Raw genomic sequence first — 72,089 nt, 5'->3', positions numbered from 1 at the left:
CTATCATTTCTATCATATAACCATACGTAACCATCGACACGCAATAATACCAAGCACGAAAAACAGCTGTGGGACAATGACCTGCATCAACCCCCTGCGAACGCTCCGACGCATGCCCTTGCATAGTACAAGAAAAGTCCACCCATAGCCGTAGGACGTATTAGGCCCCACTCTAAGACGAGGCCCCTGACCGCCCGGAGCTTGGCTGAACAGCTAGCACTGAGCGGCCCTCGGTAGTGCGCAGCCTCGAATTCTGCAGCATTAAATCATTCTACATGCTATCATACCTTCATTCTATCATTCTATCATTCTATTTCTAATCATGTTAATCATACCAATCATCTATATTCTAATCATCTATCATACATCATACCATCATTCATATCAGTCGATCATAAACCATCAATCTATCATTCTACAATTCTATCATAAACCATCTTCTACATCTTCATTTAATCATACCATCATTCTATCATTTCTACTCGTTCTACTTCTTTCTATCATTCGTATCATTTTCTAATCATTCCCGTCATTTCCATCATTCTATCATACAATCCTACCAGCATACCAACAGTCTATCATTGCTATCATTCTATCAGCCTTCAGTCGATACATTTTATCATACCATCATTCTATCATCTATCATCTATCATACCATCATTCTATCATACCATCATTTAATCATAACACATCTATCAATCTATCATTACATTCGAATCATTCGAATCATACCATCATTCTAATACAATCTATCATTTTAGCATTCGATCATTCTAGCATACTCTAAGATCATAACAATCGCTTCTACATTATTTGCCTAATCATTCCTAATCTTCTATCATCTATCATACAATCATTCTAATCATATCTATCATTCTAACCTCATTCTATTATTCTATCAGTTAACGGTAGCCCTATCATTCTAGCATTCTATCATTGATCTTTTCTATCAATCTATCATTCTAGCGAGCACAAGCGAAGAAGACTCCCCTTCTATCTGAGCCTCATAAGGAGTGCAGCCGAGGCCCCGTTCAGTAATACCCTCGTTATAGCATAACGCAATCGTTCTATCTTGCTAGCATGCAGAAAGTATACGTAGCTTGTCTACATACAGAGATCATTCTATCGAACCATCATTCCTATCATCCTCGTTCTATCAGTCGACGGCAGAGACGACCCAGCCGCCCGCATGCTGTCGGGCCGGCTACAGCCGGATTGCAGGGCCGTCCGGACTCACATCGCGGTCTTAATACGGGGACGAAAGGTGGCAGAGCCACGGACCAGGTCCACAGGGGCACCAGCAATGCCTCCTGCCATCGCATACCGCGGAACATATCGCTTGACGTGCCCCAAAACAAAACGATCGCGAAAACGAACTGAGGCCAATACACTCGCTATCTTTCACTCCTCCACCATTAGAGGCCGAGCACGAGGTACTAAGACGGGACGTGGCAAGTACCGCTTTAGGCGATATCGAAACCCTGAGACACCAGCACATACACGCTAGAGCAGAATCGAAGGGCCAAATCTCACCAAAGAGCAAAAAAACCGCGACTAGACTCGCTCTCACTTGACTTCCGCCACCCACACAACCCCAACTTCACCTGCCGAAGCACAACAATATATCATATCGGCGCGACCTGCAACCCTGCACGCACCTACGTGATAACGTAATACAGACCCCGGCAGAGACACTTGACGCTACCATCACCGCGAATTACCAACTGGAAGCTGACCAAGAAAGCGGTCAGCATCTGAGACGCTACAACCTCTCCAATCGCGGTCTCCGTTAAGAGAAGTTAGTACTCCAACGTATGACAAATCCAATTATCCTCTATCATACCATCTTCTATCATACCATCAGGCTATCATTCTACGAAAACGAGCCTCTGCGATACGCGTGATCATTCTAAGAATTGTCTGCACGAGTCTACACTCAGATTCCTATATTCTATCATACCTCATTCTAATTAACACCGAAGATTTATCGTAACAATGCAGATAGTCGCTCGACCGGAACCCGACCACCACGAATGAAAACCGCTAAACACAAAGCAGCACGGCACTTTCCGATACTCCGCCCGTGCACTTCTATCACACTCCTCCCGCATCAATACGGTCCCAATGCCAATACCATCTATTATACACGAGAGAGCTGAGCCCGAGGGCGCTCAGAACTAAACAATACAAGCCCCTCCGGCCACTCCGCGAGCCAACCGAAGCAGCTAACCATCATCTCTAATTCCCCTAACTTACATCTTCCTGAGCGTCATATCCGATATCTAACCCATCTCGCATTTATCGCATGCGCATACCATCACTTCCTAGTCACTTCTAATACCGATTTACGGCTACTCAGATGTCCGGCATGCATCTCCAAGATTGCTTCACGTTCTATCATTCTATCATTCTTACCTCATACCCATCATTCATATCATACCATCATTTCGATCATTCTATCCTCATTTTCTTCATAACCATCAATTCTATCATTCATCATTCTATGTTTCTATCATTTAATCATTCTATCATTTTCTATCGATGACTATCGATGAGTCAGAGCATTCTTAATCAATGAAATAATGATATAGATGATAGAAGGAGAAGAGTGAGAAGCAGTAGAGCATAAACATCATTACGAGCATTCGATAATTAGATCAGGAGATCATTAGAGCATGCGATCATCGAGCTAGAGAAGGTGAACCGGGAACAGACGAGACTCACAGAGGAGAGCTAAGCTAAGCAAACGGAATTCTATATTCGATCATCCTTCAGTCTATCGTCTACTATCATTCTATCATTCTAGCATACCATCAGAGCGATCAGTCTATCTCCATCCATTCTTAAGCGATCAGTCTATCAGGCTATCATTCTATCAGTATATCGACCATATGCTATCATGCTATCATTCCTAGCATAACCATCAGTCTAATCATACGAACATTCATCATGTATCAGGCTAGCATTCTATCATTCTATCATACCACATTTCTATCATTCTATCAGATCATCAGGCTACATACTATCATTCTATCATTCTAGCATTCTATCATCAATCATATACCATAAGTCTACATTATAATCGATTCATCCATTCTATCATACTATCAGTCTATCATTCTGATCATCTTCATAACCAGCATATAAACCATTTCTAGCATTCTAGCATTCCTTCAATCTGTCATTCTATCATTCTAATCATATATCATTCTATCATACCATCATACCAGTCATCAACAGTCTAATCTTCTAAATCATGCTAGCATCCTTCATTATATCATTTTTCATACCATCATTCTAATCATTCAGAGCCATTCTATCATACCATCATTCTATCATACATCATTCTATCATCCTCACTCTACAAATACTAGACCTAAAAAAATCATTTTATCATTCTATCATTCTATCTAACTATCATTCTATCTCCATCATACCAACATTCTAAATCATTCTACTCATTCGAAAAAAAAAACCAATCAATACACATTCTATTTTCTATCATTCTATCTTCTATCATTCGTAAGCTACCACAAGATCGATCATACATCATTCTAGCATTCTAATCCTTCGAATCATACCATCATTCGAGTTCTTGATCAGTCTACTACTCAGCTCCTAAACCCCCTGTACCAATACACAATGAATACTAGCAAACTCCCTTAAGTACGGCTACATCATTTACCGTACACCAAATAGTAACGGAACCCCCCACTCGAGTTTCTAACCTTCTAATTCTCCACCATCGAGAGCGGACTGTGCCGCCAGACGAACATCAAGACGGGAAAGGCCGTCACAGAGGTTGCACACAGCCGAGAGCTCTCAGCACGGGGCTCACGACGGTAGCCCCCCCTCGGCCGCCGCTCCGGAGTAGGCCAGAATCAGGCATGACGTGCCCGGAAAATAGCCACTACACACCCCCGCACCGCAGACAGAATATACTACCAGGCCACACAAGAGACGGGGCGGGACCTGCCCGAGGGCTGCGCGCTCCGAGAGCCATAGTCGCACGAAGCCAGAGCGCAGACTACAGGCGGCACAACACCAAAACCCTAGGGGAAGGGAGGGCACAAGAACAGCGCGCAGGGGCCGATCACGCTTGCAGCTCAAAACGCGCAGGCCTGCCCCCCGCGGGCCGCTAGACTCTGCAAGTTACGATATACCCTCTACGCAGGTAACAATAGGGCAACAACGAAACAATAAGTAGGGAGGTCACCACTGCCGACAAAGATGGGAGCCCCATGTAACCTTACCGACGTCAGACCCTCGTCGAGCCCTGCCGCACAATTGGCCTAAAACCACTAAGAAGAGATGTGCTTAGTCAACATGCGCCCATAGGTAGATCCTTCCACCCCGCCTTGTTCCCCAACACCTTTCATCCTAACACTTACCCTCCGCTCTCTTGGTCTTATCGAGGATCCGAGCCGCGCGCTTCTCCATATTGACAACTTCCTGCGCCTAGAGGAACTGCCATGTGCGCTCATCCAGCCACTGATTCCGATCTCCTGAATACGTAGTGCACTCATGTTCTCCTCCCCCCTTTTGTCCGCAGCAATCCCTACAAGTGAGTATGCTTCGACTCCCTCTGTTCTCTACGTCGCCTACTCTCCTCTGCTCCATAATCTTGCCCAGCGGTGCCACGCGCGGCTCTCGGTGACGCTCCCCCAACGCGCCTGATCACCCAACGGCGAAGACCCAGATGTCATTATCTTGCTTCTTTTACTTCGTTCCTCACTGGGTGGAGCCCCACTCTACGTAATCACCCTCGTCCAGTGGCGATAAGCAGCTATCCCCATACATAGTGGCCGCGCGTTCTACTAGAACGACATTTTATCTGTCCTCCTCGCATCTAGCGATATTCGCTTGTACGCTGCGCTTGTATGCAAACCACAATATCATAAGCTTTAACATTCTTGTTGATCTCCTCCTTTCGTGCCGGTAGTTGCCGCTTCCTGACGCGAACATGCTATCGGTTCATCAACTCCTATCCGCAACCACGTAGCTCTTAACCGATCGCTTGTCGGTATAGCCTATCGCGGCAAAATTACTTTCCATCATACCTCAGTACATCCAGTTCTATCATTCTATCATTTACACATAGACGAGCTCTCATTCCCTTCGGACCTATCATTCTATAATACCATCACTTCTACCTATCAGTCATTTTATCGCCGTAGCGAATCTACATTTCTACCATGTTCCTCCGCTAATGTGCGCGTCGAGATAGCTACTATCCTCGCGCACGGCTCTAGGTTCGCTCGCGACCCTACGATCCGACCCGGCGCTTACCACTAATTGCCCACTCCCTACTGTTCTACCTTGACAACTATCGCAGCATCCTATCTCTCAGCGTATTCATTCTCATCTTAGCCATACCATACATATCAGCCTATACCTGGCAAGATCTGACTACAGGGTCACCCATCTAGCATTCTAGAGATGAGTAAGTTAGCGACATTCCTCGCACCACCGAATCTATTTTATCACTTCTACTTCGTCTCTATCATTTCAATACTAGGCATTTTCCGCTATATCATACCATCATTCTATCATTTCGTAACTTCCGTACCGATTCTAAGTTCATATCATTACACGCCGTTTCTACAGGTCCATACATACTCGATTCTAGTAAGTCCCCCTCATTTCAGGACACCGTTCATTCTATTCTATTCTCTCATACCATCAGTAGACCCATCATATCTATCATTCTACCTATTCAGTTCTACATTCATCGTGCTGATCCCATATCTAATCATTCTACCTCATACCTAATCAAAATTCTTTTGCTCTAGTCACTCCCCACCCCGAACCATCTAACCCAAACTATCTATACATAGGCATGCTCGATTCCTATCCATTACACCGCATTAGACAGGCGAGGAACTCTCACGCTGCTCCTTCTCGTAATCCATCTAGCACTCAGTTCGCTGCCTCCGGCGCCGCCACGCAGCCGCGCGGCGGCCGGTCCGCCACACATCTGCGGCGGAAACCCCGTCTATCCCGCGACGGAGGCCGCGCTCGCCGCTGAAGGCACAGGGCCCCGCCGATGCGCGAACGAGGGCGTCCGGCCCTCAGCAGCCACCGCGCAGCCAGCGGCAGAGAGACACGTAGAAAGCGCGCCCACGAGACGGGCGCAATGCCGAGCCGCGTCCCAGCGGGGCGCGCTCGGGTCGTGCTCACCGCAAATCCGCCTCAGAATGGCACGGCAGCCGCTCGACGCGGAGACAACGTCCACTGGGCGCAGCGGGATAGAGCGATAGGGCCGCGTGGCGCCTGTGTCTACATAGCCGGGTGCCCAGGCCGGAGGGTGGCCCGAAGCGCAAGCAGACGCGTGGATCAGAAGACACGGAGCGACAAAAGAGGAGGCCGCAGCGGCAGGGGGCCCCGAAGACGCAGGAGAGACGCCGGCACGCGGACGGACGCGAGCACCGGAACGGACCGGAACGGACGCGCTCAAGCGGGGAACGCGCGCCGCCAGGGGCAGCGCCGACGCGCGGCAAGCAGTCGATCATACGCTCATTCGTATCAGACCATAATTCAGTCGATCTACAATAGGCGACAGCTAATCATTTTTCATGCTAAATCATTCAGCAGAATTCAGAACAGCATGCGAGCATTCTAACTATACCTCATGTCTATCAGTCTATCAGTTCGAATCTACCAGCATGCGAGCAGTATATCATGCGATATGCTATCATACGATCATCCATCATTCTAACTATCATTCTATCATTCTATCATTCTATCATTCTATCATACCATCATTCTATCATTCTATCATTCTATCGCTCTATCATTATATCATTCTATCATACCATCATTCTATCATTCTATCATTCTATCATTCTGTCATTCTATCATTATATCATTCTATTATTTTATCTTACTATCATTCTATCATTCTATCATTTAATCATACCAAAATTCTATCAATCTATCATTCTATCATTCTATCATTCTATCACTCTATCATACCATCATTCTGTCATTCCATCATTCTATCATTCTATCATTCTATCATACCATTATTCTATCATACCATCATACCATCATTCTATCACTCTATCATTCTATCATTCTATCATTTAATTAAACTATCATTCTTTCATACTATCATTCTATCATTTATCATATTACCATTCTATCCTACTATTATACCATCATTCTATCATACCATCATTCTATGATACCATAGTTCTATCATGCCATCATTCTATCATATTACCATTCTATCATACCATCATTCTTCTGGAATACCAACCTGTACTACGAAACGATTAATGTGAGGTACACTCTGATACAGAATAAATCAGTTTGGTCACCGAAGCTCAGGAAACAATTTTAACTATTGGAAGAAGTGCAGAGACGTGCAGCAAGGCTTGTCAAACTTTACAGAAATCTCTCTTATGTATGAGGGTAGACTACGAAGCTTGGAATTACCAACACTAGAGTTACGTAGAACATTTTGTGATATGGTGCAAGTCTATAAGCATATTATTCTATCGTGGTATTTTTTTCACAAGAAACTTATCGAGTCAACCAACTCAAAATCGGAGTTATTGAGCTAGCTCAAAAACTTTTTTTGCCAAAAAAATCCGAGTTAACTAACTCGAAAATTATTTTCATGGTTAACTTAACTGAACTGGAATATCTTTTTAAGAAAATAAAAAATCAAGTTAGAAACTGTAGAGATTTGAGTGACGTTCATAGATTGTACTTTCATGACGTCATAATTTAGATTGCTGACTCGAAAATTCCTAACTCGAACTTTTCTCGACAATTCCGAGCCTAAATCTCTACATATGATTCCAATTAAACGGAATATACATATGTAGCCAACGAGCCATTTACCCAAAATATCTGTTTCTCCTTTCCAGGAAGTGATCGTTTTTCTGTAAAGGACCATTCATTTCCTTATATATAACTATCTGTTCCCCCTTTCCAGCTGGCAACTTAGGCGGGGTGCGTGCAATAAATTATAATTTCCGGGGGGGGGGTGTCTACTTTGCGACAACAAAAATAAACGACAAATTTCAAAAAGAACGACAAATTACACCATCCACAATCCCGACCGAAAGTTACTATACCACCCTTTTCATTATTTTTATTATTTTGCAGTAACTACTAATAGTCTATAATAAAAATCTACGCATGCCTTTCGAATTAGTTTTGAAAATAAAACAATAGATGCGATACAGACACTTCCCCTCAGGGGGGGGGTTCGGTAGTAAAACCTCAGACATATATGAGTAGTTAAAGGATTTTTAAGGATTTTTGCTTTTGATTCTTGGAAAAGGTATTTTCTTACCCAGGTAGTAAAATATTTTGGAACATTTTGACATAGAGACCACCTATCTTTTGGTTGCTTTTCGGACCAATTTTACGAAAAAAAGCTAAATAATCATTACTTTTGTGACACATTTTTCACTTAAGCTGGGAGTAAACTGTCAAACATTGTTCTTCAAACATCGTGACGTTTCATGTTTGAAATCGATGTTGGACGGTTCACGGGGTCAAAATTCGTATCATTTCAACAAAAAAATTTCCAAAAATGTTTGAAACAATGAAACAATGTTTGAGCAAGTTCATAATTTCTTAGGCTACGTCATATCTTCCTCATTTCGAGCGTAAAGCTCCTACTCTGAGTAAGGCCTAAAAGCCTGGATCTGTCTATTGTGTAATTTCTTCAAAAAAATGAAGTCGTTCTATTGACGTTTTCCATTCTAAACCAAAACTGACGTTATAAGAGAAGACGTCACATTGTTAAAAAATGTTTGAAGAGTCTGCGCAAACTATCAAATATAAAAACCTCATTCTAAGTAAGAGCCATTAATGTTTTGCCCTTAGAATTAACGTCTTTTTTATATTGAAAAAACATTTGGAGAATTTTTTGTTTGCAGCAAACAACTTTCCGACAGAAATATTTTTTTTTTTCAAATTATAAAAATTTTCAGATTTTTTCAGAAAAATTTGTTCCAGGGAACAGATGAAATATCCAGGAAGGGCATAATTTATAAGAAGGTTTTGGTTGTTAGTGGGGAACAAGTCGTTTTTTTTTTCAAAAAGGAGAACTTTTCAACTTTTGGGGAAGAGGTCGAAATTCTCAGATCGATTGTGCCTTCGGCGTTCGAGAACAGATGTTTAAAAATAGTTCCTTGATGCTGGCTGCTTTCGAGTTATACAACCTTGATTCCAAAAGAAACAAGAAGTCTAACAGCGTTAAATTCCTACCGTGAAAAATCATACAGCTTGCAATCATGTAACGCTGGTGATGACAAATCGCGATTTTATTAATCGCGCATCAACGAAAACAATAAGTAACCATGACGACAATCCAAGATCTTGGATTAAAAGATTAAGTGCAAAGTTGACATTGTATATTCCCGTCGCTGCAAACATAAAAAAATACTGTAAATCTAAAATGCTTCCATAAAAGAGTCAGTGATAGAGAATCAAAACATGAAGGTTTTTCTATTATTTCGATTCCATTGACGTAACCCTCCATGACGTAACATTACTATAATTGACAGTTTATAATTGCCATTATACACTTAAGAATCATAAAGATTTCCTTTCAACGAAACTCATTTCAATAGACGATATCGGCTTTACCGAATTCTCCCCGAATGATTACCCATGATGCATTGTGCAAAAAAGATCACGGACGATATTAATGACGATACCAATGCATCATGGGTAATCATTCGGGGAGAATTCGGAAAGCCGATATCGTCTATTACACTTGGAGGTTTCTAGGGAATTCATCAATAGTAAACATGTATACTGATACTTACAGTCTACTAGACATTAATATGGTAAAATTTGCTCTTCATCTTTGATTCTTTCTACAGCTATTAGATTGACACATGTGTGATATAATTTCTACAGTTGGTCCTCAGAGGTTGATATTTTCTTTGTAAACTCGACCTCTGATTCTCAGGGTATTAATTCCCAGTTTGCGGGGCGACAAGATACGATACGACAAAGTGCATAAAATTTCATAATAACGTTTAATCACCTTTTTTATTACTTTAGAAGCTTAAATGAAAAGAACATGAAGTGCGCCGTCCAAAGAATGATGAGTGAGACAGTATGAGTGGAAAGTATGTATTCCAGCACACGAATCGTGTGCTAACCAATCAGCGAACCGGATTCAGGCTGTCTCGGCACATCAAAGGACGACTATGTTTCCTCTCCGATGGTTTATTTGCCCGGTTTTTTAGACTTTTAGCATGGGTGGTCGCCAATACGTAGACTATTAAATAGTCGACATTGCTAGCTGCTCACTTCGCGCGCATTACACTCACTATGTTCGCATATCCAAACAACTTCCGCGGCCTATCATATTATGGTTTCTTTCCTATCCGGCTTTTATCCCGGTTGTTACTGAATACGGTAAAACGACTGTCTTACAGTCTACCAATACGCCATCGGAATCTGATAATCTAGCTGGAACTTCGTTAAAATGACACCGCAATTTTAATTGTTCGAGACAACGCAGTTAAACAGTATGTGCTCTTTCTTTTGTCCATGTACATGTAGTTCATTAGGCAAAAAGTTTTTGTTGGATAATATTTTACGCTAGTAGTTGCGATCTTTTAGCTAGAGATAAAAAGACGTCAATAATATCAATAATTTTCGATCACATAACACTGTAACATCCAAAGGCATTCTATTCATGATATGCCTAAGCCTGAATACTTCATATTTTGTCTTCTATAACATTTATAATTTGACCTTATAAGGTGCGTAATCGTTGTTGTTATATACCGGGTGCGCCACAAAAAAGTTTCTCTCTTTGAAACTAATTTTCTCGAAATCTAAATATTTTAAAAGAACCATTCCTATTTCATTGGCAAGAAGAAAGATAGACTTAAATTTTGATGGGTCATTTATTAAATTCGATTCATTAGATCAAAAGTTATGTCCAATTGAATAAAAATGTTACTTTCAGAAAGTGCTCGAAAACGTTAAAAATCGACCTATCAAATTATTCAGAAGCATAATTACATGATGTATGAAGTATTTTTGTTTCAGTCATTAAAAATTATAAACAGCTGTCTAAATGACCTTTTGTTAGGCCTATCCCTCTCATTTATTTTTCACCGTGAGATTATTCCTTTCGACCACGGAAAATTCAAAAATTTAAGTACTTTATTCCACGGAACTTGAATAAGATAATTTTATTCAAGATCCTTCCTTATTCCTACTTCGGCTACTACAACATACTCTTTCTTAGTCTGAATCGCAGACCTCTACAAAACCCCAGGTAGTATAGTCTATAAGGAGCACGAATCCGTTAGTGGATGCCAGCAGTCTAACTCTTTCTTCGTTACATTCGTTCCCCACCGTATTTCCCCGGTTTATCCCCGATTTACCGATTAACCCGGGAATAAAAAGGGTTAAAATGGTAACCAAAGCTCCGACATAACGTGGACTGAAATTCTGGTTGGCCCCAAATTGAAATTAGCATCAAAAGATAGCAGATATGGGGATGTGTGCAGCCTACTTAAATTCCCAATCATTCAGCAAACTGGGCTGTTTTCACTCAAAGTAAAGCGTTTTCGGGTATGTTTATATACGAAATAGTTTTGGCTGAAATTTGAAGCTTTTAAAAAACAGTCAGGTCAGGGGTGTGTGGGTGTTTCCAGACGATCTCAAGCGAACGGAATCGACGTTCGAACCAGTCGAACCAAATCGAACGCAATCGACTGATTGAAATTCGATTGTCGAACGCAATCGAATCTCAATCGAATATTACCGCAATTTTCAGATTCAATTGATATTCGATTGCGTTCGATTGATGTTCGATTGCGTTCGATTGCGTTCGATCGTCGATTCATTGATCCCCGGATTGTTCATCGCATAATTTCTACGGGAAAATGGAAAGTAATTTCATTCGGCTTAGGATGTTTGAGAGCTTGGATGTTGGAAAGCTGCAAGAACAAAGCCAGACGATCTCAATCGAACGGAATCAACGATCGAACCAGTCGAACAACAATCGAACCAATCGAATATTACCCAGAATTTTGACGTTCGATTGTGATTCGATTGCGTTCGATTGTCGATTCCGTTCGATTGAGATCGTCTGGGTGTTTTCATGCCTAATTAGGAAAGTTTTTGTATTTTTTTGCGACCATTTCTAATTAAGAAAGAAAACTTTCCAAATTACCGTAGAGTCGTCTAATCTCGACATACGTCTTGCAATCTCGACACCGGATCTGTAAAATAATCAAAACAAACCTTGAATGAAATTCTTGGTATCATTCTTATGGAACAAGTTCATCCATCAAACTAGAAGTTCAGTAAACAGTGCAATCCTTTCAATTAAAAAACAGCCAAATTATAAGCAGTTTTACACAACAGACGAAACGCATGCAAATTCCTCGTAACTTTCTCGTGTCCATCATTAAAATTTTACAACTTTATTACGCTTCAAGTCACGTGATAAAAATAATTCGCGCGCTTAGTTGACCTGGTTTCCATTTCCTTTTTATTTATTGCAAGCACAAGCTCTAGGCGCCTAGAAGTTTAACGCAGCCTCCTAGCGCCGCACCTAGCACACCCGGTCCCTTTTCAAATTCATAAGGAAACCGGGTTATTTTAATTATTTTCGGTTCACGGTAAAAAGGTCTACTAAAAAATTCCTCGCGTACAAAATGTTGTTGTGATTTGGGCATCTTCGTTGAAAGCATGCTAATTAGTTTTTTAGTGATTACTACATCGTTAAAGTGTTCTTTTCAAATATAAGTAATAACAGTTCACATTTCTCATATTATATTAACAATCTGTGACGTGGATAGAGAGAGAGAACAATTTAGTGATTGATTGATAACTTTGTTATGTATTTGTTTATGTTTGATTTTTTATTTCGAAGACCAGCCTACAGCTATGTCAAGATTGCAAGACGTATGTCGATATTAAACGACTCTACGGTAAGAAAGAGTTAAAAAAACTCACTTTTTTCCCTTCACAACTTAAAAGAGTTGCAAGTTCTAACCATGGCATGACACCACATGGCTATCAGATTCAGTCAGTGTGGATGCCAATAAAAATCAAAGTTCTGAAAGTTGACTTTATCAGTCAAGGATTTATATTGCAAGTTAGGATACCTTGGCCATATATCCAAAATAAAATACACCACCAAAAAAAGTTTTTGTTCCTATTTTTAAAAACCCCAGATATAGCTAGCTACATCTCAGAACTTTTGCATTTTATGTAGGGTTTTTGTTTTTATCAGGACAGTGTTTAGTTTAGATGCGTCTGAATTGTGTTGTGTCTAAATTGCAGGAATGAGATGATGACATATCGTATATGACTTGCCATAGTATACTGGTATAGTCGACCTTGGCTTCTGTGCAGGCAGCTAGGGTTCGATTCCCACTTACGACAGTTCCCTTGGCAAGTGAACGTTCCTTTGCCCGGGTCAACCCATGTGAGGGGAATTGGGTAGTCAGTTCAAGGTGCTGACGGGACGCTCATTAGTAAGCGTCTATAGTTGCGAGAATAGGCCTCTAAAGCCTCCTGCAACTCAACTAAATAGAAAAGTGGTCCTAAATCCGACAGCCCTGCCTAATTCCGATCCCCCAAATAACTGTTATGAAAAAAATTCTATGTTTACAAACATTCTCTATCCAAGTTGAACGATAAACTATTGCAAGAGCTCTCAAAACAAAACATCTAACAGATGCCTATAATGTCAAGATGCCAATTAATGTATGCTGTTGTACATATTGCAATAAAAAAATATGTTTTGTATAAGAAGCAATTATTGTTATTTCTATTTGGTAGTCAATTGGTTCAATGTTTATCAAATCTCTCAGTTTAATTGACACTTTGGTATCTACATTGCGTCACAGCGAAAGGCTTGTTTTTATTTTAGTTTGTATCTTTAAAAGACTCCATCGGATTTAGACAGGGCTGTCGGATTTAGGACCACTCACGGTATCTCAGCTCTCAACTGGAATTCCAGCTTGAAACTCAGGATCAGCAGAGTAAGTACCGTGAGATCGGGTAACTTGCATCAGTGGAGGCTAACATGCATAGCCCTCAAATAAAAGACCTGGCTGGTCTGGCTGGCTGGTAACAATAATTGCTTCTTATACAGTGTCCAGGCCTTTAGTAACACAATATCCCTACTAAAAATGTTCTTTAATGTATGTAAGTTTTCTCAAAACATATTTTTTTAATTTTTTACAACATTAACGTTTGAAAAGAGCAATTTTATTTTTATTTTTTTTCCATCCTCCGGTCCAAAAGATCATCTCCAAATATCCGTAAACCAGAAAATAAAAAAGTAATTGCCTTATTTATCGAAATTAGTGCTTTAAACGTCAAATTAAAAGATCCATTTTCGAGCTAGTGAAGGAAACAATTTCTTTTGGACAGTTTAGTCAGGTGAAAGTGACAAATTTGAAAGTTTGGTCGGGGAAAGTGACAAATTTGAAATTTTGGTCGGGAGAAAGTGACGAAAATGTCTCTAGGTGACTAAATTTTCCCCAACAAAAAAAAAAACGAATAAATAAAACTCCAACATTTTTTTCCCAGATCAGGTAACTGACATTTTGTCTATTTTGAGATAATTACATACACTACTAGGTCAAAAAACATTGATTAGGCCCATGTTCAAAGTTTTATGGACTGTCAAATAAAAATTACTGACAAAAAATAATTAAAATTGACTGTCAATCAATTTTCTTGACAAATTAAAGAATATATTGACTGTCAAAATTTACAGTCAAGTTTTTGCATTGACTGTCCATTACTTATATTGACAGCTGGCAACAAAACAATTGACAAAGCATTGACGGTAAAAAAGAAAATATTGATGGTCAATAATTTGCAATTGACGGCCCAATGAAAACTGTTGAAAGTCAATAAAACTTGCTGACAGTCAATGAAAAACATTGAACATGAGCCTAATCAATGTTTTTTGACCTAGTAGTGATAAACGCGTTGACCTTATTTGTGATTATTGGTATTATCACAGGACCAAAACCTTTGTGGATTTCAACAGACTATACCTTAAAGTTCATTCGCTTTAAGTGTGCACTAATTTTTGTTTTACTTGCCATTTCTCAATCAATGCTTCAATCTTAATAAACTTGGTATCGTTGAAAAGATATCTCGGAGCACTATAATTTCTGAGAAAAAAAATCAAAAATTTTGAAAAATGAAAATGAACAATGAAGAAGAAAAAAATGAACTTTTTACCTTTTTATGCTATGAACTTCATTTTTAGTACAGAGGTACTTTGAACCTTGCTGATTCCAAGTATATAATTATTTTTACATATCTATATTGCGTCAAAATTTACATCCTTTTGAAGGTGATCAATTGAGGTGAAAAAATAGCCGCTCCACCAGCAGCAAAAATTTTAAAACAGTGAAGTGACCCCTCATTTGAAAGGTATTTTCATGTTGGTAGTGTATGGTCTTTAGATACGTTTGAATTGATGGTCTTAAGTTTTTGTGGAAAGATTTTACTTGTGTCTTGATCAAAAATAGATTTTTCTTACTTTCTTTATATAATAATGGGGTTTTCTTAAAATAAAAGGAATCTAAAACTATTTTAGAAAACAGATAAATGAAAATAAAATCTTGAACTTTATGATTATGAAAACAAAGCCATTTCCAAATGACACTTTTTAAACTTTGATCATCGATTCCCAATCGTCCAAGAAGTTCTATTGGAAATTTATTTTTTGGAGTTGCAAGGCATCTTGAATATCAAAACATTCCAATAATTTATCGTTTTAGACGGGGGAAATCTCGCCGGTTATCAAAACAAATGGGCATTTAGAATTTTTAAATGAACTTTTTTGTTCTAACACATGCAACTTTGCATTGATAAGTAAAATTAAAAAATTGCTCCTCATAAGACTTTCACTGATTGTGAATCATGATTTGAAGAGAAAACAAAAACCCCTGTTAAGCGCGTGGTAAATATCAGTGAATCAGATTTCTGCAATAGCCCGCGCATGATTATTTGTATAGAGACGCTAAAAGAAAGAGTAAAAAAATAGAGCTGTCATTATGGCCCCGGAACAATGCACAGTGTTTTCATGGGCTGAAATCTTAAAAAAGGAGGTGCGATGGAGAGTACATTTTTTACGGGAGAAGAAGAGCACTTTCATTTCTTAGCCAAGAAAGTTTTCTGTCGGTTTGTGATAATGGTTGTCTCTGGTTGTCTTGAGATTTCTTCTTGTAACATCTGTGGGAAAGAGCTCAACTGAGTTCACCTGAGCTCACCTGACTTAACCTTGCAAACTTAGGCTCTATTACTTAGCAACTGTATCCAGGAATTTTTACACTCAGCCTAGACTAGACGCTAAATCATAAAAAGTTTTTATATCATTAATTCCCAAAAGGGGAATTTTCAAACAGTTAGGTACAAATATCAAAATTCTAGGATTATGGAAATTGTCTTTCCACTTTCGATATGAGAAGATTCACTTTTGATTTCAAGCTAAAATCTTAACAACGTGGTGCTGGTGCATAGTAACAGGGCTCTGTGTAAAAATACAAACATAATTTTTTTAAACTTCCTTTTTTGGAAAGAAGAAGAAAAGTCAAAACTTTTCCATTTTATAGATTTTTGCGCAAGAACTTAAATCTTCCCTTTTTTAAAAGATTTTCTCACAGCTTTTTTATTACTGGTCTAAGTTCGCTTAAGATTACCACGCAACTATCAAGATTGAAATAAGGGTAAATGGAAAGATGACAGATAAAATATATCGCAGACTGGGGTGAATTGGATTCCCTGGGTGAATCGGATAGCTTTTTCAAGTGTCTCTCATTTTTCATTGAAGACCTCTTTTTTAGTTCTATTTTCAGATTCTATTGCAGAGTAATCTAAACTGTCAGAAGCTAATTAGAGAATAGAAAAAGGAGCCTTTAAGGAAGAAAAAACTATCTGATTCACCTCGCCAATCCGATTCACCCCAGTCTACGGTAAGCGCATTTTCAGTAGAGTTGGCAAAGAAAGGGTGGCGAGTACAATGGTGTAATGTAAAGTGGGCTTTAAGCCCCCAAGATTAAAAAGTATGGAAAGATAATAACTATTCGCAGGTGTATGCAAATCAAAACATTAAACAGAGAATGCAGAGAATGTTATTACATGAATCTGTACATAATTTTGCATCATTTCTCGGATTTAAATATGTTCATGAACACACAAACTGGCTTATTTTGTATGTTGTCAATCTTGTGTCAACTTTTATATCAGCATTTTATTGTTTTGAAAGGAAAGAGAATAGAAGTAAGTGTAGCCTATAGCTATAATCCTGATTTTAAACCATTTGTACGTAGCTGTCAAATCTATTTTTAAAAATATTTTGGACAATGATCTATCAACCAGGTAAAAATAATTTTCCCCAACCTAGGAATTAATAAGATAATTAACTTTTTATGATAGGGGTTCCTTAAGGCGTAGTGGTGTAGTGGTTATCGTGCTTGAGTAGTCTGTGCTTGACTTCTGTCCAGGAGGCTCGAGTTCGATACCCAGCGCGGCACTACGATTCACTTGGCAAGTGAATGCTCCTTCGCCCGGGTCAACCCATGCCATGTGAGGGGAATTGGGTACCATAACTCTGATACAAGAGTATGGGTAGATATTTCAGACATTTGGTGTGCCATGACACTCAGGAGATTCTACACCTGCGAGGACATCCGATCTCCCGTGTAGTTCGAGTGTCGTGGTATACACCATGGCTCGGCAGCTCGCATCTGCAGGGTTGCAATGTCTGCTTGCGCTGTGATTCCTACCCCACCGTGGGTAGGATCCATTCTGATGCATCGGAGGGCATATCTATCTTAACTTTTTATGATTTGGCCTCTGAGGTTGAGTGCAAAATCCTTGAACACAGTTGCTACAGTATAAATAGACCCTAAGTTTGCAAGGCTCAGTCAGGTGTGCTCAGTTGAGCTCTCTCCTCCATGCAGCAAGGATATGGCAAATAAAATTGAATGCTCATTTTTTGAGAAGTAGATCCAGCTGTCCCACTCTCCATGTTTTAAGCTTTTATTTTTTCTCTTTATCCGGGAACAGACAAACCATGGACCCCCAATATGGACCACCAACATGGACCCCAACATGGACCCCTTCAAAAATGGCGGGAAAAGCATTGTGGGTAATTACCCAACGTTACTGGGGTAGCTATTTGTGTTATTAGTTGTTCTATATAATATAAGCATATTGTAAGAGTTATATAATAATATAAACATATTATAAGAGTTATATAATAATATAAACATATTATAAGAGTTATATATTACACATAATGTTATTTAGGAAGTCACTTTGTTCCCAGCATTTTGTTCTTTTTGTTTAAATTTTGACACCATGTTGATATTTGAGATAAATATTGACCGAATCATAAAATATGATGTCTCAGGAGACAAAAACATAAAAAATATTCATTATACCGAAAGTGATGTGGATAGTGGGAATGGATATAAAAAGAAAACAATCAGAAGCTCATGATTCTCAGAGAGGGTTGTTTTAGAGGGATGAGCTTGACCAGATAATTGTTATTTTGTCATGAGTAAAGGTTTGTTTTCTTCAGAAAGAGTAATGTTGATTATAACTAATAAAAAGATATCCAATGCAATGACTTCTGTAAGTCAATTTCGTCACTTTTAGCAACTAGTTAAATAGTTTGAAAATAAAACTACAGTCTTAAACATAATCATTAAAGGTGAAGCTGAATAATAATTTTCCTTTCGAAGGTCTATCATTCAAATGTACAGATATGTAAACTTATTTCAGAAGTCAATTTTTGTCACTTGTAATTCTAAAGAAAGAAAAGTAACAATGATGTAAGTCAAAAAAAGTCTCCAAGAGTAAAAGTTTTTGGAAGCACAGTAATTTTTAATGTTTTGTTATAAATTTACATAATATACTTTAGCATGCCGCATTTGCCTCCCTCAGATAATTTAGTACACACATATATAGATCAGAATCAGCAAGTAAGTCAAAAAAGGTCCCCTGAAACATGAAAATACATACAGAAACAATGAAATTAACCTTGTATCAAATGTTAAAGAGTCTGCTAAATGACATGCCCTACGTGCCCTCATTTTTTTGACGTGTCTTACGTGCCTACGTGCTTGCGTGCCTTGACGTGCTTACGTGCCTACGTGCCCTCCAAAATTTGATGTGTCTATGTGCTTGCGTGCCCAAAGTTTTAACGGGCCCTCAAACTTCGATGTGCCCTCAAATTTTGACGTGCCCTCGTATTTTGACGTGCCCTCAAATTTTGACGTGTCCTCGAATTTTGACGTGTCCTCGAATTTCGACGTGTCTCGAATTTGACGTGCCCTAATATTTTTTTCTTGAACATATCTGGTATTTTTAAAATCAGGCTACCTTAGTAGCTTAGAGGAAGAATGAAATTAGATTATGACCCTTAGCGGGATTTCGAAGAAAAAGTATTCTTACAGATAAAAATATTTTTTTCCGTAAATCTATCAAAAAAGAAGAAAACGTAAAATATAAGAGAATATTCCCATCAATCTTTTCACAATTTTGCAAAAGTCGACAGAAAAACAAATGACTTTACTTATATTTGAATTAGGCGATAGTTTTTTACTTTATTTTTACGAATGGTATTATAGAAATGCACTTTGTACATTCTTTATCGAGAAAGTCTTTCCAATCGTAGTGTTTGGTATAATAGTCTAGAAAATATAAATTTGCCTTGGGTAAACCCAATCTCGTGATACAGTATTTGGGTATTTCAAGTCACCTAGAAAGTCGTATACCGATCTAGGGCGTACAAGATCTAAACAAGTTCTTACAAGAAACTTCAAATAAGAACTTAAGGAATCTTGTAAACTAATTTAAGATCTTAACAAGTTTTTGACCAGGGCTATACATTATAAAAACGTAGCAAGCGGATGTATGACAAAGTATTGACAGACTTTTTTGCGGTCGGTTCTTTTATAATAGACCTTTGTTCAAATAGACAGTAGTCTTTATAAAAAAGAAAAAGAAAAATTTCTTCAAGATACACAGTTGGTTGGAGCAAAATCAAAAAATATGATCTAGTGAAATTTTTTAGTACCATCTAGTTTGTCCCAATTTGACAAAGAAAACAAATTTTCTTTTTATTCTATGAAATTTTTGGGCCACATCAGAATTCCAGAACATGTCAAAAGTTGAGGGGGCGTCAATACTTGAAGAAAGGCACGTCAAAATTTGAGGACACATCAAAATTCGAGGACACGTCAAAATTCGAGGACACGTCAAAATTCGAGGACATGTCAAAATTCGAGGATACGTCAAAATTCAAGGACACGTCAAAATTAGAGGGCACGTGAAAATTTGAGGGCACGTCAAAACTTTGGGCACGTAAGCACGTGGGCACATCAAATTTCGGAGGGCACGTAAGCAAGTTAGCACGTTGGGCACGTAAAGCACGCGAGCACGAAGGCGCATAGGGCACAAAGGCACGCCAAAAAAATGTGGGCACGTAGGGCACATAATTTAGCAGACTCAATGTTGAAAGTTACAGACCTGTATAGGCAATCACTAAATAAACTATGTCTTGTTCAAGAAAGTAAGTCACATTTTGGCACCTTTTAAGTATAAAGTAAGTCAATTATTGTCACCCACAATCAAAAGTAATCCTTTTCTAAAAAGATGGCAGCTTTTGTTTTTACATAGCACCTCAAAAACTTTTTTTATGCCTCATCCAAAACATCTCGTATGGTAAGTCAAATGCTAAAGTAAGTCAAAAAAGGTCATTAACTTTAAAGTGAAATATAATAAGATAGGGGAAGTCAATTTTTTTGGTTTTTTCACAGTTATTTAGCTGATTAACATACGCTACCTTTAAGACGAGCCAAAGAGTTGTAAGTCAAAATCTGTCCCCTCCAGCAATACTTAACTGCAAAATTGAAAAATGTCACAAAACCCCACTTTATTTTTGGAAGTAATCTGGAAGCGGATATAAAGTGGCTACAATCAGAAGCTAATGAACTCTCTCAGATAGTGGTTTTAGAGCGATGGCACACAAGGTTCGAGTTACATTGGAGAGTTGGATTTCTGAGTTGTTGAGTTACTAATTTAACATCCTCTAGAAAATGAATGTATGATTATGGTAGGGACTTTTTATGTAGGGATTTACTCCACTTAGTTTAAACGCATTCCACAGAATAATTTCCTATCAAGTGAAATTCAAGGTTTTCCGCAGTAATATTTCTTGTTCACTAGATGGTCTTCTTCAAACGAAACAAAAAATTTTCGATTTTAATGATTTTTTTATTGCCGATGACCATTTTTTAAGCTATTTTCCTTTATAGCTTCTCAAATATTGATTTTAAGATTTGTTGTGATATTTTTTGGAATCCTTGGATAAATATCTTTCATTTGAGCTATATATGAGCTTCTTATTTTCACTTTCATTTTCAAGCCCTAGCAAAAGTGATGACGTCACATGGGGACCAGCAAAATGGTCAAAATTTTTCTCACCACTCGTTTTTGTGATCTAATTGATCATTTAAAAAAATTAGTTTGCTTTTAACAACTCTGTGCACACGAAGGATGCTTTCAGAACATAGTGGCTCTCACTATATACATTGAGTTGAAACTTATCGTCCACAAAATTTTATTTTTCAGAAGCAACTATATGGGTAATATTAAGAAAGTTCGAGTTATGCGAGTTGTAACTTGGCTTTACATATCTCAATTTATATGATTTATTAAGCCAAACAACATAGTTCTCAGGGTTGATCCATACTTCTTTGGCCTAACCAAAGAAGCTCAAGTAAAAAAATAAAACTCAATAAAATGTTAAGTTTGAACAACTCGGAATAGCTCGGAATTAATCTCGAAAAGACTTATCATACTCAATGTGATGTTGGAAGTCCAAATAGATATAAATTGATTCAAACTAGAGTTGGTCAGAGCTGGTTTTTTTATTTCCCCCCATTTTTGAGTCCATGTAGGGGTCCATACTGGGGTCCATATTGGGGGTCCACGGTTTGTCTGTTCCCCTCTTTATCCCCTTTCCTTTTCACTGTTTTTTCTTCATTTTTAACTGAGGGTGGTTTCAGAGTCAGGTATTACCTTAATTCAATTCGATTTGCATAGAGAAACCATCCAAATTACGACCCTGACGCTGCTGTTTTCGGGTGCTCCAAAGGTCCCATAGTTAAGCAGTCTGTGATAAATAGAAAATTTAATTTTATCCGCTTTTCCAGGTATATACGCGTCAAAGGATAAGCAGACTTTAAGCGAAGCGTAGAAAATGCCTGGTGGAAATACCTCCAACGCCCTTCGAGTGGTTTCGAGTGCTGGTTTTCTCAAAAATAGAAATTTTAGCACCCAAAAACCATAGTTTGACACCCAAAATCAGGCTAGGTGGAAATAATTCATTTACCATTTGATGTGTGTGGAAAACGATCCTGCTCAAAATTTCTTGCTGTGTCGTGTGTCAACCAGATAACCATTATTACAAACCAACAAAAAACTTTTGTGGAAAGTGCAAAAGCTGGCAAAAGTGCTCCTCTTCTCCCATAAAAAAATGTACTCGCTTCTCTGGGCCTTCTTTTTAGATTTCGACTCAGCCTTTTAGCATTGCTATACAAATAATCACGTGCAGGTTATTTCAGAAATCTAACTCGCTGATATTTCCCACGGGCTTTCCCTAAAACAGGGGGTTTTTGTTTATTCTTTAAATCATGATTCGAAATCAGTGCAAGTCTTATGAGGAGCAATTTTTGGACCTACCTCCGGGTAGGTCCTTTAAATTAACTTATGTCCGTTCCTCTGTTGCCAGCTTTTCTCAGGATTGGCTCATTAGTTTTTGCTGATTTTTTGCACAAAGATGCAAAATGGCAATGGCCAAAATGTGATGGAGTCCGATTATCAAAAAAACAATTTTCCGGCCAAAAATGCCGGAAATATGCAGGAAAAACCAGTTCTTTAGCAGTTTCTCGAAATTTTATCATTAGTTTTTTCTATTTTTTTTTGCACAAAGATGTGTATTAGCAATGTCCAAAATAACTTAGAGACCAATTTCAATTTCTTTGTTTTTTCATTTGTAACCCTCATTTTCTTTTTCCCTACATACTCCCCTTCTCTCCTCCCCCATCAACAATCAATGAAGAAATTTAATATGCTATGCAGTTTCGCTAAATTTTCTGACTGATTGTTGTCATTTTTCTCCTTTTTTTCTATCTAACTTTCATCATCAGGTGGGTCCAATCAGCATCCAGCTTGTTATGCTTTATTTCTGAAAAATATTACCTCTCTTAAAAAATTCTTTCTCCCAGGTTCTCCTCTATTAAAATGTTCAAGGCTTTGCCTTTATGATTCTTATCTAAAAAATCAGTTCGTTAAAGTTTCATGACAATATTTTCAAAACTGATTTTTTGGAACAATACTAGGTAGACCCCAGAGCGTGACCTTACTGGGAGTTTTTAATGGCCAGGGAAGAATTTTGGTAAGGGTTACGTAGTCCCTTTTCCCCTGACAACTCTTACTTAGGACGGGGTGGTGGTTTAAGGGCTCGTTTTGTACGTGACCCATTTTATGATTGATCTTCTTTTGATACTTTCAGGTTTTCAGATCTTCAAAGTGAGAAAGTCAACTGTTCCAAGTAAAGAAAAGCTTTCTCACTTTAAGGGAATAAATTTTAGCAGGAATAAAGTTTCATGGCAATATTTTCAATTTGGGTGTCAAACGTAAAATTAAATCGCATGAAACACAAAAAATCTTCCTTTCGGAAATTTAGCTCCTAAAATTCTTATTTTGAGGCTTAATTAGCCTATTTTATTTTGGACCGAAAATGCCCTTCATCACAAAATCAAACACCACAAAAATGTCTTCCTTTAAGGTAGTCAACTAAGTAAGTAATTTTGTGACCACAGTCAGAGGAAACTCAAAGGCTCTTTTTTTGATAGCTATCTACCCAAAGTTAGGGGAGGGCGCCACTATTTCTCCCAGGATTGCTCCACTTACCCCTGATCCTTCTCTTTATGCTATGCATTGGGTAGAAAGGCTTTCCAGTACCATTTTTGCAAGCCAGGGATCAGACCCATGACATTGCAAATATTGTTGACTAAACTATGTTTAAATTTATTTATAGAAATAGAAAACATAGAAGAATGATGCTGTCAATTAGATTGTTGTTTATTTTCTCGATTGCAAAATGTATTACATCTGTAGTAATTGGAGTTGAATTCCAAAACGTTCTTGATGATATTGTTAAGAAATTCAATGAAGATCCAACTAACCCACGATATCAACAACCCTTTTGTTTAACAAGTTCAGAATACAGCAAGCCGATTCACATCTTTATTTGGTCACCTCAAGAACAGCATTGTGGTTTTGAACTTAGGTGCTTCCAGCACAATTCCAACTTTCAGCCTTATCAACTAACAACTAATGTTGTAAAACAAAACTGGTTGAATCCTCGTTTGCTATTCTGTGTCAGGAACAATATACTTTTGGTTCAACAGATTTATCAATGCAATGGAGATAAGAAATGTAAATTGTTTGCTGCATCAAAAGAATGTTTTGCATTGTTGGATGAAAAAATTTCAAAGACATTTCAAATGTCTCTTTACAATAGATCAGGCTATTCCTATGCACTGATTGAGCTTTTGTTTGAAATGATCAGCAAAGGAAACAACTTCCAACAAGTATCGCAAATTCTTGCAAACCTTAGAATGAGGCACTACCATAGTTTTCAAGAAGAAGAGGCCCTAAGTAGTGTACTTACAAGCTTTCCTAGTGCTGCAAAACTTGAAGTTCTATTATTGGAGTTTTTTTACAAATGGAAAGATGCATTTGAATTTCCTGTCAATGAAGTCAAAGGAAGTGTATTGATTTCTGCAGATCATACTTTTAGAGTTTCTAAAAAAATTGGGGCCTTTAGAACTTTGGATGGTAAATTCGTCAAGTCGGACATGAAACTCTTTATTGTTATGGATGAGTCAAGTGCCATAATTTCATGGAAATTAACGGATTCAACAGGTCACGGTGAATTGGAAAGTGTATTGGATCATCTTTCTCAGAAATGTGGTGATTTGGAATATATATGTACTGACAATTGTTGTCATGATTCCAGTCTATATCAAAAATATTTTCCCACCAAAAAGGTTAAATTGGACTTATTCCACGCCGTCAAAAGGGTTACTCAACATGTTCCAAACCGGAAAAAGTGTTTAAAAGCAAGACATTTTGTGAACGATTTTGGGTTAATATTCAGACAAAATAATGATATAGGTTCCATTAGAACAAAAGCAACTCCTGAGCCAAGCATCATCATTAGAAATTTGGAAACCTTTCTTACCCTGCACAAACCCTTTTTGTCAGAACTTCCATCTAAAAATCTCGAAGAAATAAACAAAGAAATTGAAAATTTAAAAAAACATATACTCAATGGTTGTCTCTCCGGGATTGGACCTGGTCATGGTACAGAGAACAATGAAAATTTACACAGACTACTCAATCGGAGTTTATTAAGAGGTTTGTCTGATTTTTTCATTTCTGTTTTAAGCTGTCAGTTCCGTTGAAATTCTAACACCCTTTTTCAAAGAAAACCTGAGATTGTCGCTAATTTTAGATTAGAGAACTTTAGCAGACGGGACGGGGCTTTTTAGTACCGCTGGAGTGACGTCATAATGCCGTCAAAGACAACGCCGGCCGTACTCGAAGATAAACAAGTTTAGCAAAACACCACGTAGGAGAGCACGGGAGAGTAATCGAAATGAAGTTGCAATGTCAGCAAAAAAACAAAAACAAAACATAGCAGCAGAAAATGTAAACAAAAAACTCCAGACTGACTGCTGTCAGACAAATCATAGAAATTAAAAATTGAAAATTATGTCTGTGTTTTTCACAGATCAATGCAATAAGTTAAACTTTGTATACTTCAAGTATAAAATTTTATGTACAATTCAAACAATAAATATATATTCTAAAAATAAACAATCCTCTATATATAACAATATATAACAATTTTATTAAAAACAAATCTATTATCATTCTTCATCTGTAAACATATTTTGTCTATAAAAAGTTCCTGTTGTTATGTTAAAAGCATCTGCGGTTCATTTGTTGTTGCTGAGCCTGTTGTGCTTGTTGCTGTTGAATCAAGGCCTGAAAATTTTGAGCCTCAAGTCTCTGAATTTCAATTTGTGCTTTTTTTCAATTCATTGTCTTTTTGCAAATATTGTAGAATTTGTAGAATAAATCATTGATGAAAACAAGCCAAAATACAAAAGAAGAAAAAGATTGAAAGAAAATGACATATACAGCACAAAATTGAGGCAATATATTTGAAAGATATATCAAGCCTTAATCTATACTAAAAGAAATGTTAAATGAACTAATTTTCAAATAATTCATGACAAATAAACACTCACGTTTTGTTTGCCATTTTCACTACGTCTAGCTGCTAGTTTTGAGGTCGACTGCGAATACAGGACGGAGAAGACGGGTTTTCCTCTTCTAGCTGAGCATGCGCAGAACATCTAACTGGACAAATTTATGACGCCACACCGCCTCCCCGCCATTTCCCCTCCTGTTGCTAAAGTTCTCTATATGATATCTTAAAGGAAGAAATTCTGACGAAATGATATGAGAAAACTTGGTGGGAATTAATTTGGTGGTTGTCAAAGAAAAATTTCTTCCTTTAAACGTTGCGTTAGCGTTAGCAAGTTATTTATCATTAGTTTTTGTTAGTTAGTGTGTTACCAGCTTTTCTCGAGATTGGCTCATTAGTTTTTTCTGATTTTTGGCACAAAGGTGCATGACCATAAACCCTCGAATGTGACGGAGCCCGATTTTCGAAAAAAAAAATTTTTGGGCAAATTTGGGCCAAAAAACGGCTTAAAATCGGGTTTTTTGGACTTTGTGAAAAATTGGATCATTAAATTTTTCTGATTTTAGCATGAAAGTAGGGTACAATCATAGGTAAAAGATGGCTTAAGCAGATTTTTGCAAAAAAAATTTTTTGACTCAAAAATCGCATTTTTATCTATAAGAACCGCTTTTAATAAGAATACATCAATGTTCTTAGCCATATTATTATTATTATTATTTTTATTAGTTTTTGAAAATGTCACGGTGGAGGGTAATGATATGAGTTTTCTGTAAACACTTATTATTTTTTTGGCTGAAAAACGAATCTTTATCTATAAGAATCACTATTTATGAACATAGATCAATGTTATTAGCCAAATTGTTTTTTTATTATTATCTTTTCTAACAGAAGAAAATGTCACGGTAGAGTGCGACGGTTTCAGTCTTCTGGAAACCTTATTTATTAAGCTGTGTATTTTTCGGATAGTGGTTTTTATAAAGAAAAGCGCTTAATAGCTTTTTTATTTCTTTTTCAAAAATCTTTTTCAATAGTGTTGGTAGTTTCTCTCAATAGATATGCTTTCATTTTCTTTATTTTTTTTGTATTTTGACCAGTTATGTCTTATGTGTTTCATTATTGTTTCAATGTTCACTGATTAGTTTGATAACTAGGTAGGTCCATAAAAGTATCGCTTGTTGCTGCTATTTTTGTTTTTGTTCATGAATATGTTTTAATACTGCCAAACAGTTTTCGAAAACTGTTTAACAAAAAAATATTTTCCCAAGCTGTAGAATCATGTTGGGGTCTCCTATTTTTGTAATAAAATATTCTATTCAACAACATTAATTATACCACATGATTTTACCCTAGTCAAATATTGAGATAATACAACGTACTAAGATATTTTTCTATTGAAAGGGGTGCTAAAAGAGAGGTACCCAAATTTTAGAAATGATACTACTTGAGCTAAAAGCAGCATTCACTCTACTTTGGATAATTGTTAACGACTTAAAAGTAGAATCTATTTATTTCAATTATGGAAAACAATGGAAATTGAGTGTTTGTAAAAAAGACATTATCTCGAAAGTAGAGTGAACACACTATGCTTTAGTGTTTAAAGTGTTTAATTTTCAAAAATTTTCCCTTTCTGAGTCAACCAAGGTGGCCTCTTAAGAAATGTTTTTGAACTTTTTCTTTTTGTTCGCTTATGTTATGGTATAATTTTGAACAAGATTATGTCATTTAAAACTCATTATTTCACCGCCATATGAAAAAAAAACAATTAAATTCAGAGAAAATCAGCCTTACTTTGCCCAGAAAACTCGTGGAAACTTGTTCATTAATTCCAGTCTGAACCTTGACAATTCTTCAGACTTGACAATTCTTCAACAACTCAAAATTTCTAAATCTTTACTCTCACTTCGCTCCCAATAATTCCACTACATAAATTAACATTGTCACACAAGATGGGAAATAGTCCCACTGCACAACTGCTTTATAGGAAAGTATAGAGAGGGGAATGTCTTGAAATCCTGTAATATTGTCTGATTGGGCTCTTCTCAAAACCTTTTTAGCTTCTCCAATATTCTTTCTTATTTTTGACCATTTACATAAGATTCGAATTGTATTAAAGGACTTTGATCCAACTGATAAATCAAAAGACGATCTAGATTGTCATTATGTCAAATAAAACCTTTTGAAAATTGATCAAAAGCTTAAAAAGGTCAGTTTTTCTCCAAAAATTCTGTTTTTTACCTCATTTCTGCACAGATTTTTTACTGCTAATTAGCCTGTTTGTCGATTGGAGGGCTGTCCGAACCCTGAGCTTGCATATGAGACATTTCATCCGTGATTTATGACCAGCTTCAAACCCAACTTAGCTATATTTTTTGACCTAATTTTCTACAAATACTCCCCATAACTAACCCTATTGAATACTGTTGCAAAGACTCTATGTATTTTACCCTTTTGATGACATTGGAGGGCTTTCTGTAGCAGACCCAGGCAATTTTTTAGGCCGAAATGTCATAGTTTAAGAAAAAATTTAAGCACCTCATATCACAAAGACTATGCATTTGTCCATAGATAGAGATTTTTTGGGGATCAGTGGCGTTGTGGCAGGGGGGCCAGGGGGGCCATGCCCCCCCCCCTGCGTAGCTTTTTTGAAGGGCAAGAAGAGCAAGGGGTGCTAAAAGAGATTTTTTTAAACGCCCCAATCTTAAAAATCATATTTATGTGCCTTAAATTGCGCCCAGGGCCAATTTTAATATAATAATAATTTTAAGATAATTTTTTTTTCGCGCGCTTCGCTCGCAATACAGTTAATTGGTAACTTCTTTGCAATCTAGCTAATTTATAAATTTTTATATAATATAGCATTATTAAATGAAAATTTAACTGCGCCCCAAGACCAATATGCTGACAACAATATTGAAATCATAAAATATCAATTTTTTTACTCGCTTCGCTCGCATAACACATTGTTTCTTTAAGTTTCTTTTCACTCTAGCAAGTGTCAAATTTGTCTATTTTTTTTTAGTGATTTAGGGTAACTTGGCAGTTGATTTAAAAAAATTTTCTAGTCGGCCCCAACCATGGTGGGGCCTGTTTCTCCATTTTCCATTCATCAAAGATAAATCTACTCTTCTTCACTAAATATTACCTTCTCATTATGCCTAGGCATGAATTTAGTAAAAGTTTAGAAAATGGTGGGTGGAGACACCACTTCGGAAAATTGGAGGGGGGTGCCATTTATAAGAAATTGACTTTGGCTCCTCCAGAAAAATTCCCACAACGCCACTGTTGGGGATGTAAAATAGGCCCACTGGAGAAAAAAATTCTGGTGTTGCCTTTAAAAAAACATACCATCTTGAAAATGGATGACATTTTTGGGTTGGGAATACCCTTTTGCCGAGCCATTTCTGGGCCGAGGGGGGTGATAATAATTTCAAAATTTCGATTTTAGTGAAATATTCCACCCATTAGACAAACTCATCAAGAAATCAAGCACTAAAAGTTTGTTGGGTAACCTCAATTTTGTTATGAAGTTGCACTTGCTCTAATTTTTCAACTTTTTGGCCTCTCTTCCAGGGGCCCTATCAAATTTTCAGGAAATTTTTGGTAACCCACTTTTGGTTTTTCTGATTCCCACTCCCAGCATAAAGTTCTAATGAATTGAAAAGAAACAGACCTTCTATTCACTTCCAAAGTTTCTTCCCCACAGAAATTAAAATTTTTTGGCACAAAATTTCGCTCAAACATTCAAAATTCAATGAGTCATATCTCAAAAACCGCTTGAGATATGACGCTTTTCAGGACAGTCTTTTCTTGCCAAAAGGGTCAAAATTTAAGCAAAATCTGAGACATCAAGGTATCGCACCTTGAGGGAATTTGAAGATTTATTTAAACAATGGCTCTTAATTATTTTAGCAAAGGAATACAAAACCATTTTCTTAGTAGCAAGACTGAAAAACTAACAATGACTCTTATTAAAAAATAAATTGTACACAAAATGGTAAAATATGAAGCTATCTAATTGTGATTAAAATTGTATGTTAAGGATCTTGATATCAATTTGATAGCTTCATATTTTACCATTTTTTGTACAATTTATATTTTTTAATAAGAGTCATTGTTATTTTTTCAAAGATTGGGCTTTTCCAGAAAAAATCTGTTCATGGGGGGTGGAGGATAGATTATTTTTTTCATGAATTACCCCTGGACACGGGTTATACCCCTGGACAAACATCAAATCAACCCCGTGGACACATAAATTTACCCCTGGACATTGGAATTTACCCCCTGGACATTGCAACTTTTTGGTATTTTTTCAATACCCCAGGACAATTCAGCCTCCACCCCCCATGAACGGATTTTTTTCTGGAAGAGCCCATTGCTGGAAAACTTGTACTTCTTGTGTATTTGTTTCTCTGATGACCTGAAAGATATTGATTACTTATTGTAATTTATTGTAAACTAGTTAAATGACAATATGGTTGAGAATTTCAAGAAATGCTGGAAGAGCATGAGTCTGGTAATGTCACCCAAATAGGTGAAAAAATTTGGAAAAAATAAAGTTTTGAATTTCACTTTTATTCCTGGATAATTCTTTTATTAATGACTTCAATTTTCAGAAAACATAAGTATCAGGGCTTAATCAAACTGGCTTGGTCCATAAATTTAACCTAGAGTAGTTATAATCAGACAAATTTGGCAAAAAACTCTTTGTAGTTTACACTTTATTTGAGATAAAATATGTATTATCTAATACTTGTCTTAGATTTCAGTTCATGGCTAATATATTAAGCTGCATTGAAAAGCAATTTTTACCCTCCAGTACAGTATGGCATATTTTTCAAATTCTGACACTTTTTTCAAAATAAAATCTAAAATACTAAAAAATATTCCCATAAAGTTTGACTTCATGAAAAGAAAACTGGCTATGGTCAGGTAATTTCATTTTCTAGATTCTAGACTCATCACAAGGCTACCAAAAAACCAAAAGTTTGCTATTGTGGTATATCTCCCTGGTTGGATACACGTAGTTCTATGGTGCTTTTTGAAAATGTGTTCGAAATATGCAAAGATAAGAAAACTAGAAAATAGATCAGTTCATAAAGTTTGACTTATAGAGCTTCCTTCTTAGAGATCAAGCTTACCTTAAGATAAAGAAAGAAGAAATCTTTTCCTCCCAATTTAATATCTTCTTAATATTATTCCTTAATTTACATCCATTGCCATAATCATATCTTACATTCTTACATCTCTTCTAATTTACAGTTCTATGTCCATCCTAAGATGGGTAAAACTACACTACTATTTTACAATTACAAAAACCTCAGTTTAAATACATTTTAGCTTATTTATAAGTTCTGTTAATTAATATTACAATAAGTGTAGATAATAGTTATTGTTCGTGCTAGGTGTGTGTTTGGATCGGGTTGGTTTGTAACAACAATGGGATTTCACAGCTTGAATCTGATTGGTTGATATTCTCAAAATAGGGTGCGGTTGTGATAGAATTTTGGCTCTCAGGAGTTCGCAGGTGATCTCGTTGAGTGGGTGACGAAATGTTATTTCTTCATATTAATGATGATGAGTTTGTTTTAGAATTAAAACAATCTGTTGTTGTCCCTCCTTCTTTAAGGTACTTTGCAATAGAAATGTGATCAGTTTGTTTTCTTGATCAATGATGATTAGGTATTGATTAGTGATAGTTAGATAAGGTACTTTTCAATAGAAATTAGGTAATCATCTTTTTCAGTATCAGCTTAAGAATTCAAGCATTCTTTAAGTCAAATCAGTCCTTTTACACGACACTATATTTCAGTTAGCCAATAAAAATTAGAAAATGAAACCTTGTTGGTTGCGGACATAACTTTTTGTTAAATTTGATTTAAAATCAGCAATAAACATTAAATTGAGTTATTATTTGGCTTCTAATACTTTGCTGTACTTGAACCAAAACTTAATCATTGAAATTTGTTGTCTTGAAAGGTCTTTGTAACTATGATTTCCTGAAAATTGAAGATTTATTTGTAAAAGAGAATCCAATCATACATAATTTTTTGTTAAAATCTAATCTTAAAAGAAATCTTTCCAATAATGTCATACAATTCATTAACCTATTTGCTTTAAAAATCATCTGTTTTTTTGAAGTGCTTCTTTTTATTCAATAATTCATAATTATTTAATAAATAATGTTTTAATATCGCAATTTCTGGCTTCATAAAATATATTTTGCTCTTGTTCAATACAAAGTACAATACAAATGTCTTCATATCATGAAAGCAGTTACATTCAATAAACCAGAATTTTGTCAAAGTTTAACTACTAACTACATGAAATGTTAGTCATAATCAAGATTCTATTCGAATTTCTTGCGAATTACGCAATTTACTCAAAATCTGGTCCAAGATATGGTCATAACTTTTTTTAGCTTTATTTCTGACCCCTACTACTAATGTTTTTTGGAATCAGCATAAAATTTCTGATAATTTGATATGCCACATGACTATGTTTTGAGAAAGTTGGTGTTAGGCTATTATTGGTCCGAGGGTGCGCTGGGTACCCTGCAGAAATGGCGCCCGGGGGGACCCTGAAAAGGGTCCCCGGTCAAAATTTTTGATTTTTTTGTTCTTTTTATATAATTTGGCAGCTTTTGTACATATGCCACTAATTGTTTTTTTCTAAGTCCCCTCCCTAGTTAAATGTATAATAATGCTGTGTTGCGGACATAACTTTTTCTTCTTAGGGTAGAACCATAGAACATTATACATCATTAATTAAAGATTTTGGAGTGTCTTTTTCTATTGCCAAAATTTAAGGAATATTATAGAGACTAAATCAATATAAAACCAAAAGATTTGGTTTGGTTTGATTTCAGTTCTATTACATGTTTTTCTTTGAAAAGAATAAAAGAAGACTTATCAATGATATTAGAACTTTCTCATATTTCTAATAGAAGAGCGACCCTCTAGAGGACACAAAAAATAAAAAAAACAAGGAAATGCATGGCTTTTACAAATGTAACTCTTTAGTATTGTCAAAGTGTTAGCATAACTGCTTAAGGGGGTCAAAAATCTGATAAAATACTTCAATAGTTATGTCCGCAACATACAATTTGCTACAGAATATGACTCTCTTTTGAACTATTGGAGCAATTCTAACCAGTCTGTAAGTGAATGTGTAGTAGATTGTGTTGTGTGAACACTACACAATGAATTTAATATGCAAATTAATGCATGATTTATCCTTTATTCAAGCTCGCAGGCTCAGAACCATCATTTTCAAAGAAACAAAAAGGTTATTTGTCTGTTAAAATTTTAATTTTGGAACTCAACTTGGCATCAGAGTATTTGTTTTCTATTTCTAATAGCCTAAGCATTACTTCCATATAATAAAACATCATGCCAGCTTGCAAATACACTTCATCAGCAACATTTTAGATGAAATAGTTATGTCCGCAACATGAAATACATATGATATGAGGTGAAAAAACTGAAATCTTGCCAATGGAAAATTATTAGACTTTTTTCTGGTTTTAACCAACTTATAATGACCTCAAATGCAATAATTTGTCAAAGAAACCTAAAAATGGTGTTTGGGGGCTGAGAAAACTTCATGATTTGTTGCGGACATAACTTTTTGTTGCGGACATAACTAATTTTTGGAGAAACTATTTTGTTTCACCGTCTCCCAACAAATAGCCTTTGGGACTTCAAATTTGTATAAAATGACCCCAAATATGACCCTTGATATAGAAAAATGATTCAGTTGAGTAAGAATAACTCGTTTGAAAATTTAAAGGATAAAATAATGTGCGGACATAACTCAAAATTGTGAACGGAAATCGTACCCTGTTCACTTCAAAATGGAATCTTCTTCAATGAAGGACAACTGGTATTTTAGTGTTACTTGGTTTGGTTCTCTAATGGATGGGAAGGGTTAAAAATCAAATAACTATAGATATTAACACTTCCACTTCTCTAGCAAATCAATTGTGTGCGGACATAACTTTGTGAACGGAAAAAGTTATGTCCGCAACTTTTTGCATTTATTCTGGGAAAAAACTTCATTTTGAAAAATCTTTTTGTAGATTTTGTTTTTCATATCCCTTGGCTGTAATAAAAAGAAAAATTAAGTATGATCAGACATGATTGGCCTAGATTATTAAATAATGAACTTAGACAATTTGCTAAAAACCTCATTTTCCGTTCACATTCTGATGTAAAAAGCTGTCCTGAAAAAATTGTGTACTTTGTAAAGTGAAAAAAGTGACTGTTTAAGCTTGCCAGTATCAGGACTGATAAAAAACATCAGCTGGTATCATTATTGCATACACCTAGATTTTTCACTGGAGCCTTAAAGTTGAAAAGTTAACAAAACTGAAAATGGGTGACATTAGCAGACTTATGCTCATAACACAATTTACAGACTTACAAGTATTACAGGTTATATTGTTTGTTAATTCGGCAGATTAAATGAATAGTCTTTCAATGAAGGGTGTTTTAAGAGCAAATGTTAGGTGAAATATTTAGTTGCATTTTTCCACATTTTTAAGGCTGAAATCAGACTGAGATATTATCATATGGATTGTTGTTTTTATAACTGTTCTAGTAAATAAATCTAGATCTTTTTAGAAAAAAACTCAGTGACCAGTTTTTCCTATTTTAATTTGACTTTTTTCATTAGGTAGGTCCATTCAGTATAATCGCTAAATTTAAAATCAATAAAATAATTTCATTTTCTGTCTTGTTTAATTGGATGATGATGATGGAACAATGATTTGAAACTGAAAAACTAGGGAAGACACATCTTTTTTCTCTCGTTTTAGGTGTCAGCTTTGTCAGTCATGAACTGTTGTTGGCAATTCTTACCATACTCTTTTTCTATCACAACCAGAACATTAGGGGGAAAAAACATACCTGTAACAGTCGCATCATACCAATTTTCTCACCTTCATGGGACGAGAAAAGAGAAATTCCAAATATCCCTGATCCATATACTGCTGATCAACAGACGACAATTGATAGTAAAACAAAAGAAATGGTGGTTGAAGTTTTAATAGGTGTAAGGAAGACGAGAGATATTGTTAGCACAATAAAAGAAATGTGTCTCCACAGAGCATTTGTGGAACAAGATGTTTTGAGAAAACCCTCCCCAAGAGATTGTCTTGATGATGATGAAGTCGCTCACAAAACGATTTTGGAATACAATCTAAATGCATTTGGACTTGTTGTTTTTGAAACAGCAAGGGATGGTGATTGCTGTTTTCGTAGTATTTTACATCAGCTACATAACGTTTTTCAGTTAGACGACAACAAGGAGCTCGAAAACTATCTCACTGGTCTAAGCTTGGGTCAATCGATTGAAGATGACATCTCCACGTTGAGGTTAGTAAGTTTTTCGAATCTTATAAATATACTGCTTGATTATCACACAACTCTTTTTCTGACGCATATCGTCTCTTCTGCAATTCTCTTTTAAACAGACTGGACCCAACCATAGTGGGTCATCCCACTAAATTCATTTTTACATATTAAAAATAAAGATTACTTTACACTCTACTTTCAATTTCTGTCCTAATTTTCCTTTGTTGAGAAATAAGTCTTATTTTGGTGAATTTCATTCTACGAGATTGAGTCTCGTGATATTTAATAGCAGCTATTTTTTTTACTCGCTTCACTCTTACGCTTTAGCTATAGTTTTCTACATAGAATATATACTAGGTCACAGTGTGGATCTAAACCACACTGAAACGACCGCCTTCCATCACGCATCACGCTCGCGAAAGAGCGCGCGCACATTATTAACGCCTACATGTCACCTCCAGTACATTTTAGATTATTCATTGAAAACAGATTACAATATAGTCATTTTTCATGTCTCGATTATTCAATTCCGAATAAAAGACATTCAGGAAAAAAAAGAGAAACACCTGGGTAATCTAGTTAAAAAAACCGAAAGTAAATGGTAGACAAAGTAATGAGCCAAGGCAAAACGAGATTAGCGTACCACTATGAAAGAAACCGCCTCCGGCGGTCGATAAAATTTCTCTTATAAATCAATTTCAATATCGGAAAAAATATTGGCTGCAGTGAGTAAAGTATTTTTAATGCTTTCCTAATTTTAAGGAGTTTGATTTTCAAAGAAAGAGATTGTAAGGCTGAAAATTTTGTGATATTTGGGGGGGGGTTCTTCAAAATTAAAAAAGACCTATACCACATGATAAAGTTCTTCAAATTGAACAAAAAAACGTGTTACATGAAAGTCTCAATTTTCCTAGATTAAAAGTTATAGCATTTTAAGTGGTCAATAATTTCTGTAAAAGTTTGCATAAATTATGCAGATTGGGAGGGAAATCCCTCAAATTTTGTTATTTTCGGCCATAAAACATCAAGTCTAAAAATTTAAAAAAATTTATTTCGTGGTACCACATCTTTCCATTTTTTGGCTATACCACAGTGGCAGTAAACAACACGCATAATGTTTAAAATTTTACTATCGACCCCCCCCCCTGATTCAGATGATCCCACTTCTGAGGGTTCTGGTTTTCCTGAATTGGTTGGTTTCATATCGGTATATTAGTAGTAAGGGAGTTTCAATTTGACGTACTTTGCAATAGTTTCTTTACTTTAATTGCTTAGTTCTTGATTTACTTTCACTTACCAAGATTTCCGATCGTATTATTGTTGCCGAATTTAACAGTAATCCAAAAATGACATTGATTTCCTGTTACAGCCCCACAAATGTTTCCGACGAGGTCGTCGATAATTTCTATTCTTCTCTTTCTTGAGCTGTTTTCAATACACCAGCGCACAACTTTCTTATAGTTTGTGGAGACTTTAATGCCCAGGCATACATTTTCTTTTCACAAGAAACGGGAGCAAACTCTTTGATTTTACGCAGCAATTTCAATTATTTGCCACAAACACATTTTTCACAAAAAAAGCTTCAAAACTTTGGTCTTTTCAACATCCTTCTGGAAGCAAATCCCAAATTGATTATATTCTTGTTCGAACTAAATGGAGGAACAGTGTTCGGAATGCCCAGTCCTATTCTTCTTTTTCCCCTGTAGGCTCAGATCACAGAGTAGTCTCTTGTCACGTCTCTCTCAGCCTCAGATCTTCTAAAAAACCAAGACCTGACCCAATGAAAACCATAAACTGGCAGTAGCTTTATACCAACACTGATCTTCGTCACACATGCATTGTGGAGGTTAAAAATAGATTTGATATGCTCTCTAAGCCAGATGATGATCCACTATCACACGTTAGCACACAGTGGGAACCACGCTTTAGAAAATAACATGATTTATTAACATGATTTCTTATCATTCTTGAAAGTTTGGTTGAGATTTTTTCAGCCCTTTGGATCTAAGTCACAGACTGGATTGTTATCTCACTGGGTGCCGCACCCTTTAATTAAACAATTCCAAAGATTATGAGTTTTTTTTGTGAAGTTTTCTAAACTTTTTTATTCTCAAACATGGCAAAACAACTTGGTCTTCCTCTTTCAATGCATACCAATGAGATTATTCTTTGAAAATTGATATGCACTTTGAATGAAACTAAAAGCTTCTTCAGTCCCAAGATATTTATCTCGATCATTAAACTTGAATTAAACTCTATATCATATATTTCATTCTAGATTGCTCTTTGTTGAAAACCTTAAAAATGATGTCAATTACAGAAATTTCCTCGTCAATACAGAATACGATGATGTCGATGATTACAAGAATAGAGGAGTATTCTCTTCTAATACTGGTGATTTTGTCGTTAAAGTTCTGAGCGATGTTTTGAGAATACCAATAATGATTATCCAATCGAATGATAGGCTGTCTGTTGAAACCTTCATTCCCTCAGTCCTTCTTTACCAGAAGCCTTTGGTTATTGCCCTAAACATATGGGAACAGCATTACAGTAGCACTGAACCGTTGCAAGATAAAAAAGACCCAAGGGATGAGGAAAGTGAAGAAAAAGAAGATGAACAAAAAAATGAAGATGAACCAGGTATTAATCTTTATAAAACAATACCTTAAGGGAACTAATTTTTGGGGGAACTAACTTTTGCGGATTTAGGCCCAAACCGTAAAATTAAGTTCCGCAAAATTTTTCAGATGCGAAAAACAAAGTTTGAATAATTCACAGTACGGCTCTAATTTTCTTTCAAGTGAGAAATCCGCAAAATTAAGTTCCCGCAAATATTAAATATTAGATCTTTAACTGCGAACCGCAAAAATTAGTTCCCGCAAAAAAATAGGTCCCTTAAGGTAACTGTTTTTAGGTCGATACGATGACTGCGGCAGTACAGACCGAGCTGAAATTTGCTCGATATTTTTTCACAGGGAAAATTTTATTTCTTATACTGCTAATAGTAATGTGTGGCTGATACATGTAACCGAAAACAAAATCAAGTCTTTTCTTCGGGTAAAATCTATATGGGGAAAATTGAAAAGCTCATGAGTTTAATATTCTAAGAACTAATGATTTTCAAAGTATACTTCCTATCCTCAAAATTTGAGTATTTATATACCGAAAGTGGTTCATATCAGAAGACTTGAGTCAGGAAAACCATCCAGATTCCTGTCCTTTAAGCATTTCAAAAGCTTTTGGAAACAGAGTCTTTGAGATATAAAAAAGCCCATAGTTTGCAGAGGGGTATGAACCCCCCTAGGTTTATTTCATCCCCCCCTATATACCCATCCCCCCCTTTTGTAATGAAATCTTATCCCCCCTTTTTTTTACAGAAAATCCGTTTCGAAGGAAACTCGCTTTCCCACCTACCAGCAAAATTATCAACAAGAAAGAGTATGAAGTATTATAGTCACGAGCCAACAATGACAGAATATAACTAGCGTTTTTCATTAATCTTGATCATTTCCAAACCCCCCCTTTTTTATTTGATCCCCCCCTACATTCCCATCCCCCCTAGTTTTTTCGGCAGATCTCGGTACCCCCCCTACAAAGGCCCTCCAGAAAGTTGGCATCCCCCCCTATTAAAAAGGGGGGGTGCAAACTATGAAGCCATGGCTAGAACGAGATCAAAATTAGGCAGAATGACTATAAAGTCCTGGTAGTAGAATTGCAAGAATGTTTCTGCGGAATTTCGGAAATCGTCAAAGAAATTTTCGGTAGTTCGGAAATCACAATTTTGTATAAATAGGAATAGTCCTAATGAATCAACTTGGCTTAGCAAGCTAACCCTGAAACTGATCATGAAATAAAACCAAAAATACCAAATGATGTTTAAAGAGGTATAAAGCCAAATTACTAAGTGCCTTTGGTTCAAAATATAAAGCAACTCTCGGACTGAAATCCTGAAAATCCTACTTTAAAGGTGTCAATTATAATGAATAGAGCAGTTGTCGTTTCAATAAACTTTGTTCCACGGTTATTATAGGTAATGCTGCCAAAAATAAAAAAATGACAATATTTTAAGCAGTTTTTGAGAAATATTTCAATAATTATTTCCGAAAATATGTTCTACCAATTCCTGGTTTACGTCTTGTTTAACTATAGCGTCATTGATAGCAGGTTGGAAGAAAGATATGCAATTTAACCCTTTTAGTCCCAGAGATAAGTACATCAGAACATTTTGCACGACAGCAGGGACAGCGTCCAAAACCTTTATATTGTTCAAAATTTTGTCTACTTTCCAATGGTAGCTGAACGAACTCCTAAAACGTCTTGGTTCCGGAGATATGACCGGTCCAAGCTGGCACTCCGAAAGCACCGCCTGTGAATTGTACTTGCCTAATTTGGAAAGTATAGCAGCTATTTTTATAAAAGTTGGATTTAATTAGTAATAGTTTCGACTGTAACTATTTAGCACATTTGGTACTATCCTTTTTACCAATTGAAAATGAATTGATAATAATAATAAAAAATAAAAATGTATCACCATCAAGTTTGTAAGCTTGGGGTTTGTGACCTTGCTGTTACTAATGTTATGATTTATATCTCTGTGAAAAATTAGGAAATTTTCCTTTCGTGGCATAAGCAAGCGTTTTAGAAAAAAAAATTTACTATATTGTAAGAATTATATCACTACTTTTGGTATTTATTTGAGGCTACTTAAAAAGTATTATTAGGCCAAATCTTGCTACAATTGAAAAAACTTACCATGAAAAGGATAACCTTTATGAAATCACTATTTTTTTTTTTTTTTGTGAAACAACCCTAAAATACTACTATTTACACCGTTCGGGCTATTTTGAAATTTTTTTCGATTATAACCTCAGGCTACTATCACCAATCAATGTTATTACTAGTACTTATAATATTGGTTTTTGTATTTAAAACATTACATTTATCAAAAGAAATGTTCCTCGTTTTGCTCTAATTAGCCTAAATCTAGTCCTTTTTTACCCTTAAGGTTTTTTTGGGTTTCATTTATTTTCCAAACCCCAATGCAATGAGTTGATTTCAATCTCTTGGAACAATTACATAGGTCATAGGATCCTTTTATTAAATAAAAATTAATCAATATTATCTTATCTCTTGTTTTACACAATGATGTAGTCGGGGATGTGATTCTTATGATCATTTGAAAATTATCTTTTTTAGCAATTTGTCATTGCATGAACGGTTGTTTTCGTAAAGATGGTGTCAAAAGTTGCCCTTGCATTAAAGCCAACCGTAACTGCTCGGCAAAATGTCGATGTAGGAAGTGCTCTAACAACAAAGCAGTCAAACAACGGCTTAAAGGATGTAGATGTCAGACCTCTTGTCGGGACACTGATGGTCGAAATACGAAATGTCCTTGTTTCAAGAATCGTCTTGGCTGTGATATGTGCAATTGCAAAAGTTGTGAAAACCCGTATGGGAAAAACGAAAATAGAAAGAAAAATTCCGGTAAAGTAGGAGGAAAAAGAAAAAGGCAGCCTTACACAGCCTATAAGAAGAAAAGAAGTGAAATTTTTCTTGCTTCTAAGTCGATGAAACTACCAGAAGGGTGCTGGTCTCTAGACGAGACGGCATGTATTTATACATGCACAGAAATGGTATTGGCTGAATTAAATCAAATCTGTATGAAGTCAATCTTTAAAATATACGACTATATTTATAGAAATCGTGCATCGTATCCTGAAGTGAAACTAAGAGAAAAAAACGTGAAGCAAATTAAGGCTAAATTGCAATATATGGGCTTCAATATTTAACATGAAACTAAAGAACATTACTATTTATAAATCTATTGTAAGAAACTACTTGGATATATGAGGTTTAGCCAGGTTGATTTTTGTGGTTTAAGGTCGAAATGATGTCTTTACTTTGTTAGAGGATTCGACATTTTTTTACTAGTTTTTTATCATTCTTTTTTTAATTAATCAGGGCGGGGAGGGGTGTTTTCCACCAGGTATGAATAACTTTAGATCCAGAAGTTCTATATTAATGAAACTTCACAGAAATCTTCTTTACTATGAAAGGAACCCACGATAAAAATCTTCATAACGGCATCACAAACTTTTTGCCTACCACCGACCAGCTAGAATATGCGTTTTACTAAAAACACAAACAAATCTGAACAAAATGAAGATTTCTAAATTTGTTTTGATTTTCTGAAGGTATGAAGCTTTTTTTTAGCATAGCTTTTCTTGTGTTATATTTTATGTCAGAAAGTTTTGCGATTTTTGTACGCTGAAATTTGTCAAATGAAATGGTCACGAACAGTGCAGGACTTTCATAGCATTTCCCCCAATCAAGGGACAGTTGTTGAATTGATTTTTGGCACAGATATACAATTTCTCAATTTTTTAGATGTCTGTGTTGTTTACTGTGAAAATCTTATACGCAGTGGGGTTGGTACAAAACTTTTGGAGGACCATTAAAAAAGTTGTCCTGAGTCAATTTAATAATCCTTAGGTCAATCGTCGCTAAATTTTTTCTAGTTTACGACAGTATAAGACTCGGAGTGTCCTTCTTGTTAGTAAGTGCCCGATATAAATTTAAAACAAACTTTTCAATCGAGGGACGCTAAACCTCAACCGTCCTTCAATTGAGAGACGCGTTGTTTTTTAGGGGAAATCACTCAAAGGAAGGACGTGCGTATGAAAGTTCCTCATTGACGAAAAATTATTTTCAACTACTTTGATGTCAGAAATTTTCGCGTCTAGAAAATTTTGCGACTCGGGCTATTCGCGAAATTTCGCGTGTTCTCAAGGAATTTAATTTCGCGAATCAGCAAGATTTATTTATTTCACTGGAATTGATTATTGCGAAAATGGATTTTCCAGACAAAAACACTAGTAAAGTAGGTTTAATAGACTGTTTTTATGTTCTAAAAGCAAAAAAGATCAAGATAATCTGAAAACTGTATTTTTTGGAATTAATTTTCGCGAATCAGCTAAAACAATTTTTTTCGCGGAATTTTAATTTCTCGAATTCAGGGGCCATTCGCGAAAATCGCGAAATTTTCTGGACGCGAAAATTTCTGACATCAAAGTATTCCTCCGCAAATCAACTCCAAAAAAATTAGATTAAAAAGTTTTACAATTTTTCATCAATTTTATCAGTTTTGACTCATTCTTGCGAAAATTTATTCCATTGATTAAAACCACCAATTTTCGAACGGCCCGACTAGTAAAAATTTCTGACATTTAGGTTAAAAATTTATGATCATTTTTATTTTTTGTCGATCTTGTGTTAACCGAGCTGTATATTTTTATTATTGTTTGTCCATTTGATTTGCTCGTCTTGTTTTCATCGAAAGGAAGTGGAGGGGTCCCATTATAAAAGGAATAAATAATAAGGTATAAAAACCTCCCCTTGCAGTGCAGCTCTACGACAACCCTACCCTTACAGTGCATTTTTTTGATCTTGAAAACATACCCGTGTTTAAGGGCCGCACGTACTGTAGGTCATTTACTTTGAGTGCCCTTTCCCCCTGGTGCTAGCAAACATTTGGGTTTCCCGTTTAAGTGGGACGGTTGCCTTTAAAACATACCTTCTTCTTTTCCAAAAGTTGTCCTTGTTATACAAAGTTATGTTTATTAGGTATTAGGCTAGAAGCTCAGTAGAACAGATGGTAGGAATGTTTGTTGCTGTGAAATATTGATATCTTCAATTCTTGGAAGAGTGATGCTATGTAAATAATGTTTTTGGATTATGTAATATCTCCAATGTTTTCTTTATTTCACAAATCTGATACTCAATTTCCGATTAATAGTCTTCAAAATATGTTTCAAGAGATTTCAAAAGATGTATTATTTTATTAAAATTTTTTGCTCCTGTTTCATCCTATAAAGAAGGTCTGAAGAAGATTCTATATTTTTTTAGTTATGTTTATCCACCCCACTATTCTTCATATAATCATGTACTTTTCAGCAACTTCAAAAAACAAAGTAAACTATTTAAATTGCCAAAAAAAGAAGAAGAATGAAAATGGAACTACTCTGCCCGAGAGGATAGCATTTAAGGTCAGTTATTTAGTTTCTCAAGGTAACACCCGATCCAATGAAAAAACCTCTGTTCTTTTGCAGCCCGCTTGTGTAACGAAATTTGTTTATGTGGATGAGCTACCATAAGCTTTCATTTAAAACATTGATATTGCAAAAAGGACGAAGAACAATTTGAGTCTCCTCTTGTATGAAAACTTCATCATTGTAATAAAAAATGTATTTTTCTTCAGTTTGAAACTTGGTAAAAATGGACGATGAAGTTTTACTGGTTCGTACTCAGGTATGTATATATAAGATGTGAGAAATTCTGAATTTCTGTCCAACAATCTTCCATCAGAGATGGGAAGCATAATGCATTTCGTTCTTATTACGACTCGTAAGAACTGCATACATATTGATTTTGGCACCACTGGACAGTGAAAAAAATTCGAAATAGAGGCCACTGAAATATTTCAAATATCAAGATAATGGAGATCATATTTTGTATTATTTGTTGTATAGTTTAGTTAATTTCAATTTCGACTTTCTTTTCAAGCCGAAAAGAGTTCTACAACAAAATGTGGCAAAGAAATATGTTTTGAAGAAGGTGGACCAGTGGGGATTTGAGAAAACTTGGCTAAACAAAGAAATAGGTAAATTATTGTTGTATACCTTCCGTAAAAATTTACGTTGTTTATTATTATGCCCATCGAAAATTTGTTATATTTTTGGCAACATTGTAATTTGTAATTTGCATGTAACTTAGCATCGTCACATCGAAATCGTTTGAGAGTTTTAAAGTGTATTCCAAAAGCTTGTGGACACTTTACTTTTTTAAACTTTTCTCGACACCCATTTATGCTGTATTAAAAAGTAAATTTTTAGCAGAATATTTTAATTGATTAATTTATTTTTGAAAATTGAAAAATGAAGAGGAGAAAAATGAAGATTTTTTCGGCTGGGCCACAAATATCGAATTGATACTTTTTAGAATATTTAAACTTCGCTGATTCCAAATCTGTGCTCATATTTTTTCATATCTTTCTTGGATCAAAGGCTACAGCCCATCAAAGTGGGTCCACTTTGGCCCTTTTTGACTGTTTTATCCTAGGGAATTTGCTTTTCTAATCTCTTGAAGATTAGAGTCGCACTTCTTCCAAACAGATTTTATCTTTCTGATCATTTCATCTTCTGAGTTAAATGGGTTGTTGAGTCTACCTTCATACACTTTTTCTTTTACTCTACAAAAGTGTATCTTTTGAATTGAATACATGTACATGTCCATATATTTTGAAAACTTCAGCTTCGAAAAGTCAAAAGTAGCCAAAAATATGAAAGAGTCAGATTTTTTTAGAATTTTTTGTTTTTTCGTCGCTCGACGTTTTTAACACAACTAGAGCATAGTCCCTCAGTCTTTCTTACAACAAGGTCTCGATGAATTTTATGGTTTACTTTTTGTTCTATTCAAACAAACTTATGATCATTACCTCGATTGCATTTTCACTTATCACATTATAGGTTATGGTGTAAAAACACAAAAGAAATTCATCAAAGGGGATTTTCTATTAGAATATCGAGGTGTTTTGCGTTTAAAGGCTGATATGATTGACATCGAAAGACATTATGATGAAATTGGAGCTGGGAGCTTCGTCTTTGACTTCAAACACAATGAAATTTCTTATTGGTAAGTCATCATAAGGTCAATAAATCCCCCATCAGCCTTAGTCTCCCTATGTGAGAACTGAGGGACCCATCATATTTTTTCCTCATTTTTTAATAAATTTTCTCCCCTTAGAAGTATCTTAGTTTTACAACAAAACTATTCAATTATTGACTTCTTTTTATAACAATGGTAAATAATTTCTGACTCCTAAGTGAATTTAAACTTTTCATTGGTTTTGGTTCTGTTGTTTTGAATGTGAGAAAAAGACAAAAGTATGATTGTAAAAAGTGATAGAATTATATATCTCCTCCCCCCAAAATTTGAAAAATTAAAAAACTTTTCCCCCATTATAAATTTGGCAAAATTTTGAATCCCCCAAGTTTGAGGGGGGGGGGTGAAACCAAGTATTATAATTTCAGGTTATTTCTCATCAATTCGATGGTTCGACACGGGGTGTCCCCAATGTTTAAAACTATTGATTTTCCATTTTTCAGCAAAGAATCATGAAAAAATACACACAAAACCATAAATCAACAAATTGAATTTAAATCTCTCTTAACGTTCTTAGTTTGGATGCTACTGAAGATAATGGATCATTATGCCGGTTTGTAAATGATTCCAAGCTCAATCCTAATGCTGTAATGAAAAAAATTGAAATTGATGGTGTCCCACGATTATGTTTGTTTGCATTACGCGATATTTCTTTTGGGGAAGAAATCAGATATTCTTATGGCGTGGCGTTACCCTGGCACCACCAAGAAAAAGTACGTTTTTGTTTATTTCCGATAAACCTTTGAGATTTTGCATCAAAAAAGTCTTTTTACCTAGGGAAAGAATTTTAAAATTCTGACAGTTCCGCTGAGGTGAATTTTAAACCGCCCAATAAGTAACTGGGCATTTAGTAGACACATGGAATGAGAATACTTTGATAGGTTGGAGTTTTCTTTCCTTTAGATGCAAAGGTTATTCTTGAATTTGTATCTGAATTGTTCGATTGGCTCGGAAAGGTACGTATTATGATTTATTTTAGAATTTTAGGAAGACTCGTCAGTAATGCATACAGTATATGGCCCCCAAAACGCAGATGACCCCCAAAACGGAGGTTGTCATTAAAATGAGGATTCTGACTTGAAGATTTATCAGAATTAAACGATTTTTGTTTATTTAGAAAGAATGATGGTTATACTAAAAAATGAGCATGTTTTTGATGGTTTGAGACAGATCCAAAATAACATATTTGCGTATGAAGGAGATATTTTAACACCAAAATAGATAAAAATTGCATATAACTCACTCTAGCTCCTTGGATATTGAAAATAAGTTATGAAAATGAGGTATAGGAAACTTTCTACACCTAATGCCGTTCAGAAAATGCAGATACATCTGTGACTTTAGAGAATGGGTAAAAGATATAGCATCTTAAAGGTCAACCAGTTTTTTGGGACCCTAGATTCTAAATATGAGAAAGAGCAAAAAATCTTGGAATTCCATTCCTATCAGGTTGAGTTAATAGCTTATAACAAAAAATTAACACAATATATAAAAATTTTCGCTGAATCAGCAAAAATGACAAATTCTGTCATTTTTTTGCAAAATATAGGAGAAAAATACCTTTAAAGCTTAATATTTTCAGTTTCAGTTAAGCTTTTCTTCTCAAATTTTCACAGCTTATTCCATACATGAATGGAGCTATTTTCAAAAGAGATTTGCAAAATTGTCATTTTAGTTTTTCCCCCTATTACCACTGGGCTTAATAATTTGATTTTAACTACACCTCCTTTTTGGGGGCCCCAAACCTGCATTTTGACAACCAGGGGTATACTGTAAAAATTTTATCAAACAAATTTATGCCCAAAACCCTCTAAATCACATTTCCAAACTATGGTCAAAATATTGTATTCATATCTTAAAGATATCTCGAGAAATCGCAAGCTATCTATCTTTAAGCGATTGAAAAATATTTTTAAAATTGAAGATTTTGAAAAAGAACTTCTGGGAAATAAAGTAGAGATGTTAAAGTTTTTCATACAGCAAAAATCTTTGTAAAACCTTTTCCCCTCTAGATTTGAGAGAAATTTTAAATCTGATCGGAGTTTTGGGGGCCACATACTGTAGTGGTTAGAATAAATCAGTATGCTTGATAATGATATTTCAATTTTCGAAATTAGAGTTTTTTATCCGTGTATTTTGGTCAGATAGCCTGTAAAGCAACAAAGGATTGGCTATGATGATCCATGTATTTTAATCGCATTTGATCATTGACTGTGGTTAAAAAAGATCTTTAAACACTTCTGTTTCCATATGTATTTTAATTTAGGCGGGAAGAAATTTCAGCGAATTTAGACAATTTTTTTCTCCAAAATTTCTCTCCGCTAAAATCATAGTCCAGGGTCTGGAGCTCAACTATTTTTTGCCTTTGATAATCTGATGGTGGAAAAAATAGATATCACAGCGCCATCATACAAATCAGAAAGCGAAGATAGTATACGGCAGATTTTCTGACTACTAAAATCACTTCTCTTAAGATATTGTAATCAGGCAGATCTCCATTCAGCGTGTTGCCTGTTATCAATTTAATATTTAGAGCTCAAGTTTTGTATGGAGGGTACTCTCAATAAAATTAGAAAAGACATAGGGTTCACTTTTTTAACCTGCTGAAATTTTGTATTTTACAGGCTAGCCCAAACTATTTTGCCGGTTCGCAATAAAAATCTTGAGCAAAACTCGTTCCAAATTTTTTAATTTGATCTAAAAATATCAAAAAAATTACAGACTAAAATAAGCCAGTTCGGGACTTTCCCTGCTAAATTATACATGTCTCAAATTTTAAATCTCGGGACTGGAATATGGTATTGATCTGAAACCGGAAATCTCAACCAGAGTTAGGTTGGTGGCAAAATTGACCCAAAATTGACGATTTTAAAGACCAAAACTTAAAATTGCTTTTGGTCTCAGGATGGTTACAATGGATACAATAGCATACGACTCCTGTTTTTGAACGTACCTGGAGGTCCTATAAATTAACCCATGTTCGTTAACGTATGTTAGTTAAAGTCTATCTCAAAATAATTTGCAGCTGTAACTTTTGATAGCCAATAGATTTTCACAAAAATATTATTTCGGCTCAAAAAATGAATTTCTATCTATAAGAATCACTATTTATAAGCGTAGATCAATGTTCTTAACTAAATTACTTATTATCCTAATGAGATCTAGTTGATTTTTTGCTAATGAAATGATAATTTTACCAAACATTTGGGTTCGCATTTGGGTTTGGAATTGAAATTTCGAGTTGCTGAAATGTTTTTTTTACAAGAAACTGGGTCGAATTTTTTACCTTCTTTTTATAAGCACGTGCGGGAAAAACCTTTTCACTGGCCGGAAAAGCTTAAAAATTACCATATTCGGCCGAAATTTAGTAAGTTTATTCTTTGACTTGCTTTTCATTATTTAAAGGTAAAAACAGGGTGGCCACTAGTCCTGGAAAGTCCTTAAAAGTCCTGGAAAATGGGGAATTAGTAAAGGCAAAAAGTAGTTGAGCTCCAGCTCCTGGAGTACCATTCGTTTTGAAGATGTCGAACTTTCGTTTTCTCACATTTTTGCTTGAAACACCTTTCAATTCATCGCGGAAAGTTTGTACCTTTCAACACCTTCGGCCTAGTTTATGTAATTTGAATTTTCAATTGCTTGTTATGCTTGAGCAAATAAGTTTTTTGTTATGAAATTTTCACAGGTGACCCATATAAGTATGGTTTTTCACTTTTGACAAAAATTAGATCAAAATATGCAATTTGAATTTTCGATTGACGTCACAATTTTTTTACGCAATCGAACTCGGGGAAACGTCTATTTTTATACAACAAAAATTGAGGAAAAAAGTAACCTTGTATAGAATTATGGGATCAGGTCGGGTTAGCGTGGTACATGGGCACCAAGCCTATCAGTGAGAGTTACTGATACGCTTGGCCCAAAGATAAATTTACTGACCTAAAGTAACCCCGCTTAATTCTCCTCCCATTTTCACTGATACGTTTCGCACCCAAAACGCGTTAGAACCTAGACCCTTCACTGATACGCCTCGCACCCAAAACGTCTTAGAATCTAGATCCTTCCCTGATACTCCTCGCACCCAAAAGGCGTTAGAACCTAGACCCCTCACTGATACGCTTCGCACCCAAAACGCCTTGGAACCACACCTTTCCACTGATACGCTCCGTACCCAAAACGCCTTAGAACCACACCCTTCCACTGATACAAAAAATTTCGTTCGAAAGAAGGAAACGTTCGAGTTACGGAGACTCTACAGTATTAAAACTCCAAGCACTTTGGGACATTATTTCGTCTTCAAGACGTTGGGAAACGTCCGAACTTTTTCGTGGGTCACCCGGTAATCAACAGCGCCAGACAATTTCAAGAAATACACGTTTTTTTTTTTATAAGAACAAACTATATAAGAACATAAGGCTTCGAGGCCCAAAAATTTAAGAACATTCTAAGAACATACTAAGGCTTTGGATACTTAAAAACATGCAATTTCTTAAGAAATTACATCAAAATTCTAAAAAAATGCTGAAAATAAGAACATTTTAAGAACATTTTTAGGCTTCAAATCCAAAAAACTAAGAACATCCGAAGGCTTCGAAAATTTTTGATGTTCTTATAAAAAAAAAAACGTGTAAAGGAAAAACCATAACCCAAAAATCAACATTTCATGGATTTTAAATAAAAATAACAAGAAATGTGTTCGATGTTACAGAAATATTTCGGTTAGTTCGAAACACAGGTCACAGGGCACATGACGAAGGTCACAGGACGCAGGACACAGGACGCAGGACATACGACTTGGACTGGCATTTTCTTTATCTTTATAAGAAACAAATTGTAAAGTGCATGTAAGCTTTCAAGTACAGCTAGGCACAACGCTCATAGACATTAGAGGTGAAATTTTAGCCTGGGAATCCATGCTATGATTTCTTCTTTGATAAACTGATGGCGAATTGTATAGCATGGTCCGGGCTGAGAGTTTGAATTTCTCAGATCCTAATAACAGTTGAAAACATAGCCAATCAAATTTTGTTATTCTTTTACTGGTTAAAATTTCTTAGAGCACGGAATTATTATAGATACTGGAAAAACAATGAGCTGAATTTTGCCAATTTCTCATGTACAAGCCTTGTCCGCAGTAACGACATTATTGTTCACCCTCCTTCCACTATTAAATAATTTTTCGTAGCATTTTAATTGCATTTCTCATCAAAATTCACTTATCGAATTCCCAAATGAGACTTTAAGTTCTCCTCCGAGATTCAAACTCATCTAGTTAATTACTATTTATACCTCGTTATGACGTTTTAAAATAACATGTATTACTTTTTTTGTAATTTAAGGCGTTATGTATTGATGTTATGTTATGTATATGTTATGATCTTATTATCTTTTTTCCGGTCTGCACTTTGTTGACCTGTAACCTGCGGTTTACACAAACCGAGTCAATCACTCACATTTTTAAAGTTTAAAATGTTTGGTTTTTATTTTTTCATTTTTATTTATGTGCTTTGTTTTTGTTGTGACGATTGTAGAAAAAGTAAAGTGTGAAAACTTCCGCAGCTGTCGACTCAAGTTTTTAATTGTAAATGTGTGAATAGAATTTGTAACAGTGCTCGATAGCTTTTTATCCAGAAAGAAATAGACTAATTTATACTGCTACTGACAGTTCCATGTCATCTTCGGTGGCAAATTTCTGTGCCAAGTTTCTGTGTTGCCCGATGATTGTCACAGTAGATGGTATGGAACTGTCAGTAGCAGTAAAATTTTCTATTTCTTTCTGGATCATCAGGTATAAAAAATTCCTCCTACAAGATTGCGTTTTTTTAAAGGATCACAAAGAAAATAGGAAAATGTTCTTGGGAGGTATAAAGATGATTAGTCCGGTGGGACTACGACGGAAATCATGAAAACTGAAAAATTATAACTGAAGAAAAAAATGAACAGAATTTTTAAAGTTTTGCAAATTTGACCTTTGTGATTTTGGTGATTCTTATAAAAAGAATTCTTATAAAAAACTGTGTCATTGTCGAGAATAAATTTTCTCACGTGACGACATTTTAATATTAGTGGCTATTTTATTTTGTTCTAGCCGTACATGTTGAACTGGTGGTACATTCAAAAAAAAAATCTTTCTCTTTTGTTAAAATTTTGATTGACAAGAAATGTGACGTAACGATACCTTTTGTTTTGCGAAAGGGGAGATAATTATGCGTGAAAGTGTGAATAAATTTTCTTCCAGGAATTTGTTATTGTTGTGTTTGTAGAGAAATATTTCAGTCAGACAGAAGGCTTTTTGTCGATTTATGGTAAAAATCAGGAAGCATAGAATATAGAAAACTTCCAAACTCTTGCAAAATTGAATTTATGAAGCAAAAGTTTTAAGTTTGTTCTCGATGGTTTTACCTGGTTTTACCCGTAACTCATTGATTTATCATGGGCCGCCGACCACATTTTTTCAAAGTAAAAAGAAAATTTACCAATCAATCCAAATTGTGTCTAATAACGTTAAAACATACCTGTTTTAGGCAATCTAGAAGGGGTAAAATTCAAAAATTTTCGCCCGTCGGCGCCAACCATGGTTGCCTCCTACGTCAGTATATCATGGCCCTATAACTTTCAAAGTAGAGCCGCGGCATTTGTTTATATTGCAATTTTATGTTTAATTTTTAAGTGTATTCAGAACATTTAATTTTATGGATTAAAACATCCCAATTACTTACTTAATTTCCATGTTAACAAAAAGGCTACAAGCTCGCTAGATTGATTGAAAAAAAAAGTTGCATTCACAAAATATCACTAATTAGGCAAAAAAAATAAAGAAACAAATTACTGACGAAAAATACTGTAACTTTGGATAGCCAAATGGCTAAACATTAAAATTTGGAGGGAAGCTACCTTTTATCATTGTTAACAATATATCCTATACCTTATTGGAACTAATTTTCGCGGTCGAAAAAAAATATCCGGAAAATTGCATTTCGCGGGTTTTAACTTTCGCGGTTTTTTCCATTCTGGAATTTTCGCGGTTTTTTCCATTCTGGAATTTTCGCGGTTTTGTCCTTTTTTGGACAAATTTCTTTCATTTTCCTAGGGATTTTTCAAATTTTTCGATAAAATTGTATTTCGCGGGAATTAATTCCTTATAATATATCTCTTGTAATCAGTGAAAACTCCTAATTCTTTCTCCCAGTGAAAACAGAGAAAACCCTTGACAGATGGACATATCATCATAATTTGCTATTTGATTACTTAGGAAAACCCGCTAAATTTTACTGTGAAAAATTTAAGCATGCTTTAAATATTGGGGTTTCCTCGGAGCCGAAAAAATTAAAGCAGAAGGCGGCAACATAAAAGGGATGAGGAATAAATAGAGCGTCTATTTAAAATTTTCGTAAAGGTCGTACCCACTCAGCATTTTATGGTCGGCGAACAAGATAAATTACATAAATCAAGCCTTTAAATGCTGTCGCCTTGAGCGCAACAAGAGTTAAAACTTTTCAACTTTTTTCGCTAGGCTGTGCGGCTTCCCCGTTGTTTTTTTTTAAATAGCCAATCAGAAGAGACATTTAACTCTCTTGTAACGTGTGCAAAAATATATCAACATACTGCATGTGCGGAAGAATTCCAAAATTTTATTTACACAACAAACAATGGACCTATTATAAAAATCCTCTACAAGCAGCTAAAGTAAAATTAAAGTGGGGTCGGAACTGCGCTCATAATTTTTTAAAGCAAGAGGTGAAGAAATTCAAAAGAAATAAACAAAGCATTAAGCGGTCACATATAAATTTTCTGCTATAATCACTTGTTTCTATGACAACGAAATAAAGCATGCTTTAATTTTCCGGTGTGACCCCCCCCCCCATTGAGTTTAAAGCCCGAAGGGCTAGAGTTCAATCTCTAACCTTTCTCAGGCAAGAAAAAGTGAAGCCTTGAAAAATGCGCCGCATTTTTGACGACAGATTGAATCTAGCAATTCCTTTGTTTACGATTGATATTTTTTTCGAAATTTAGCGGTAAATTTTAGTTTCAATCTGTCATTTGTGTAAAAACTAGGCGAGCCGCTCAAGGCCGCGCAACTTTGGTAGGATTTGTTGGCTTCAAATCCTACCAAGGAGATTGACTTCTAGCCCTTCGGGCTTATACTTCATTGGACCCCCCCCCCATGCTCAAAAGAGAATGAGTTCTAACAGTATCGCTTCGGGACATATTGTTCTCGAAAAACAATAGGAAACCATGGCAACCCGAGCTTCGTTGTGATTCTTTCTCACTGTTCAGCTTGAAGAATTTTGTGACACTTCTTTGCGACATTGTCAAAACATTTTTTCACACCTTCACACATTGTTCTAAATTACTAAATTGTTTTTCATTCTTGCGAAACCTGTCAAAAACAATCGTATCACAAAAAATTATTCTCTTTAAGTTTCAATCATCGTAAGATAGGCTGTGGAGAAGGAGCAGATTTTTTTCTGATTTTATTTATTCTCAAGCAATAATGGACACGAACAACGCAGCTCCGCCTACGAACACTCCAAAAAAGAAAAAAGCGTATGTATATACTTCTAGTTTTTCGGACTAATTTTTTTTTTTAGATTCACTTTTATCACCATAAAATTTGGTATATACCAAAAATAACACTTACAAACTTCATTTTTTTTTTGGAAAAAATAGGGTTTTTTGGACTGGCAAAATTGCTTATGAGTTTTGATTTTTTTGCATAAAGATTGAGGGCAAAGTTGTTTTTTTATTTTTCTCTTCGAATTTTGGTTAATCCGCTTTTGTCATTTTCAGGCAAATTTAGCATATCTCCCAATTGGCTTAATATTTTTTTTGATTTCTTGCATAATAATATGAAATGGTAATCCTACCTTAAGGGAACTAATTTTCGCGATCGACACCCGTTTTTTAGTGAAATTCTTCCGTTTTCTTAAAGGGTTTCAGAAAAACATCGTTTTCCGCGGAACTAATTTTCGTGGTTGACACCCAAAAAATCCATAATTAGTCCCCTTAAGGTATAATTTGTGTTATCACGTTTATCACAAGCGTGTGTTTTCACCCTCTCGAATCTTCATAACCTAAATCAATTTTTCATTCTTAACAAGTTTTTTAGATCACTATTGACCCAACCCACTCTGTTTATTACACGTTTTTTTAATAGAAATCGAAAAATTAAAAACATCGTAAGAACATACCCAGCCTCAGTTTGGAAAAAAAAATGACAAGAAACTACAATTTTTTCCTCTTTTCAAGCAGTTTTAACCGAAGTAGGGATGGATTTTCTAAAATCGAGAGTCAAATATTGTCTAAATTTTACCAATTTTAAGTGCTCTTTATTTTGCATCAAATTGTCGATTTAGAGTAGTATGAAAAATTAAGAACGCATTTAAGAACATCTTAGGCTGAAAATTTCTAAAAAAAATAAGCACATCCAGGCTCAGCCAAATTTTAGGTGTTCTAATAAAAAAACGTGTAATCTTTATATATAAAGCTAAAAATATAATAACAACAACTTTTCGTTTTAAAAATATGTACAAAGATAAAAATGTCTTTTTTTGTGTATAAAACATTCATTATACCAACTCTAAAGTAGGTTGGAACAAAAGCTTCGTGCAGAAGTTCGTGCTTTTGCAAAAAAGTTCGTGCCTTTTGAAAAACTTTTGAAGAAGCACAGGTCGTTCTTCGTTAAAATAGCGCTCTTCAGCGGCACAAAGCTTATGCTGTGTATGATGGCTATGATACGGATATTGAAAATCAAATTAGGCTATTTCATGAAATTTTTGACACGAGTGCGCCTATTTGGCACCACTTGTGGCATTAACTTCTGAAATCCATTTTTGACAGTTTGCCTACTGCTGTTTGTAATTTGTTTGTGCTCAAATATTTCCGGATATGGATATTGTTAAATCTAACTTTATTGGACCTACCCGGGTGGGGTGGAGGTCCTATAAATTAACCTGTGTTCGTCCGTCCGTTCGTCTGTTACCAACTTTTCTCAGGATTGAATCATAGGAATCTTTTGATTTTTGGTACAAAGGTGCCAAATGGTGTTGGCCAAACAGCCAAAATGTGACGGAGCCCGATTTTCGAAAAAACATTTTTGGGGGTAAATTTGGGCCAAAAAACGGCCAAAAAACGGGTTTTTTGGACTTTGTGGAAAATTGGATCATTAATTTTTTCTGATTTTTTGCATGAAAGTAGGGTACCATCATAGGTAAAAGATGGCTCAAGCAGATTTTTGCAAAAAAAAATGTTTATCTATAAGAATCACTATTAATAAGCATAGATCGATGTTCTTAGCCAAATTATTATTTTTATTATTATTATTAATTGTTATCATTATTATTTCTGAGTTTTCTGTAAACCTTATTGAGTACCCAGAGGTGCTTTGTCAAGGATGCTTTTTGGAGATGGGAAAAATGGGAAGGTATTTTACAATCTTTACAAATTCTCCAACTTTTTCTGACCAAAACTTTGAGTTTTCAATGGGAAAAGTGGGAGAATTAGGAAATTTATGTATCAAAACTTTCTCCTGTAAGCTGTGCATTTTTCTGATAGTGGATTGTTTTAATGAAGAAAATCGTTTAATAGCTTCCCTGGTAATGAAAGCTCGGATGATTGCTCGGATTTCTCGAATTTCCAAGGTTCCGAGGATTTCAAGAAAAATATTACTTGTTTAAAAGAGTCATATCTCGGAAATAGCTCGGATAGCTCGGAAAGAAAATGCAATAGTTTAATGAAGCTTTTTTTGAGTCATTTTAAACTCGGTTAGTTCGGATTTCTAGGAAAAATTGTAACTTGTATAAATAGCATTTTTTTTTAAAAAAGAGAAAAACTCAGAACTTTTTGTAAACTTTTCTAAAAAGAGAGCAAGTTGATAAACTGAGACCGTGGAGCACACGCTAAAGTTACGAGGAGAGCGAGTATAATAAAACAGCAATTTAGAGACGCTTGCTGACGTTACCAAAAATAGCAAATCGAAGAGACAGAAGTGTAAAAACAAAAAAACAAAGTACAGTATGTGGCCCCCAAAACGGCGATCAAATTTGAAATTTCTCTCATATCTAGAGGAAAAGAGATTTTACAAAAATTTTTACTGCATGAAAACCTTTAACATCTCTTCTCTATTTCCTGGAAGTTCTTTTTCAAAATTTTCAATTTCAACAATATTTTTCAATCGCTTAAAGATAGGTAGCTTTTTTCTAGTGGCCCCCAAAACGGAGGTTTGAAATTTTAGCGATTTCTCGAGATATCTTTAAGATATGTATACAAAATTTTGACCATAGTTTTGAATAATGATTTAGAGGGTTTAGGGCAGATTTATTTGATAAAATCTTTACAGTATACCCCTGGTTGTCAAAATGCAGGTTTGGGGCCCCCAAAACGGAGGTGTAGTTAAAATCAAATTATTAAGCCCAGTGGTAATAGAAGGAAAAACTATGAACATATTTGTGTTTTCCCTTAAATTTACGAGCCGATGGATGTAAAATTAATGATTTTTATGAAATATTTCAAGTTTTTCGATATTGCAAAGTCCAAACTGAAAATTTAGAAATTTTCAAAATGACAATTTTGATTTAACAACGTTTTAATCAAGTATTTGAAAACAAATCTCTTTTGAAAATAGTTCCATTCATGTATGGAATAAGCTGTGAAAATTTTAGAAAAAAAGCTTAACTGAAACTGAAAATATTAAGCTTTAAAGATATTTTTCTCATATATTTTGCAACAAAATGACAGAATTTGCTGTTGTTGCTGATTCAGCGAAAAATTTTATATATAATGTTAATTTTTTGTTATAAACTATCAACTCAAGGTGATAGGAATAGAATTCCAAGATTTTTTGCTTTTTCTCATATTTAGAATTTTCGGTTTTGTCAATGCTGATTCTAGGGCTCCAAAATACTGGTTGACCTTCAAGATGCTATATCTTTTACCCGGCCTCTAAAGTCACAGATGTATTTGCATTTTCTGAACGGCATTAGGTGTAGAAAGCTTCCTATACCCCGTTTTCATAACTTAATTATTTTTAATATCCAAAGAGCTAGAGTGAGTTATATGCAATTTTTATCTAATTTTCGTGTTGAAATATTGCCTTTAGACGCAAATATGTTATTTTGAATCCGTTTCAAACCAGCATAAACATGCTCATTGTTAAGTATAACCATCATTCTTTCAAAATAAACGAAAATCGTTTAATTCTGATAAATCTACACAAGTCAGAATCTTCATTTTAATGAAAACCTCCGTTTTGGGGGCCGTCTCCGTTTTGGGGGCCATATACTGTAGGGTTTTTTTTATTTCTTTTTCAAAAGTATTTTTCAATTGTGTTGATAGTTTCTCCCAATAGATATGCTTTCATTTTTCTTTATTTTTTTGTATTTTGACCAGTTATGTCTTATGTGTTTCATTGTTTCAATGTTCTTTGATTTGTTTGATAACCAGGTAGGTCCATAACTTGTTTGCTTGAAAATTGTTTTTATATATGTAAAGTAATATTTGAAAAGTTTGAGATTTTCAACCGTTGGCTCCTCCTTGTCTCTGCATTCCCCCTGCATTCCTCATGTTTAAAATTTGAGAATTATATATTGATAGAATTTATGTAATTAATTTAATTATTTTTCTAATAATCAAAGATTATTCCAAGTTTTTAAAAAGGTTTGTTATCCGACGCGCGTAAATAGCGACATTTGATTGGCTTCTTTGCTGTCCAATATTTTTGAATATATAGCTTCCATGGGGCTATATATTTCAAAAATTGACGTCACACAACGAGTTCAATGACAATTGAGCATCTATTCTTTTTGACGTTACGTCACAAAATAAAAATGAGACTTTTGAATAAAAAACTAACACGAAACCAGATTTACGAGCATATAAATTGGAATTATGTTTGAAAACGAGAAATATTTTAGCAATGAACGGATAATAAACCATTTATTTGGACGCAGTCTCATCCAGGGCTACGAGACGCACGCCCAATATTTTTGCATATTGGATTCGACTTTGTCCAATACTCTCGGGTACCTAATAGCCGCCCCCCCCCCCCCCGGCTAATTAATTTTTCGAAAATTTTCCACCCAGGACATTCTTATTCTAACCCCCTCGCTTATTAATTTTTGGGAAAATGTTTTTGAAAGTTCCCTTTTTTGTCTTAATTCTGCTGTATTAGCCTCCTTTTCAAACAATTTCCACCCAGGACATTTTTATTCCAACCCCCCGCTTATTAAATTTTGAGATTTTTTCCAACCCCCTGCTTATTCCAACCCCCCGGCTATTAGGTACCCGAGAGTAACTTTGCAATTATCAAGAAAGTTTTAACCCTTTCCGTGCCGATGTCGTATATATCCGACATGCAAATTTTCACTCTACTTGCCAATATCGGATATATCCGACATCAATTTTTTTTACCTAATTGCCGAGGCCTTTAAAAAAGAGGGAGCTCTATTGCCGAGAAATCAGCTTTTAGGAAAATGGTTTTCTTATTTGCCAATGTCGTATATATCCGACATAAAAAAATCCAACTAGTAATAGTGACAGTATATATTAAGTGCTCAAAAGATTTATTTCAAGTTTATTTTAGTCTATCATAAAATATATATAAAACAAATGTCAAATACAAATGTCAAACATTGGCAAATAGGAATAAAATATCCTTGTCGTATATATCCGACATGCGGCAACACGAGTTAAAATTTGCATGTCGTATATATACGACATCGGCAAATCAGGTTACTAAAAAAAATTACCCCTTGGCAAATGGATTGGGGTACAAAAACAAGGTAACGGCACGCAAAGGGTTAAAACTTTCTTGCAATTATAAATTTTATAAGACACAAACTTTTTTTAAAGGCGCAAACTTTTTCAAAGGCACAAACTTTTTCAAAAGCACAAACCTTTTTTCAAAAGGCACGAACCTTTTTTTGCAAAGGCACGAACAAGGCCTGGGACAACTTCTTGTGCCAAACGAGGCTAAAAACTTTTGGGCATTCTGTACTACTGTAGACATCGAAAATGGTCCGATTTGGCCAAAATATTGCTCACTTGTTCCATATAGGTAGCAAGAGTTAGATGGAATTACCACTTTTCTGTAATAGCCAAAGTGGTTCATAAAACTCTTTACAAATTTTTTTTCAAATCGGCTTTCTCTGATTACCTATCGTTGTTAGAAAAATCAGCGGACATATATAAATTATCAGAATTAAAGTTATTTTGTTAATTCAAACCTCACAATTTTAGGCAAAATACTAGACGATCCTATCGTCTAAACTTAGGTCACTGTAAAGGGAATAATTTAAAAGTAATTTTTGGCACAAAGATGTAAAATGGTAATGCCCGAAATGTGACGGATCCCGATCCCTAATCTACTCTTCAACGTTATTAATTTTATCGTCTTTTATCGCATTCTATTTTTGACTGCCATTATCAAGTAGTGTGATTATTTTCAATTGGGCCTTCGAATGATTGAGCCCAGTGCGGTTAGCACATTCTATAGCATCAATACTGTTCTTTTCTTTTTAGAAAGGAGCTGTCTGACCTGGACAAAACAATTGAAAAGAACGGCTGTCTTTATTTAAAAAGTGAAGAGAACGAAAAAAAGATGACCAATTGGATTCCTAAAATTGTCGGTAAGGTGATGAAAAACGGTAGAGAGAATGGCTATATTTTGGAACATCAACCAAATACAATGGCAGCTGATAATGAGAAAATGAGGTACGTGCAACTGATACCGTTATATTCAGTAGAGTATTGCTATATTAAAATCGCAAGGAATCAAAAATTTTTTTGGTTTTGTTTTCCTTGCAGGGTTCCCAGCGCTCAGGGAAAACCTGGGAAATCTGGAAAAAAGGCTGTATTTGGAAAAAGTCAGGAAAAGTCAGAGAAAAAAAAGTCAGGGAATTTTCTCACAGGTTGAGCTATAATTTGAAAATCAACAATTTATCTTAATTTATCCATTTCATTTTTTAAGGTTATATGAAAAGTGACAGTTACCAACTTTTCTCAGGATTGAATCATAGGAATCTTAGAATTTTTGGTACAAAGGTGCAAAATTGTAGTAGCCCGATTTTCGACAAAAAAAATTTTCGCCAAATTTGGGACAAAAAACGGCTAAAAATGGGTTTTTTGGACTTTGGATCATCAATTTTCTCTGATTTTTTGTATGAAAGCAGGGTACCATCGTAGGTAAAAGATGGCTCAAGCTCAAGCAGATTTTTGCAAAAAATTTTGTTGGCTCAAAAACCACATGTTTATCTATAAGAATCACTATTAATGAGCATACATCAATGTTCTTAGCCATATTATTATTTTTATTAGTTTTTTTAAAATGAAAATGTCACGGTGGAGGGCAATGGTTTGAGTTTTCTAGAAACACTTATTATTTTTTTGCATGGCTGAAAAACGAATCTTTATCTATAAGAATCACTATTTATAAGCATAGATCAATGTTCTTAGCCAAATTATTATTGTCACGGTAAAGTGCGATGGTTTGAGTTTTCTGGAAACCTTATTTATAAGCTGTGCATTTTTCTGATAGTGGATTGTTTTTATAAAAAAAGCGTTTAATAGCTTTTTTATTTCTTTTTCAAAAATCTTTTCAATAGTGTTTGATAGTTTCTCTCAATATATATGCTTTCATTTTCTTAATTTTTTTGTATTTTGACCAGTTATGTCTTATGTGTATCATTTTTTCAATGTTCATTGATTAGTTTGATAACCAGGTAGGTCCATAAAAGTACCACTTGTTTCCTTCTAGAGCAATCTTTGGGAACGTTTTGACTGCCAGAACTTTTGGAATAGACTTTAAAATAGCATTGATATTCTATATAATTAAATTATATTTTTAGAACACACATAACGATGAAGGATGTATCATCTTATACTTCCCTCATGGCGGCAATTAATAGTGGAGGAAAAGGTAAAGCGCTGTTGACAATCCAATTCAGCCCAATCCTCCGTACAGATCAGTGGTTGACTGATTATACCAACAACCTGGTTGATCAATTGATTGATATTCCAGTCCTTCATCCTATTACTGTAAGTGCATTTACATGTTTTATAATTATGGGGTTGAACAGGTTTTGGAAAAAATGCCTTATTGCACTTACTCCCCCACTCCATGTGATATACTACATGGTTTTTATAAGCAACCGGAGCTGTCTAGCCCTAGCCAAAAAATTAAGGAACTTGGCTAGCAAACTAGCCCTGAAACTGAGCATAAACTGAAAAAAAAAGCCTAGTAAGAGACATCATAATGACATTTTCGGCTCAGAATCCAAAGCAGCTTTTTAGTTTGAAATCTTGAAAATGGCTAGTAACTACAACCCTGAGTCGAAAACCGGGGTTGCTTGTAAAAAATGTACACTTTCCTGAAAGGTTGGAAATACCTTCGAACACAACTGATTAAAGACAAACAATATTAAAGTTTAAAACATAATCCTCATTTTGAGAGAAAAGCCTCGAGATATTCTCTCAAATAAGCAGAAATTGTCTTTAAAAATATTTGCAATATCTCAGTTTGTATCTCAGTATGAAGTATGAAATTTCTGATCGATTGATATATAATAAGCGTATGTTTGCTTTCAAAAAAATTTCAATTTTGACTGAGGGGGTCCCAAAAGGGGGTCTCCGCTAAAATTCGGCCATTATGGATACCCAAATGAGAAATCCAGGTGGCACGGAAGTTTAAATATTCTAAATACCATAAGGAACAAGAAAAACCTCGAAAAAATTAGGCTCGCAAATGGATAAGATACTTCCCGGCTCGTACCAGTCTAAAAGTGTAGATATATAAACTCGCTAATAATCGGCTAACAATTCATAGTACCTTAAGGGAAGAAATTTTTGCGGGAACAAAATTTCGCGGTTTTCGCGGATTTTGCCTAAAACCGTGAAATTAAGTTCCTGCAAAATTAAGTTCCCACGAAATTTTACAAAATCGTCAATCCGCGAAATTTAATTTATTTCACGCTTTCCCCCAAATTCGTACTATTTCAAGCCTTAAAACAGGTTTTTTGCTTATTTAATAATGCTTTTGGCCATAAATATCCTGCAACCACGAAATTAAATTCCCGCAAAAAAAAATAATTTGACCAACCGCGAAATTAAATTCCCGCAAAAATTTCTTCCCTTAAGGTAAACAAAAAGAAAATAATAAAACACAAAGTTAAATCCGTTATTTTTATCTATTACTATTTTAGAAACCAGGACGACAAAAACAGGATACCTGGGTATATCCAGATGGAAAGGGTAGAGTGAGGATTTTCAAAGTAATAGATGGAAAATATGTTGAAGTTGACGAGGTCGAAGCAGGCCTTACATCTCTCTGTCACGATTTTTCAAGGGGCCTAAACTTTGCAGGTAAATTTCATTTGATTTTTTTAGACTATAGCAAGGTTGGGCAAGAGTTTTTGGTATGCACGGGCTCTATTACGTGATGTTTCCACAGTTTAGCGCCTATTATACAGGCTAAAAGGCCTGCCTTTTTTACTTGTAAGGAGTATTCTATCATGTGAGATCTTCCAATGTTCTGTAGTACGCAATCAGTTAGGAACTAAAGCATTTCAGTAAAGGATTGGATAGGGCCAAAAAATCAAATGTTAACAAACAAAATCAAGGCTAGAATGGCGCGAATCCAGTCTTGAGAACTCGCCTACTAAGAGAGCTTGTGTATCAAAATAAACTCTTGCTTAATCTCACTTATATATTTTTACATGAAACTCTCATTGCCCTACAAAGATCCTAAAGATTAACCTATGTTCGTCCATACTTCTGTTAGAAGTTTTTATCGTTTTTGAAAATTGAAAAATCTTGCCGTGTGTCGGTCTGTTACGGTTAAAGAGGTTTCATGACGCCTATTTTCCAACTTTTCTTGGGAAAAGGTTGGAAAGAGCAAAGTGTGGGAGTGCTCTTTTGAAAAATCAAAGATACACTTACATTGAAGCGTTGTATTAACAGCGTAGTGGTATAGTGGTTATCGAGTTTGTCTGCCGCCTAGGAGGTATTTAGCTATTTTTTTTTATATGGGACTACTGGTTGAAACTCTCATTTGCTTATAATAACGATTGCTACATTCTATTTTCCCAGAAAAATTGGATGGCACTTTTAAGGACCTGGACCATTGGTAGAGAATAACTCGCATGGAAGTTCTTTTCCATGCATAATACAAGTTTATTCGGCCGCTTTAATGGCATTGCATTACGAAACTATTTATAAAAAGTTTTCTGGATGTCCGATGCCTTTGGTTATTGGTCGTTCTGGTACTGCGAAGACAACACATACGAGAATTGCTGCACGGACAATTGGTATCAATGGTAGTATGTATCGTAAGTGCCATTTGATGCATAGAGAACTTTGGTTATATTATGGTTAGCTTGAATCATGTATACTTAATATCTAAATTTTCCGATGAGTCTCTGCGTCTCTGTTATTGTTTTTCTCAGGAGAAATCTACCAATGAATGTGAATTGAAAGAAATATTTTGATTGAAATCATAATTTCTTTAAACCTTTCGCTGCCTGCACTAGCCACAATCAAATGCAGAAACTTTGACCAGTATTTCTTACTTCAGGTCCTACCAAGGCTGTTTTTAGAAAGACGTGTTGCTGCTCATTTGCCACTTTGGTGGGAAGATGTTGAGAACAGGAACGTTCTTGAGGCTATGGTGTTTATGATATTTAATCATGTAAGTGTAACCGATCCTAACTAACTTTTCTCACCTGTTCTCAAGTGCCGTTTGTTTAACTCTATGTGACATCATAGTTCAAACGCTTAGTCAAGCGACAATATTTTCAGGCTGTTGAAAAATACCCAAAACCTTTATCAATTATCAAATAAATAAATCAAGTTTTTTAGACCAAAATAATCAGGGGATCGGTAGTGTCATTTATTACTGTGAGGGTATAGCAAAAAGCGAGAAAATCTTTTGCTACCTAGGGGGCAAATTGTTTCGCTTACACTTTTGCCACTTTTGCCCTTGTTCCCACTTCTGCCACCATCATGTTGAAACATTTTTAAAAAGTGTGAAAAGTGGCTCCTTCAGCTAACTTGTGTCAGGCAATGTGTAAAAACGAGACCCACGTTCCTTCAAATACGGGCCCGAAACAGTAGTCCTGCTAGTTAAAATTCCGACGGCAACAGAGCCTTATTCTAGGTCTTTATATTACATTTTCAATCGGTACAACATAAATTATGCCTTCTGCCATCTTTGAATAAATTTATTCTCTAGTTACATAGCAACGGAAAATTAATGCAAAATTAAAATCAAATTTATGCATTCGAAAGCTGCCATTTTGTGTACCACTTTTCACACAAACTGCACGAAACAAAACAAATTTGCTTTTTGCTTGGTGGAGATTGAGAATTTACCACTTTTAACACAAAGGACACAAACGATCATTTGGAATTAGGTGGCAAAAAATGTAAGCACTTTTGCCACTTTGAGACACATTTTGTAGAAACAATTTGAAACCTGGTGGCACTTGGGGCAAAGATGTGAAAAATAGCAGCGAAACAATTTGCCCCTAGGTTAGTAAAATGCTGAAATAGGTGGTATTATAAGAAATTTCTAAAAGTTTTGATAATACAGGCTTTCCTTCAAATACTGGCTTCCCTCCAAAAATACAGGCTCTCCTTCAAAATTACAGGCTTTCTCCAAAAATTCAGGCTCTCCTTCAAAAATGCAGTTTTTCCTTCAAAAATGCAGGCTTTCGTTCAAAAAATATAGGCTTTGTTTTCAAAAATACAAGTAATATCTAAACATTCAAACATTCCATTATTCAATTCATTATGGATGGCCATGTAACTACCCTAAAGTAAGCTGGACCTTAACCACGACAGGAAAATTTTATGGAGATTTCTCAAAATAGAGAAAATCAAATCAGAGTCAAAAAAGTTTGTTTGGATCTCAAAAACTTAAAAAAATTGAAAAAATTGAACAACGTTTTCTAAAGGAAAAGGCTTTGTATTCAGTGCACGTAGTTGCCTGTGGGCAAGGAAAGCTGCTGCGAAATACAACGACTTTGTTTACTAGTCTAAATCGACATTGATATGATAAGATTATCTTTTCGGACGTTGATGTACAAAGTATATACAACTGGTTTTCTATTATGATTTTTTTCGTCCCCTTCATACTTTCTTTTTGTTTACATAGTACATGATTTGTGATAATACTGTATAATAGCAACTTGAAGGTCCTTTTGTGTTAATCAGCAAAAAGTGCACCGAATCGCTGGGTTAGCATTTGCGTAAAAACAATAGAATTTTACTAGTGCCCAGGCTTTATGATGTTCGACCGCTGAGAAGAGGATTCGTTAGACGTTAGACTTAGACTAGTAAATGTCTGTTATAAAAGTTCTATAATAGAACTGTCATAAGTGTCTCCTTTTATACGGTTTTAATCATATCAAGGGTAATCAGTTAGTCTGAATTAGCCCAATATCCGGTAAAATCTTATTTTATGATTAGGATATGATGAGAATATTTCTTTCTGCTTCCATTCCTGAAAAACATCTTTTTTTGTACTCAACAGTTATTATGGGATGCCGTTATTATGGAAATAAAACTATTTTTTCTCGTTTATGTAGTCGGAAGTACCAAATTGCGACAAAGACGAAGACCCGCCTGCTCCACCCAATACAATGCCCATTGGCACCACCAACGGGAAATTTTTGAAAAACTTCCGGGCAGAAGATTGGCCAAGGTATTCATTTTTATTATGTTTATAACTGCTTCATTTGGTTTCCTACGGAAGTCCATTAGTGCCATTCAGGCTCTTCTCTAACTTTCTAACAAAGAAACTAAAAAGTTGATGACGAATCAAAATTTACAAAGAAACTAAAAAAAAATGAAGGGACTGAAAAATTTTATCCTCTAAGTAGCTGGATTACAAGTGCAGAAGAAAAAAGCTTACAACACCCTTAAACCAATAAAAAAATTTCAAAACGAACTCAAACAGGATTTACACAAAGCCTAAAGGTTTGAAAAAATGAAGCTTGATAATTTTCACAAAGTAATTTATAGATCGTAGAAAAATAGTCTCAAGGGTACAAAATACAAAATGTTAATCTTGTTTACACTCTTTACACCACGGGGGGAAATAACTTTGACTTTCTTTTTACACTAGATTTGAAGAAAGAATAGTGTTCATTCCGATTATGGAGAAAGTGGAGAGTCAGCTGTCGCTTATTGAAATAATGAAAAATGACGAAACATTTGATCAACTGCGTATTGTAGCCAGCCGCTGCTTTTTAGATTGCCTCAGCTTGGTTGAGGAACTCGAAAAAGACCATTTTTACACTGATGCTCACCTAGTTGCTACCGACAAACTTTTCTCCACAATTGACTTCTTTGAAAGTGTGCGATCGAAGAAAAACTATGGAATATTGTTATACATTACATCTAAGGTTTGTGATATTGTTATTAACTGCATATGGTATTGTTATTAACCCTATATCTGTCGACTAAGTGTATTTACTTGGAAATTTTTTCACAACCGATTTGATCTAAGATTAAAGGTTTTTTTGTCCAAATATTTCCACTAGATAAAGAGATGAATTTTTTTCTTTTCCATTTTTCTTCTTTAGTTTTCAAATTTTTGAAATGAAATTAGAAGCATAATATTCCGAGGGGTAAATCACTCCAAAAAAAGTGTACAAGATTTTTTTGATTCTTGATTTTATTGATTTTTTTTTATTTTTTTTTGATTTCTTTGTTTTTTTGCCTGATTTTATTTTATTCTTTTGATTTTCTTTATGATTTTTTTGATTCTTCATGTGATTTTTTTATTTTTTTTACTTTTTTCTTGATTTTTTTTATTTTTCATGTGATTTTTTTTATTTTTTTTTATTTTTCTTGCAATCCTTTTGATTTTTACCTGGGACTGTTTAATCTCTGAAGAGACTCAATTGCTTGATTTTTTTTATTCTTTAGTTGATTTTTGGACCTACCCAGGTGGGGTAGAGGTCCTATAAATTAACCGATGTCCGTTCGTCTGTTCGTCCGTTCGTCCGTCTGTTACCAGCTTTTCTCAGGATTGGCTCCTTTATTTATATTTATTTATTTATACTGACGTCATAATTTCAGAATCTTTTTCCTTTTGTACACAAATCACAAATGAAAGCTTCATCTGGTACCAGATGTAGAAACTTTCTTCTGACACGCTAAAGCTCTTAATGTTTGGATTACGGCATTTCGCCAGAACGCTAATAAAAGGTTTTTCCCATAGAGGTTTGGACGTCAGCCCCCGTTTTGGGGTAACTAATGAAAAAGCTAGATATGCTTGTCGGCACATCAGTCGACTACTTTTATCACTCTCCGATGGAATATTGGTCTTATCCTTTAAAGCTTCAGCATGGGTCACCGCCAATACGCCATCGGCATGTCAGATAAATGAAAGTTTCAATTTTTAAACTGTCAAGAGTGCGCTCAAAGTTTTCACCAATCGAATTCTTTGAAAAGGAATGGAAATCTTGCTTTTTGTCAATAAATACATAAACTCCTTTCAAGTCCATCATTAAAGTAAAGAATGTAAGATACAGAATTAAGTTTGATGAAAAAATCTTTTGTATTTGAAATTGCATCCTTGAAATAGCTGGAATCGTATTTAATTTCAAATTTCAATCACGTTTTTCCCTTTAGATTTTATCTAAGGCTGGATTCTCACAAGAAAGAATCACTGAGATAAACAAAACATTCCTGATCAACCATTTAAAACCTTTTTTGGAGAAAAGGGTGGTTGATGAAAACGACACAGACATTGTCAGAGAAGAAGCCTCGCTAAAGAAATTTTTCATCCGTGCTATGGAAAATCCAAAGGTAGGCAATTTACCTGACCTGTTTTGAACTTGTTTCTAAATACTTTTGATGACAAAACTGTTCTCAACTTCAGCTGGAATCTGACAATGACTAGGTATATATATCTGTATGTCTGTCCGAAAACCTTTGGGCAGCCTGGAGACTTCAAAAATGGTCCGATTTGGCACACACACTTGATCCTTGGATGAATACTTGGCCGTGTTTTTTTTCATTTTTTCAAAATTTTAATTTTTTGGGGCTTTGGGACGAGTTTAACCTTTGTCAAAACAAGGCTAAAAACTTCAGGCTAGGCTTGAGACTTATGGAAAATAATGGTTCGATTTGGCTGAAATTTTGCACAGTTAACCCTTGGGTTAATCCCTGTGGGTGCTATTTTGATTTTTCATTTGATTTTTTAAGAAAACCGGTTCTCAAATTTGGGCATAATACTTTAGTTTCAGGTTCCTTGACATATTTAGAAAAAGCCTGCGTACATGAATTGCTTTTTGATTTATTTATTCAAGACTAATTAAGAATTTAATTACAAAAATGACGTTTTGAATCGTGAAAAGACGTTATTAAAAGATCAATCTCCCATTCTTTACAAAAATGTTTACATTTAATGAGGAAAAAAGTATTTTTCTTCCGGTTTCTTCAGTACCCAAAAAAAATTGTTTTTTCTGAATTTTTTCGGAAAACTTTTCTTATTCATTGCATCAAAAGTTACAAGTATTTTTAAATGCCAAAATCTGTGACGAATAACTGACAAAAAAACATTTTTTTTAAGATTTTGAGATGAAAAGCTTTTACCAAAATTTTCCGAAATTCTATTTTTAGCTCCTTAGTAGATTTACCCCCTGAACCAGAAAGAATTTTAAATTTTTGGATTCAGGTATTATCAGCCTAATAGAAAATGTATAACATGTTATAGTTTTATTGGCTAAATCAGGTAGAAATTTACACTTGGACATGACAAATATGAAAAGTTCACTATGGACAGTGCCCTTAAAAACAAAGTTAGAATAATTTTAAGCGAAAAGACTTCTAAAACCCTCAGATTTTGTTGATTAAACTTTTAGCTATCAAACTTACAATTGGGCTTACAAATGATTCAAATAATATAATAATACTGGTAATACTGAAGTTCAGCCCAGTGCGGTTAGCACGTTCTTGCGGTTAGCATGTTCAAACTTTTTCAAAATTCAAATAACCTCAAATCTGCATTACTTACAAAATGGAACATTCGGTCGTCTAATTTCTTTTTTCCTTTTTTTTAGACATCACTTTTCGTAACTGACAACGAGAAAGCTGCTGAAACATGCAAAGATTGCATTTCTTTTGCACTCCAACCGATTAACACGGAGCTGAAATTTTTCAAGCCGGATCAGCTCTCAAGTATTAGACAAATAATTGTAGAAAATGGATGTGGATTGACCAAACGAAGAATGATCGGTGGACCAAAAAACACCCAAATAAATTGCATGCATATAAAGGTCGCCTTCATGAAAGAAGAATTCACTTCATTTTTTGCTGGTAAGAAACATACTGCAATCTATTAATTTTTCTGAATTTTCTAATTCGATTATCACTACTAATTACTATCAATACTAATTTTGGCAGTTAGTCGAAAGGCTATTTCCGGCCGGTATTAAATCTGGAGTTTATCAAGTTTGAAAATTTTGGCGGATGACAGAAAACCAATAATAAAAGGGGTTGTGTCCATTGTGTTTGTATGGCAAAGAAAAGATGACACCCAGACTCAACTTGAGCTGAGCTAGAATCTGGGAATGTATGTATATATGGCTCGATAGTACCGGGTACACCACGAAAAAGTTTAACAAAAGATTTGCATGCAATAACAAGGACAATTTCAACTCACACACTCCACCCATGCAATTTAGCAGACTCTAAAAAAATATCATTCTTGTCTTTTCTTTTATTGTCAATTGCTTCCATGTTCTGAGAAAAAGTTAATCACCGTTTTTTAAAGAAATTTTGACATTTTGATGAAAAGAAAAAGTTCGTTTTTTCGCTATAACTTTTGATCCAATCATTCAAATTTAAAGTTGTATACATCAAAATCTAAGTCAGACTTTCCTCTAAACGATAAAAAAAGAATGGGAGTAAAATCATTACTCGATGTCTGAAAATAGCCCGGCAAACTCTTTAGGTGTTACTTGTAAGTGTGAACGAATATATTGTAATAATTTCTTTTCTTTGTCCTTCTAGTAATTCAAAAACATCAATTTTTTTCAACATTTTTTTTCATCAGTTAATAAGTTTTTCTATTTAAATCTGCATTAGAGAAGGTGCGGCAAATATTGGAGGGCGGCCCTTATTAGACTTAATATTCATCCGCAGCTTGGATTAAAATTTTAAAAGGGTTCTCAGATCCTTCCTTCTAAGAAGCCCTGGGGTTTACAGCGCAATGCAGCGGAGCATCAGGATCTGCTTGGAGATTATGTTGTTCCAAAAAAGTATCGCTTTTTGTGTTTAGAACGACGAAAGGCATCCATTACTCCTGCTGAAAACTCAGGTAAGAATTTCGGTTTCTTTATTAAGATTGACGCATTCAAATCAAATTTAACCGTTATGGGGTACTAATAAACTTCATGACCAAAACGAATATACAAAAGTTTATAATGCAAGAAACGCTTAAAAGTCAAGGAGGACTTTTTCTACCTGCTTCTGAGACGGAATGATTTTAGTCTGTTTCTCTCGAGATGGGCTCTTTACATTTTCAAATTTGTGCAAAATGGCTTCATAAGTTTTTTCTGACTTTTATTATTGACTATTTTTGTTATTTTCCATGCTTTCATCTACCTAGTATAATATTATTATTATAATAGCCATGTGTGTCTGAAGCCTTTTTGCAGCGTTTTGATTTTCACTAGCGATTTTAGATTTCCATTTACCTTTTTCCGGGGGCATGTTTTAGATTTGTATCAATATATTTAGCGTAAAACACGAGACTTTTGATATAACCCTTGCCCCTGATTAGTACCCATGCCTAATATAAAATCTAACAATAGAGCGCCGAAAATTTACGCATTCCTCCATACTGAATTTTGTGTAATCCCTTTTTTTTTTTGGACCTACCCCGGTGGGGTGGAGGTCCTATAAATTAACCTTTGTCTGTTCGTTCGTCCGTTCGTTCGTTTGTTATTAGCTTTCCTCGTGATTGGCTCATTAGTTTTTTCTGATTTTTTGCACAAAGATGTGTAACTATAAACCCTCGAATGTGACGGAGCCCGACTTTCAAAAAAAAATTTGGGGGCAAATTTTGGCCAAAAAACGACTAAAAACAGGTTTTTTGGACTTAATTAATTAATTAATTTCTTGGCTCAAAAAACGCATGTTTATCAGCATACATCAATGTTCTTAGCCAAATTACTCAATTTTTTGATGAGATGTTTTTTTTGCTCACAAAGTCTTAAATATAAAAAAATATTTCAAGAGCATGAAATTTTGGTTTCTAAACGTTTTTTTTATAAGAAACAAACGACTAATTTTAATAGATCGTCACTATTTGTGTTCTGAATGATTGTTTAATGGTCATGCTCACGTAGATATCAATTATATGTGTTAAATGCATAACCAGGTAGGTCCATAAAAGAATCACTTGTTTAATTTGTGGTATTATGAAAACTTTATAAAGTGCCTCTGCATTCTTCAGATTAAGGAAGATTTTTTTCGAAAGTACACTCAGACTTCATTTTCACTTTTCTCAACAAACATGTCTTTCATTCATGTCTTTTAAAGTCACACTTAATTAAATGTCTACACACGATGGCTAGCCACGATGGCTAGAGAATCCTACTTTAATTTTGAAGCTCCCTGCAAACAATTTATTTGTGGTGAAATATAGCTCTGCAAGGTCTGCTTCTTGACTT

The 72,089-nt window shown here is 35.1% G+C and overlaps 3 protein-coding genes across 3 annotated transcripts; all 3 read left to right on the top strand.

Moving 5' to 3' along the window:
• Nucleotides 1–24,005: 24,005 nt before the first annotated feature.
• Nucleotides 24,006–43,431, top strand: LOC136800513 (uncharacterized). Its single transcript, XM_067057173.1, has 4 exons — nucleotides 24,006–25,479; nucleotides 35,154–35,712; nucleotides 37,970–38,331; nucleotides 40,888–43,431. The coding sequence occupies exons 1-4, from the start codon at nucleotides 24,075–24,077 to the stop codon at nucleotides 41,478–41,480; spliced, it is 2,919 nt and encodes a 972-aa protein (XP_066913274.1). The 5' UTR covers nucleotides 24,006–24,074; the 3' UTR covers nucleotides 41,481–43,431.
• A 217-nt stretch (nucleotides 43,432–43,648) lies between these two features.
• LOC136800511 (uncharacterized) lies at nucleotides 43,649–63,576 on the top strand. Its single transcript, XM_067057171.1, has 10 exons — nucleotides 43,649–43,736; nucleotides 43,949–43,998; nucleotides 44,254–44,350; nucleotides 45,216–45,381; nucleotides 45,929–46,124; nucleotides 46,315–46,367; nucleotides 59,926–60,117; nucleotides 61,251–61,440; nucleotides 62,604–62,763; nucleotides 63,490–63,576. The coding sequence occupies exons 2-10, from the start codon at nucleotides 43,966–43,968 to the stop codon at nucleotides 63,528–63,530; spliced, it is 1,128 nt and encodes a 375-aa protein (XP_066913272.1). The 5' UTR covers nucleotides 43,649–43,736; nucleotides 43,949–43,965; the 3' UTR covers nucleotides 63,531–63,576.
• A 68-nt stretch (nucleotides 63,577–63,644) lies between these two features.
• On the top strand, nucleotides 63,645–70,815 carry LOC136800512 (uncharacterized). Its single transcript, XM_067057172.1, has 7 exons — nucleotides 63,645–63,728; nucleotides 63,974–64,087; nucleotides 65,988–66,103; nucleotides 66,527–66,806; nucleotides 68,041–68,217; nucleotides 69,474–69,729; nucleotides 70,694–70,815. Exons 1-7 carry the CDS (start codon nucleotides 63,714–63,716, stop codon nucleotides 70,798–70,800), a joined length of 1,065 nt encoding a protein of 354 aa, XP_066913273.1. The 5' UTR covers nucleotides 63,645–63,713; the 3' UTR covers nucleotides 70,801–70,815.
• The last annotated feature ends 1,274 nt before the right edge of the window (nucleotides 70,816–72,089 follow it).

This window comes from Clytia hemisphaerica, unplaced genomic scaffold, assembly GCF_902728285.1.
Source record: "Clytia hemisphaerica strain Z4C2 unplaced genomic scaffold, Clytia hemisphaerica genome assembly, whole genome shotgun sequence".
Taxonomy (NCBI): domain Eukaryota; kingdom Metazoa; phylum Cnidaria; class Hydrozoa; order Leptothecata; family Clytiidae; genus Clytia; species Clytia hemisphaerica.
The sequence above is the reverse complement of the archived record's forward strand: the minus strand, read 5'-3'. Positions and strand labels throughout refer to the sequence as shown.

Excerpts from the sequence above, each read along its gene's own strand:
- LOC136800513 (XM_067057173.1), top strand. The coding sequence starts at position 24,075 with ATGTTTAAATTTATTTATAGAAATAGAAAACATAGAAGAATGATGCTG. Across the intron at positions 25,480-35,153 it reads CAATCGGAGTTTATTAAGAG|GTGTCAGCTTTGTCAGTCAT; the intron begins GTTTGTCTGATT and ends CTCTCGTTTTAG. Across the intron at positions 35,713-37,969 it reads GATGACATCTCCACGTTGAG|ATTGCTCTTTGTTGAAAACC; the intron begins GTTAGTAAGTTT and ends ATTTCATTCTAG.
- LOC136800511 (XM_067057171.1), top strand. The coding sequence starts at position 43,966 with ATGGACGATGAAGTTTTACTGGTTCGTACTCAG. Across the intron at positions 43,999-44,253 it reads TTTTACTGGTTCGTACTCAG|CCGAAAAGAGTTCTACAACA; the intron begins GTATGTATATAT and ends TTTCTTTTCAAG. Across the intron at positions 44,351-45,215 it reads TTGGCTAAACAAAGAAATAG|GTTATGGTGTAAAAACACAA; the intron begins GTAAATTATTGT and ends ATCACATTATAG.
- LOC136800512 (XM_067057172.1), top strand. Across the intron at positions 64,088-65,987 it reads TGTTTATGATATTTAATCAT|TCGGAAGTACCAAATTGCGA; the intron begins GTAAGTGTAACC and ends TCGTTTATGTAG. Across the intron at positions 68,218-69,473 it reads GTGCTATGGAAAATCCAAAG|ACATCACTTTTCGTAACTGA; the intron begins GTAGGCAATTTA and ends CCTTTTTTTTAG.